The following is a 71,893-nucleotide window of genomic DNA, read 5'->3' on the forward strand; positions in this document are numbered from 1 at the left end:
AGGGAACAAGACTCCGCGTGGCTTGCGACCAACCACCACTGCGACAAAGCCGGTAACAAACCCGTGCAAAGGGGCACATGACACGAAGCACCACTTCGAGGTCCCTCTTCTCTTGCGCCACTGTGCATTGATTCATGAACGGGTTCGATGCAAAGGCACTCCGCAGGCACGCGGCCACGCGGAGCCGTGTTCTCTCTAAGTGTGATTGACCCTGTACGTTGCAAATTGCATGCAACCTCCAGCATGAGTGCAGCTAATAGGGCATTTAAGCTTCAGAGGTTGAGTCCTACTTTCATTTACGAACCTTGATGATTGCTCTGAATGGTTTAAATCTAAAAAATAATTGAATTGGAGACCAAAACTTTCTATGATGCGGCCCAATGCCATTTGGCAATCTTTGTTCCAGACGCACGTGGTTCGGGTGTGCACCGAGATATGTGAGACAGTTACTGCATCATTTCCTTTCCTCAAAACCAATTTTCAGTTCTTTCTCCAAGCCGCTATAGCCGTTCTCAAGCTTCACCCGCAAACATTTTTCTATCGCTATTGCACGTCAGTAAACCCTCAAAACAGTTAACAACTTGCAAAATTGCCGCTGGCTTAGCAGATATTTAAAAAAAAAAGATTTTTTCCCCAGTCTGCGTTATGAATTCCTGCTCGGCCCACAAAAGGGGAGATGCGTCAGTCGATGCCGAAATAGATTAGGGGCTTCTCCCACCTTCCTTTTCTAGAAAGAATGCGAGACTGTTGACTGTAAATCGGAAACCACCCTTCTTGAGAATCTGACGTATATAATTTTGCAAGTTGTTGCAGAAAGAAACGCATGATCTCAGTGCGCATGCGCCTTTGTTGCACGCAGGCGCTGCGATAAGGAGCTAAACTTTCTAAATTCAGCCGGAATTTCTCTAGCGCCAAAAGCATAATTGGACAACTTTCTCTTCAGTTTATTTTTGCTTGCGAAAAGTGTTCCAGGCTCATAATATTAGTGAATAATTGGTAGCACCACTGCATGCATGACAGGTGAATAAAGATACCCTGCCTCTTCTTTTAGAACCGTCAATTATACTGCGTTTCGGTTTCGTATGTCTTGCTGATTTCAGCAGCATCATCGTGCCCCTTTGAATCAACGCCGGAAGAACGCTGCAAATAAAAAAAGAATAAAAGAAAACTAGGCCATTTTCGAAGTTGGAGCTGCGCGCTACTTCCACTGCATGTTTGATATGTGCATCAAATGAGGAGCCTACAGTTTGGTCTATTTGTAGGGCATGCATGTTCTTCTGTCAAGTAGCATGAACGATTCTACAATGATTTAGAGTCCAGAGCTTGTGTTATTCATTCTTCTATTTATTTTCTTGGCCTGTAATCTGTAAATCAGCTGCTCCGCAAGGTTTCTTTTCCAACCAAAAGGTCTCTTCTCAGACGACACTCTGGCATACATTGTGGAAACGAAGAGTCAAGTTCCCCCTTCTGAGGAAACTGGCTTGTAAAGATGGCCCCGAGAGGGCAGTCAAAAGAGTACAGTGGTACAGTATAGAAAAGGGTATTGCAGTCAACCTTCTGTAGCACTGCAGTAGAGGTTATAGGCAGGAAGTGGAAGGAAGTGGGCCTTTGTTCCTATGCCCAGTAGTAGCTAACTCATATATAGCATTCTAAAAATTTTTCTGCTGAACAACACCGTGCCTTCAACTTCCTCGCTTCCGAAACTCTTCTTCCCCCACACTCTTAGCCCGAACACGGAACCCACTCACCATAGCACTGTGACAAAGGACGATCTCCCTCCTTCTCCTGGCTAGGCTGCTGCAGGCAGAGTGCGATCATCCGCAGTTTTCATACGCTCGAAGACTGAGTGTACCCAATATGTTCGAGACCTTTTTTTTTGGAAAACAAATTTGCGGAGAAGACGACTTACGGGTTTCCGCATATGTTCAATTAAAATTTATGCATTAAATGTGTGTACCTCCCCGCATGTTTCAACGATCTTTTTTTTTTCTCACACAGGTTCACTTGGACAATGGATGCCATCACGACGTTGACAGAAGACTAGTGAGAATTATGCTGCCATTTTAAACTCAATACGAAATAAACCTTGTCGTGCGTACTGGTGTACTGTCACTGGAGTGCAAAACTGCCTTCTGATGTGCTGCACGGCACGCCACAAACTTATCGCACTAACACAAACATAACCAGGATTGTGGAAGAAAAAAATGTCTGTGAACTGCACGTAAATGAGGTAGTTATCATGCCTTTTCAGCGAGTAGCTTTGTTCTGTAGGTGTATGGTAATGCTGCGTTTAGTTGCAATGTGAGTTATACATTACAGCTGATGCACCGTTACCACACACTTACATAGGGAATTAGTTTCCAGGCCCAAAAAGTATCACAGCGAACGCGCCTGTGCCTTACTTTCGAGAAGGTGTATCAATACACTGCAATTACGGGATAGCCTACAGTCCTCTGGACGGTAACGTTACCCTACCAAAAGAGGCGTAAGGATGCACCTCAACGAGCAAAACATACACACTTACAGAGCAATGTTACGTCCACTGATACGGTGCAAAGTTGCATTTCGGGAGCGCTGTTATAAACTGATTAGGTAGGTTTACCTATAGCCCTTGCGAGGGTAAGTTTACGCTTAACATTACCCTTTCTAACACGGTGTAAGAGTGCACCTGAAAAGATCAAAATCATATCCTCTTGCAGAACAACGTTACGCCCATTGATAAGGTGTAAAGTTGCACTTCAGGAGCGTTGTAATAAGCTCATTTGAAAGGCTTAATTGTAGCCCTTGGGAGGATAAGTTTACGCTTTGAGATCAAGCATAAGCTTATTCCGAGTGGGTGCAAACATGCACCAGAAAGTAAGGCATATGTTTGCACTTTCTCGGCCTAAGCGTCAGTCTTTCTGAGGAAGGGTAACGTTAGTCATAAAGGGCTTATATTTGCACCTGATCAAACGGAATAACATTAGTCCTATTGCAGCCTAAACTTTACACCACACACACTTAGTCCCCCGACGAGGGTGCAAATTTGCACCAAAAGGGGCTCGCCACAGCGTCAGTGGATTTACCCCCTTAAAGGACTAAAATCACACCTTTTTTTCTTAGAGTGCACGCTCTTCCTCCGTCTCCCCGGCTCGCCGCCTTCTCTTGGTTTTTTTTCCAACGCCGAGCCCCGGGCTTCTTTCAGAGCCGCCCAGCTGACCTCGTTTTCTCCTCTGCCCCGGCGACTCCCTCTCCCCTTCTCCACTGCCCCCCCCCCCCCCCCCCACACACACACTCGACACGGCGCATGCGCACATCGGTTGCAGCTCGGTTTCGCCGGCGCGCTGCGCCGCCGGCAGCAGCAGCTGCTCCGCACCACGTGAACAAGCCACATGACCAACCACGTGACCAACGGCGCCGCCACGGAGCTCAAGCGGGGCTGGCGTAGTGTAGCTCTTGCTACAAAACATTAACTAACTAGAGCAAACGTGCCTCGGTGGCTCAGGGATAGCACGTCTGACCCGTGATCCAGGGCCCTCTGGTTTGGGTCCCATCTCATCAGAATTTTCTTCTCTGTGCAATTATTTACTTTACATTCTTACTTGCCATAATGAGGTTTTAGGTTGATATTGGTGAAAACAGCGCGAAAGAAGAAGCCCGAAAGCTGTTTTCACCAATATCAGAATGGACCAACTAGCCCAGCAAAAAGTTCTGCTAGGTTTTAGGTTCGTTGCTACCTTATATTCCCTATTTATGTGATGTTTTATTCACCTTTCAAACTCGCCGCTCCCCGTCTGACGTCACTACTTTTAGATCAAATCGCATTTTCTCGCCCGCCGTCGGGCTCTTCGCTCAACGGCACCTTAAGCGCTGTCGAAAACAGATCGGACAAATAAGTGACAGAAGGTACACGAGCATTTCAATAAAATGTGTTAAAACTAAAATACCCAATAATGTGTCGGAATGCATGTGAAAAAAAGAAAATTTCGACTGAAATATCGTTATCTGCACATCGAACTTTGTTCCGCCTGGTTGAATTTCCGAATATACGCCCGGTTCTTGCAGCGTACATAATTACAATGGGATAAGTTTCGGTGCAAATGCAGTCAAAAAGGGGCACTCCGAATTTTATTTACCAAAAGCAGAAACAGAAAGTCTTGGTACGGGCTTTCAGTCTGCCTGAAAGTCGTTTCAAAATACACGCCAAAAAAACAATGCGCCATGTGCTCTAGATGTGATTATTTCTACGTAAAAAAAAAAAGTCAGCGCAAAACACAAGACAATGACAAGAAAGGTGGACAGGACGCCGCGCTTTATCAGTGGTTTTTGTGGTGGTTAGCGCGTTGTCCTGTCCACCTTTCTTGTGATTGTCTCGTGTTTTGCGCTAACTTTTATACGTAGAACTATGCACCGACTAGCCCAGCAACAAGTGTTACATATGTGATTATTTCACCACACGCTGTGACAGCGCATCATCCAGATATCTTTGCGATTGTAGCCTCTGTGACGCGTTGAAAAAGAGAAGAGCGCATTTTCACGGGAGGAAGAAAGCAGTTTCTACAACTCGATGTGAAGCGAGCGTGTGTGTTCTGAAGAGGCCTCCTGTAAGCATGCAGTACACACTTGTCGGTTATTCCGCGGAATTGGACTGGAAGCCCCTGCGCTTCCTCAAGCCTCTTCCGCCGAACAGAGTTTGCAGTGCGTGCGGATTGGTGCGCCGGAAGTCCGCCCTGCTTCCGTGCACCCACACGCTGTGCCAGTCCTGCTACGAGCAGTGCGCTGCAGAAGGCCCGCACGTGTGCCCGCTTGACGGCTACGAGTGCCAGGACGATGAAATCATCTATAGAGACTTCCCTGCTGACGAGCTCCTCAGAAAAGTGGTAAGCCGCCATGGAAAGTAGCAGTGGCAGCCGTCTTGCTGCTGCGTTCCCTATGTTGGCCAGGATAGCCTGCACCATAAGGGCGCGGTTGCCAGAATACGAGAACAGTCAATAATGGGTCTTCTGCGCTCCGATGGTGTAGATGTGTGCGGTGCTTAGTGCGTAGATGAGCCTTGGTTCACGAGTGAAGTGCAGCTGATATGATTTTTTCTTGCAGGATATGAACGAAGGAACGCTTAATTCTTGAAGTTTCATTGCATGCTGAGGTCGATGATTGGCTGAATAAAGCTCCGAGCAGTATCAGTATATCGCGTTCAACACATTGAAACCACTGTCCCTGCCCTCAAATGGCGCGCATCTAAATTTGCGTCGGTTCGAGGCCTCAGACCACTAGACCAGCGGTGCAGTTTTCTTTTTGGCCTCATTCGATGAAAAAAAGAGCTTTGCTCATTAACCTCATAACTTAAATAAAAACGTTGCATTCGGCTACAGTTTTACATTCTCACGCCATCAATAGCCTCACTTCCCCGCATGTAATTTTGGAAGAGCGTTCGGAAGTGACCTTTTCAACGCAGAAGGGAAGATACCTTCTGGTACAAAACTTACCACATACCTTCAAGATACCTTCAGCACCCAAAAGCGTTGTGCGGAGAACAGTCTTAGCCGAACAGTCTTAACAGTACTGTACATGCGGGGCAGTCTGAATGGCACAAAAAGTTCACGGAAATACTAGAGCCTCTAAATACGGTCGGCGCCGCCGCGGTGGCTCAGCGGCTACGGTGTTCGGCCGCTGTCCAGAAAGACGCGGGTTCGATCCAGGCCGCGGCGGTAGAATTTCGATAGAGGCGAAATTCTAGAGGCCCGTGTACTGTACGATGTCAGTGCACTTAAAGAACCCTAGATGGTCGAAATTTCTGGAGCCCTTCACTACGGTGTCCCTCATAGCCTGAGTCGCTTTGGGACATTTATACCCCCCAAAACCAATCTAAATACGGTCGAAAATCTTAGGTTGCAGAGAGTGGCGTTAGTGTACTTCTTACGATTCCGGTGAAGCACGTGTCATAGAACACAACGCCACAGCTGAGCAACAAGCAATGATTAATGACTTCAGGAAGGTTACGCTTGTCACTTCCAGGATTCTTGGACATCAATTTTGAATACTGGAATATTGCAAGGTACTGTACTCCATATATAGAAGGTAACGGTCCATTCTACAAATGCGTAACGAAATCTTTCTTCTGAAGTTTCCTTATTTAAGACTGCCATAGAAAACCAGTGGGGATTGTTCTTGACGATAGCAAAAAAGCTAACAGCAAAAAAAAATAAAGCAGGGAAGATCTGCGAATATATTGATCTTTATAGTCAACTCTTCAAAAAAATTCATTCATAAATTATAACACATTGATAAATGCCCTTGTCCGGAATTTATGGGAATGGGCCTCTAACTTCTTTACGTCTACGACGTTATAAATCCAGTGCTAATAAAAATAATTGCCCTATGGTAAAGCTGTCAGGTATACAATGCAAAGAGCCGAAGTACTCTACACGAGCGACACCCAAATGGTATGTGCCTAGGATGAGAACAAATCACGGCTATCAAATGCTGAGCTACACCTTCCCGTATCAATTAAATAAGGAGTCCGAATTCATGTACAGCTAATGCTAAATCTGTTATTTATTTTGTTTGTTTGTTTGTTTGTTCTTTGAAAGTGCTCTGAAGTTTGTGTACCACTGCAATGCCTCTGTGGGGTGCGTCGGCCTCGTCAAGCCTTTCACTAGCTTTTTGTCGACGCACCCAACAACGACATGATGTTAAATAAACATGATTCTGATTCTGAACCTCAAGTTATATACAGATACCGCATTCGCTAAAAATTATGTCCAGGGGTTAGCATAACTCCTGTGAGTAGGTTGACCACGTACCGTGCTAGAGGTTTGGTCGGAGCTTTGATAATACTCGACGCTACTTTCAGCGCTAGTAATAATTATCACACACAAAATAGAAAGTCACAATTCATTAGCATCATCTTTCTCCCTCGTCATTATCCGCGTGTATTATGATCGTTCTACGCGTCCCTTGCTTGACGGCAGTGTACGAGTACACGTAACCGGCCAACCAACCTGAGTCATTCTAGAGACTGGAATCTTCTAAGTCTAGAACAGAACCTAATTTCAGCGCCGGAGTAAAGGTGCTCTCGTGTCATCGACAAAAGCAGCATCTTGCTGCGGCGTACTAACGACAGAAGGTGGCCGAACTCGTCACTAAATTAGAGGAAAAAAACCGCCTTAGGTAGCCGAGACTGATTGAAGGAGTGTGCTCGGTAGCAACTTCGAGTTGTACTGAAATGTCGATTTTTGGGTGGAAAAGAAAGGTTGGTGCGTACTCTTTTTGAAGAGACAGGCCACAATATCTGCACACGCTGTACCGCTGTAATTTCACTTTCAAAGCCGGTTTGAAAACTTTGAGCAAGTTACCCAATGCTGCCAAGCCAGTAGATTTAATAATAAGGGAAATAACACGACGCGTTCCCAGTGGAAAGGAAAAAGCATAAAAACAGGTTCCAAAGAAAACAGTTAAAATGACCTACACAGCGATTATTTATTGGCCGCCGCGGTGGCTCAGCGGTTACGGTGCTCGGCTGCTGTCCCGAAAGACGCGGGTTCGATCCCGGCCGCGGCGGCTAGAATTTCTTTGGAGGAGAAATTCTAGAGGCCCGTGTACTGTGCGATGTCAGTGCACGTTAAAGAACCCCAGGTGGTCCAAATTTCCGGAGCCCTCCACTACGGCGTCTCTCATAGCCTTAGTCGCTTTGGGACGTTAAACCCCAGAAACCAAACCAAACCGATTATTTATTGCAGAGGTTAAATTAAATCTACGGGTCACTCAATATTTAATAAATTCCCTCAAACTTTTACTATTATCTAATATATACTTTCGTTGTATTTTCAGGTCAAGTGCTGGAACGAAGGAAGTGGCTGCCAGTATACGGTGGCTGCTTCAGCGATCGCCCAACATTTCCGGGATGAATGTGCGCACCACTCCGTCTGCTGTCCCAGGTGCTCCAACATGGTTCTTTGCTGCGGAATCGTCACGCACATGAAATCAGGCTTCTGCAAGTCGAAGACTCCTCTTGCGCTCAAAAGCGATGGACCATATGCAGGCGAGAGCGAGACAGCCTTTCTAGCTGCCTGCAGAGCAGACCTTCACGAACAGGCAGGAGAGGTGAAAGAATTGCTGGCGCGAATGTTCGATGAATTCCGCTCGCATGGTGACCGACTCAACGAAATCTCTGGCGCCATAAGCGGCTTGAAGGAAACCGTGAGGAAAGAAGTGGCGACTGGAGCAAATCAAAATCGAGACAGTTTGACTCGAGCTATTCGTGTAATCGAGGCATCTAACAAAGAAGTGAAGACACGCATCACAACAAGCATCGGTACAACTGACCTGTCCGGATGTGTGAGCAGATTACACAAAACAGCCAGGGCTCAATTTTCTAACATGACGAATCGAACACAAAGAAGCTTATCAGAGGTAAAAACTGCAATCCGAAAAGCTAAAGCTTCAACGAATCGAAGTAGCCGGGAGGCACTGAACCGCGTCAGCACAATTCTAAGACATGTACAAATCAGCGTTGCACACTGCGAGTTTTTTGCAAAAAATGTCAAATCACACTATGAGATCGCTATGAAAGAAGGCCGAAGTGACATTGAAAGTGAGAGGGTGTACCTACGCGGTTACTGCATCTCACCTGGTGTCGACTTTGAAAAGGATGGGGATACTGTGAAACTGCATGTTTCCATGTGCTTGCATAAAGGTGCCATGGACGAGTTTCTGACGTGGCCATTTGAGCATACATTCAAGGTGAGCGTCGTACATCCGTTAGACGGCGAAGAAGTGGTACTCCAGGTCAAGCCTTTCCGCTCGCAGCAATTCTTCGAAAGGCCAACGGCATCAAGCAACGAACCTTGTTGCTTTAATCAGTGGCTTTGTGTCGAAGATCTTATCAGTTACGGTTATGTTGAAAATGACCAGATTCGCGTAAAATGGTATTTGCTGCCATGATTCGCGCTTGCACGACAAGAGCTTTATGGTTGTGGCAGCCCCTTCCGATTGGCATGTCTTGACAACAGTTCTATGGTTCCCATCGTACAAAGCATTGCAGTTTCTCTCTTAGTACGCGGAGTCGATTCTGTAACGCTTGTTGGGGACGAAATTGTTTGTTTGTATATTTCTGCACTTCTGTGGTGGCGATGATTGAGAGCATGAATAAATATATTTCTGTCAGAAAAAAACTTCGCGGCATTGAACTGAGCCATCCCGGGTAACCAGTCGGCGGAAGCGCCCGGTAGTGAGCACCCTTTGATGTCCCAATGCCCATTTCTTGCTTCTGAGCAGAAACAGACGCAAAGGAACCTAAGTTTAACGCGTTGATTAGAAGCATAGCGTTTGGTACGTATACTGTACAACCGGCATTCTGGAATCACTAACACATTACACTATCGAAACGTTTTCGTCTGAGCCACGCGCACATAACTGAGCAGAAATTTGCGGAATCTGAGCACTTTCTGTTACTCTTCCGCGTGGTTTTCAATTGATTGCATGGTCTATGGTTCCCGCACAACGCAAAGGTGCTAATGGCGTCTGCATGTAGCCACACCTTAAAGTGTTGTCCGCATAAGTACTCATGAACTGCGTATGTTCCGTAAAGGTCGGAAATAAAAATTGGTACGGGTTAACGTAGTTAGACCAAGTAAACGTGCGAAAGCAGGTGTTCATTCTTCAACTGGAAGGGTCACTTAAGCTCCCGCCGCCTTAAAGGTGCACTGAAGAGGATTCTGAACTTGTCTTTTTGCCGCGGGAACTCGATCTACACGTTTCTAGCATTGCCCTGTGTGGCCGATTTCTCTAATTAAATCAAATTACCCACCGGCTCCCGCCTTTATTTTTTGAATTCTCCCCGTACGGTGGGCGGAGTCGACCAACGCGTGAAGTGCCTTTCAGCCAGCTCCGTGGAGGCTTTGCTTTCGCTTTATTTTGTATTTTAGGTTTCCATGAATAAATAGTTTCATTCGCAGATAATATAGCCGCAAAATAAGCCCGCAGAAATAAAAATACGCGCGAACTATTTGCTACTACGGACTACTACGTATTACTCCGCCGATGGCAGAGCGGCAAGTCGCCACGGGACTGGGTGAAAGGCACTCCACGCGTTGGTCGACTCCGCCCACCGTACGGGGGAGAATTTAAAAAAAAAGGCGGGAGCCAGACGATAAATTCGATTTATTTACGGAAATCGGCCACACAGGGCAATAAGACGAAGTTTCTAAGAAAGCTCGGAACGTGTAGATCGAGTTCCCGCGGCAAAAAGACAAGTTCAGATTCCTCTGCAGTGCACCTTTAAGGGTATGACGTGGTATCAATAGCGGGTTAATGATGTCCATGTATGTAGAATAGTTCATTCTCTACTTAGGATTCACAGATTGCGGCGAGTCCTCACACCACTACCAGCGCAGTGGCGCAGCGGTTAAAGGGATACTGAGGCGGTTTTCGAATCAGCTAACCTTCTAGGGTTTTGAGGTAGTGTCATTGCTGATCACGTCTGTGAAATTATTTTTTCGATTTTGGCTAAAACAGTGGCGCAATCACCAATTAAAAACGCGATGTTTAAATTTCCCGCGCCCCGCGCGAGCACAGGAGAGGGGAACAGCGGAGAGGGAAACGTCGTCCATGTCGGCCAGCGTGACGTCATGTTGAGGAGCCGGGGATGCTTCGGCGCACCCGAGCGCGCTTTCAGCGCGCGTTGTTTCTCGTGCTGCATGCGTTGTTCCTCGTACTGCGCGCGTTGTGAAGTACAAAGCGTGTCAGCCGACCTTGAGAATCTGATTCAACAGGTACTACTCTGCGTTCGTGTCCACGAACAACTACGGCCGCGACTGTGTCGTCTTCCACTGTTTTCCGCAAGATCACAAGCTCGCAGCGCAACCTCTCGCTGCTGTGACGAAGAATTCAAGCCGACTAAAGCAAGCTTACTCTGCTCGAAACACTTTCGTAAGAGCGGCTACAGGCAGAGCTTGTCCTAGTGTGATCTCTGGAGATTTCTGTCGAAAAGGCGCGGCTGAACGATGACACAGCTCCATCGATTTCCTCGCGCATAAAAGACGTGTCACCATTCCGAAGAAGCGCCTCTTTTAAAAGGAGAAACATTCTCACTTAGCCCCTGAAGAAACCTTATAGAGGCTTAAGCATGTGTCGCTCTCCTCTGCTTAGGTGCGGCCAGACCACCTGAGACGTGCTCAGCAAGGCTCGGTTAGTGATTTTATACTCGGTTCGACGTGTCCAAGCAAGCAAGCAAGCAGAGCAAAGCACAATAAAGCAAAGCAAGCAAGCATCGAAGCTCTTCATATGCGGCATCTCGTTTATTCCTAGCTAAGCAATTAAAATGAAAGCGCTCGACGTTGATTTCGGATGCAAATTTGTGGGAAAAATGAATGCCTACCGAGTTTTTGCAAAATAACACCGCAACCTTACTCTATTTCTTCATCAAGTTGTGGCAGCGGGCGAGTTGCAGCTAGCTTGGCTTTTAAACACACATATAGTTGGCAACTACTTCACTGAACCTAAACTGCAAATCTAGGAAGGGCGAACGTTTCCGAGGCAGCGATTAATATTTTCTGGCATCTGCTGAACGCGCCAGAAGTGAAGCGTATTTGGCCGCGTATTTGGCTTGGTTTCCAGGGCACCATGATTGCGTCACTATCTTGTGGTCACATGCCTCGCAGTGCTTGGCCACTGCGCTTCGCTAATTTTGACACCAACTTTGTGCTCCTTCATCGTTTCCTTGAAATACTTTCTTGCCCCAACCTGCAACGCCGGGTGCTGAGAACAGGATGTTTTGTACACAGTGCTTTGGGCCTTTTCTTTAGGATGACGCTCTTCCGGGCGAGCCAGGAGGCGTCCGGTGGTGGTAATTGACTTGAGTATTGTTCGCACCCCTTCCTTTCCGAGAATACGAGCCGAGGTTGTGCTGGCACCTTTTACGCATGGTCTGCATCGCGTCTTTGAAGCTGGCGTATGCTTGTGCTAGGCATAGAATTTTTTGCTTGTGTCTTTTTTGGTTTCAGGTGATACGTGGAATGAGCAAACTGTAGTATCCTTTTCTTCGGTGGTCAGTAAAAAAAAAATAGTCGCCGTATTCGCTTTTACAACGACACGGAAAGCTGCGATCTGCCCTCAACGCAGCGCCGGATCCGCAACGGCAGCTTCTCCAGTCCTCAAAGTGACGTCACGACCTCTCTTGACCAATCACGGGCGGCGGCGCGCCGCGCGGCGTGCCCCGCGGCACAGGCCGCATATTTCGGCTAAAAAAGGCAATTCGCGCTTGTTTTTGCCTTATTTGGATGCGATATTCCAGTATACAGCATGAAAAACTATAGGATGCCGCTGCCAGCCCGATTTTCAGAAAAAGTGCTTCAGTCTCCCTTTAAGAGATGCGCTACTGCACTGACAGGTGGCTGTTTCGGCGCGACGCTCCTCCGAACTCACCCAATCAATTCAGGTAAACTCGGGTATTTACTCTTGTTACTAGGCAACGGCATAAGATCGTACGTGTGCTGAACACGTACGTACGGTGACAAGATACTTGATCGGTGTTGGTGAGCGCACGACTGCCTTCGCACTAAAACACCTTTATGAGAATGACCATACGGAATGTTTTCACTAGGGCGACAACAGGAATAGAAGCAATGACGCAGGCAGCGGTAATTGCCATTTTGAAGGCAGCAGATAGAACGCGTACAATCGTGTACGGGTTCCGTGCTAGTGAGAAGGTAGACAGACAATGTGCGCATATGTTTAGGACACTCTTAAGCGATGCAGGTGAGAAGGGCATGCTATAACGCGGAAAGCTTTACATCTGCGAACTGCCACCTTTTGCTGCACTAAATCCATTGCACTCTTAGTCGAAAACACCATTTAACTGTCTTCAGTGGAGGGAGTAAGATGTGCAGGCGCGCCGATTCTGGCGCTCCACAAATATTTGGTAGGCGCTATTGTGCTTCGCAGACGTCCATCGGCAGAAGGAAGAGTATAGTAAAGAAGAAAGAGTACAGTCACAGCTGACAAACAACGTACAATCCACTGAGCCCTCAGCTTGTGTCCAGGAATGCGAGCTGATTATCTTTAAGAACTATAGTGGCCTTGTTGAGGCACTTGACTCGGTTTTTAGCGATATGGAATGATTCCATAACTTTACGCGTGGTCTTAGCCCTGTGTTTATACAGTTCTATTGTTGTGTTAAAATAGGACGAGCACCCGCTGCACGTGAGACGGTTCTTGACATATTTGAATCTGGGTCGTTTTCGATATTTTTGTTGTGTTCCCGAAGGCGCGTCTTCAGACATCGTCCAGTATGGCCTACGTAAATGGCTCCGCATGATAAACTGATCTGATACACTATGCCTTCATTGCACGCAACGAACTCATTCTCATGGCGTATGGCACAACCCTTGCGTGCACCTCGGTTCAGTGCTTCACGCTTATGATCCACCTTTGGACCTATGCGGGCCAGTTTCAAGGGAGCGGACAGAAAGACATCAACTTGATACCGCTTCGCCACGTTTTTCAACCCATGCGAGAGGCGGTGTACATAGGGAATGACAGCTTAACTTATTACTTTTGTCCTTGTAGTGTGGTTGGCTGGTGTGGGAAAACCTGCTACCTATTCCTTTAGCTAGCTCACCCGAGATGCGCGCCCAAAGTTGTTGCGGGTAGCCTACTTCCGTTCATAGTCACCTGCGCTTGGAAGATAATTTTCATCAGAGGGAAAAACAATTTCTTCAGGGCATTCTGGAGGCACGGCTTGGCTATGTAATTTTTAACTATCTCGGATTGCCGTGAGTTGCAAATGAGGATCGATTTAATTGATCGTGTGTTATACGTAGAGCCAGAAGACATGGGTTTCTTCCACTTTCATCCGTATGCCTAAATACTGCAACAAATCTTCTTTGGTGGTCTAGAATGTAAATTTCCGCCCTGAACCAGATTCCTTAAATACTTACAGGATCTTAATCATGCTAAAATTGAAATTGGAATGATCTGCAAAAACCAGGAAATCATCAACATTCTTGAATGTTTTACAGCGAAGCCCAACTAATGCAATTTACAGGGATCTATCTATATAGCTCAGAAAAATTTCACTTAGTATTGCGTGGGGCGCGCACGGTCGGATGGAGTCCGCCATTCGCGTCGTATTTCATTGCTGCGCTGTATTAAATAGGGAAACCTGAAGCTGATGTCGGCAATTGAGAGCTCTCATTAAATTCGTCCCGTAGGAGATGGGCAGCAGTTGCCACTGATATTTCAAGGCCTTTTTGAGGCGAGTACCTTCGGCCACCAGGGTGAAAAAAATTAGCTGAGGTTTAGCTGTGGTTAAACCGGGCAAGTTGCGCCAAGCAGCAACTGTCTTGCGCGAGGCGAACGCGCGTATTTATTTCCCGTTTTCCTCCCGCTTTCTCTCTCCTCTCTCCACATTTCGACACGTGCGACGAGAGCGCGCGACTAGGCGCGCGGCAGCGGCGGCGGCGCAACGATGGTCCTGCCACCTGGTGGAGCGCGGCTGAAACGGTTACGGCGCTCCATCTGTTTGACCTCGGCCACCGCCGGGAGCTACGCGATGGCTCGAAATCTGGCGCAGTATTGCTTACGCAATAAAAACGAGGATGTGACACGTAGGGCATGAGAGAAACGGTCAGGCATTGGTATCAATGACTGGAAAACGCGACCGGCGATTACTCCTGGCCGGGTGGTGCCCCCTGCCTAGAGTCAGTGCAGGACTGTTGCTTGCTTTCGTGGGGGGGGGGGGGGGGGGCTTAAAGTCTAGGAGGCCTTAGAAAGGACTTTAGCACGCGGCATTGCCTCAACCATCTTGACTCCCTTTCCCTCAACACTTCCGCACACAGACCGAATAGATCTGGTTGGGTGATTAGAAGGCGCGGCAACACTTCTATTATATGCAGTACATTGCAGGTTCTGCAGTTATACTGAACTCTGCTTACACTTCAGAAAACCACGCGTCCTTAAAATTAAAGAAGGATTTACGAGGCGCACACCTCTAGTAAATTACAGCTAAGTTTTATAGCGTAATTTGCTTGCCTTTTCTGCAGCTGAAGGCTCTCGAAATTTATATACTGTTTGGATTACCGCGAATCAACATCTGCTTTAAGATATTATGGTAAATTTTCACTTCGTCCAGTTTAATTTCCAATTTATTTGTTGTGGTGTGGAGAAGAAGAAAATTAAGTGTATTAACGCCTCGCATCCGAAGTTTTGCAGTGACCTCCTTGACAGACAGCATAATGTCATCCGTCGGAGATAAATTGCACGCCACCCGAGGGCTAGAAAAGCAGGACTGCTTTATTAGAACCTCGTGATTTTCGGCCTCTCGAAGGAAAAAACAGGGGCTCGTTACAACATATATGACGGAAGCCAACAGTCACCGAGAGCAACGAGCGTGGGGGATGTTTTTGTTCCTAATTTGTGGTGTTGGTCAAAGGGAGCTTAAAAGGGTTATTATTGTTAAAGATAACTAATTACAAAGCAGGTGAAAAACAACCACATGCCGCCGGTGGGATTCGAACCCACGACTTTCGAAGAAGCCAGCCAGGCTAACTTTTCGTGATTACTTACATTTTTGAATCACTTCATTCAAACTGATCACCACCAATCAGCTAAACAAAATGAAGAAAAAAAAGAAAATGAAAGAAAAATAACACTAAAAAGAAGGAAAGATGAACTACGTTGATTTTTCTAAATGCGCAATTACAAAGAGAGAGCAATATTGAAATGCCTAGTTATCTTTCTGGAAATCAGTCGTATAATAATGCAAATTCTCTTTGCTCCGTTAAACACATCGCCACTGAACGCAAGTTGCACCTGTTGCTGTGTCATTAGTGCGACATGGTGTACTTTGGATTGTTTAAATAAGCACTGTCGATCGAACGCTCGAGCACTGTCATAGTTTGTTCAGGCCGCATGGCATGCAGCACTATGTCCTCCTATGACATGACAGTGGAAACTGCCCAATACGCTCGATCACGGAATCACAAGGCTGCAGTCATGGAAGAAGATTTTAACCGGACCTTCACGAGAGTGCGGCCTGTATATATTTATTATGACAACAGATTTATTGTTAGTGTACCCCTTCCCCTGTCCTTTGTACTATCCTCTCACCCCTTTCCTCTCACTTCTACGCACTGCCTGCTATCCTTTATTTCCGCTGCCCCAGCTCAGGTGCTTCCAGCCGCGATAGCAGATACTGGGGTATCAAAAATTCTTTTACCTTCCATATTCAATGCAAAATAAAAACCACTACTAGTAGTACGAATAAAGATCTTTATCAGCTAATTTAGAACCTTTTCTGCTAGCATTCAGCAAGAACCGATTCGATTCATTTCATTCCTCTTCAGGGCCTCTGGTAAACTTAATAATCAGCGCAAGCATGTTTTTTGCTGCCAGTCTAAAAAAAATTTAATGGGATACAATCCGGCTGATCGTAGTTTACAGAGCGGAAGCTCGAAGTGGAGCCAATGGCAGCGTCCGCTACCAGCTCCCTCTGTCGTTGTTCACGCCGCTGCTGCCGCTGCTTCTCCACAGCAGCCTCTCGATTTCTGCTTCAACAATAGCACGTTTCTTCGCTCTATTCTTCGACAAGGCGCCCTGTCGACGTTCTTGATCAGAATGATCATCACATTCAATGAGCCGTCTACAATACACTGCCGAAGCACTGGTTCTAGCGCGCGAATGCTGCAAAAGTGACGCTAGGTCCACTTTTATTTAGGCTCGTCGCCTACTGTTGCGGAAAGTTTGTCATATATCTTAGCAGTTTTCAGTGCGGTGGCACAAAGCTCATTTCGTTCAGCGCCTTTGTCGCTGTTGTGCCATGATCGCGCCGCTTTGTTTCAATGGCATACGGCACAAATAAATTGAACAAAAGCACAGCCATCAGGACCGGTGTCTTATCGGCGTGAAGATTCGATAGGCAATAGACCTGGCGAAGACGGGTACTAGGGCAGTGCTTTGGGCTTTAAGCCGATAACTCGCGGTCGCCCGTTGAATTAACGTCGACGTCTTCATTGCTAAAGGTTGACAGTCCGGACTGTTAGTAAATGGCGTCTAGCTATCGCCAATTTCGGCTCCATGTTGTTATCTGCTACCCGTATGCTGAACATAAACATAGAAATAAATCTGAACTGGTTTACTCTTAATTCTTTAGGCTGTATCTTACAGGTACTCACCTATGGGACAGAAATGTGTTGGCTAACAAAGAGTGTTCAGCTTAAGTTAAGGACAACGGAGCGAGCTATGGAAAGAAAAATGATAGGTGTAACGTTAAGAGATCGGAAGAGGGCAGAGTGGGTAAGGGAACAAACGCGCGTTAATGATATTCTAGTTGAAATCAAGAGGAAGAAGTGGGCTTGGGCAAAGCATGTAATGCGAAGGCAAGATAACCGCTGGTCCTTGAGGGTAACGAAGTCGATTCCAAGAGAAGGCAAGCGTAGCAGGGAGCGGCAGAAAGTTAGGTTGCTAAACGCCAGTGTACTGCGCGATGTAAGTGCCGTTAAACAGAATTCCTTAGTCATGCCTAAGGAGAGTCTCATTGAGAAAGCGGTTTTATTTTATGACGAATGAATCACCCGATTGCTCATGCTCGTCCGTTTTGCTGTCGACAGCAGTTTTGCAGCGAGCGCTACGTTGCCCTCAGTCTCACCATTTCGCTGTGGGCCTTCGGCGCCACTTGTGCGCATGCGCGAGGAGCCGAGTGACGTCACAGACGCGCAGCTGTTGCGCCGCGCGCCGCACCGCTCGCCTCCGAGCGAGAGATGAAGGTGATGCGGCGGTGGCATAACCAGGAATATACCGTACCTCTCGCAACGTATATACTGGCATAGCTGAGCTAAGGCACTGCCATTTTTTTTCAGTATTACGTAGAGAAATTGGCGTTGCTATGCTTCATCTATCTCATCCATCATGGAGAGGCGCAGAATTGCCGAGGTGAGGTTACGCATTTGGCGTGACTATCATCGGGCACGAAATGTGGACTCTGCCGCAAGAATACGACTCTAAGAGGAAAACCTCGAAGAAATGCTGCGAAAGTTTCCATACCAGCCTAACACGGAACTTTAACTTGCGTTTAGTTTGTTCAAGGAGTGTAAAACGCAGTTTTTAAAATAACTTATTCTGCACATAGAGGAGAGCCTTGCGGTGCAGATACCGATTCCTAGGCGGAATGAACATTTTGGCCCCAATGCTAGCCAAGACAAATAAGAAACCTTGTCTTCCCGGAATTCCATCTGCAGGGCCGGATTAAAAAAAATGGGGGCCCTGGGCTAATGCGCATGTAGGCGTCCCCTTTACAGCCCCCCCCCCCTGCCTACTGCTATACAACTGGAATATCATCATCATCATCATCAGCCTGACTACACCCACTGCAGGGCAAAGGCCTCTCCCATGTCTCTCCAATTAACCCTGTCCTTTGTCAGTTGCCGCCACTGTATCCCCGCAAACTTCTTAATCTCATCCGCCCACCTAACTTTCTGCCGTGCCCTGCTACGTTTGCTTTCTCTTGGAATCCACTCCGTTACCCTTCAGGACCAGCGGTTATCCTGCCTTCGCATTACATGCCCTGCCCAAGCCCATTTCTTCCCCGTGATTTCAACTAAGATGTCATTAACCCGCGTTTGTTCCCTCACCCACTCCGCCCTCTTCCGATCTCTCAACGTGACACCTATCATTTTCCTTTCCATAGCTCGCTGCGTTGTTCTTAACTTAAGCTGAAGCCTCTTTGCTAGCGTCCACGTTTCTGCCCCATAGGTGAGTACCGGTAGCATACAGCTGTTGTATACTTTTCTCTTCAGGGATATTGGTAAGCTACCATTCTTGATCTGAAAGAACCTGCCATATGCGCTCCACCCCATTCTTATTCTTCTAGTTATTTCCGTCTCATGGTCCGGATCTGCGGTCACTACCTGCCCTAAGTAGACATATTGTGACGAAGACGAAGCTGGCAGTGGCGCGGGACGGAGCGCTCGCGCTAGGCCAGCGGCCATTAAATCATCTCTTGTTCATGGTTCACCACGCCTCATTCTTCGGCTGGCCACCACGTTACATTTGGTGGAGGTGTTGGGTACCCTTCATCGCCATCCTGGTCCCGGAGCTTCGGTGCCCTGCGCCGGCCGTGGATGTCGGCCGTGAGTGCCTGGTCCGCGCCGCCCGGCCATGCCCCAGCCCGCCCGACCTGAACCGACCTCGCCGCTCACCCCAGCCCCGTCCCCCGCCCGGACCACAAGACACGATGATCCAAGGCCCGACTGACCCGAGACCCGACCGACTTAAGACCCACACGTGAAGACACCGCCCCCCTGCCCCTGCCGTCCGGTGCGTCCACGGACCTCGGCCGTCAGCTCCTGGCACCCTCCGGCCCGGATGCTTCGTGGACGGGACTCATCCTTCGATCATCTCATCCACTGTGGCGGCCAGCACTGCACCATCTTGTATATACTGTTCAACCCTCCACTCAATATCATCGCCATTTCGCGCTTCTGTTCGTCACCGATCGGGACGATCGCTCGGAGGCCCCGGTAGTGTGACGAAGACGAAGCTGGCAGTGGCGAGGGACGGAGCGCTCGCGCTAGGCCAGCGGCCATTAAATCATCTCTTGTTCATGGTTCACCACGCCTTATTTTTCGGCTGGCCGCCACGTTACAATATTCTCTTACTACTTCCAGCACCTCGCTACCAACTGCGAACTGCTGTTCCCTTGTAAGGCTGTTGAACTGGAATATATCCCGTATGTAATTTTAATTCCACCAAATTTAAAAGAGCGAAGTGCGATCAATGGGATTCATGCAGCAGTGCCCCGCCGCGGTGGCTCAGTGGTTACGGCGCTCGGCTGCTGACCCGAAAGACGCGGGTTCGATCCCGGTCGCGGCGGCTGAATTTCTTGAAGGCGAAATTCTAGAGGCCCGTGTGCTGTGCGATGTCAGCGCACGTTTAAGAACCCCAGGAGGTCGAAATTTCCGGAGCCCTTCACTACGGCGTCTCTCATAGCCTCAGTCGCTTTGGGACGTTAAACCCCAACAAACCAAACCAATCATGCAGCAGTAACGCATTAGCGTTAGTTTTACAGTGCACAAAACACAAACGCGACTCTTGGAACGCGCGACACGTGTCCGTCCGTGGTCGAGCGCCGATCGCCACGGAAGAACCACCTGGGACGACCGACAGCTTGGGGGACTGCATTGCAGCGCGCGCCGCCTCCTCTCCTCTTTCAATGACGACGTACACAAGCCGACAGACAGGTTTTCGTTCGCATCACTGTTTTGATGCTAACGCATGAAAGAAAAGCAGGCTGAGCTAGCTTCCCACAGTTGAGCTGGTACTCCGGCAGCGACTACGAGCCTCGTTAATTATAGCCTCGAGAGGGTAATATTAAAGGTAAACATTATTTCGATTTCGCGATGAACTTTTACTACTGCCCTCATGGGGCTAATTTGATTAGCAGAATTCCTGGCTCAGTGGCTAGCGCGCTCGGCTGCTGAGCCGAGTAACCGGGTTCAAACCCAGCCACACGGCGGCCGTGTTTTGATGTAGACAAAGCGCAAGAGGTGCCCGTGTGCTGAGCGTTGTCAGAGCACGTTAAAGATCCCCATGTGGTCGAAATTATTCCTGAGCCCTCCACTACAGCACATCTTTCTCTCGTTTCATTCACACCTTTCTCCCTCCCATCAAGACGTGGTTGAGGTGTCCACCTAGAAGTAAGGGAGCTACTGCGTCTTTTACTTCTTCAAAAATTGAAATTTTTCAAGTGACTATACGAAACCAACCCCAAGAAAAAAGAACGAACAAAAAAATTGCCCCGCCCGCGGCGGTCGCATTTCGCTGGAGGCGAAATTCTAGAAGCCCGTGTACCATGCGATATCAGCGCAATTTAAAAAACCCGAAGTGGTCGAAATTATTCACAGCCTTCCACTACGGCGTCCCGCATAGCCGGACTTGATTTGGGGACGTTAAAAAACACAAACGGGTGTTTCACTTTCCTATAGTTGACGCCGGGGCACGATGTGAAACTGTGGATCTTCCAACAAGCTAGCACAGCCTGACTTGTTTTTGAATTGGGTAAAGCTAAACGAAAAAAAAGCCGATGTTGTATAAAGCAATTCTGACCACCAAATGCAACAGCTGTGCGAAACTTGAACTCTAACAGTCCTCCGGTGAAACTGAGAGAAGTATTCTACTGCACGCTTTTATTTCCTCAACTGTCTTTATATGATACTTGCACAAGTAGACGCCGCTTCAAACGCCGCTGCGCATTCTGGTTTCGTTTTGTCTACCCTGCTCTGACACTAAAGCGTTCCATTTTCTTACATTTGTAAGCCACGCAAAGAGTGCAATGCAAGTATTTTTCACATCGAGCACCGCATCGCATATTAGCGGATATATTTGTGGTTTTAAAAATTGCTGAATTCTTAGCGGATTATGAAAGGAGCGGAATGCTTGGCTCCGCCGAGTCCGGCCTCGCCGGTCTGTAAAAGCGGCTGTTATGCCGACGCCAGGATACTCAAACACACTACACCTTCAGACGCCAATGGACGGGGGATTGACAGGAAACCACGAAAACCCTTCCGCAATTCGTAAGCAAACGCACATCATCAAGGGCGTCCGCAGAATTTTTTGCAGGGGGGGGCCCCGTTGGTGCCCCGGGGGGGGGGGGGGGGGGGGGGTATGTTCGTAGCAAAAAGGCGCTATTTGAGGAGTAAATTTATTTATTTATATATAAATAAAAATTAAACAAAATGCACACATGAAAGAAAAATTACAAACAGCAAATTAAAGCGCGGCTAGGAGAGGTACATTGGAGTTTATCAACGAAGAAACAACTAAAATTAATAAAAAATGCAAAAAGATGCTATATCACTTCGTGGAGAAGAGTGCTCAGTCTTCCTGCATACGGGTTCTCGACTCACCCGGATTGATGACCAGCACACAGCACAATATGTTCGCAAACACGCAACTACAGTCACTCAGTCAGTCTTCCTTGAACAGCAACTGTAGGCGCCTCGGATTTTTCTGGGCGAATTGCGTAATTACACGTGTGATAAATTCACTTCTGTGCTTCATTACACGCTCTCGGTGCACACTCATCATACACATTGATTGGAAAAACTGTTGAACGCGTACGTTGAAAACAAAAGATGACTATATATACAACGAAAACTTATTTACAAGATAAATGCACGCTCGCAGCTTCATACACCTCGCTCCATCTTGCTTGCGCATCCGCACAGTCGAGCAACCCCACACACACTGCTCGCCGCTCGTCGTTTTCTCGTCCGCTGTCTTGGTTGTTCTCAGCTTCGCTGACAACCGGCCACTAAAAACACCCAAGCACAAACACAGAGGCGCGCACACGTGCGAGGGCTTACTTGCCGCAGTATCCCCGAATGCGCACTTTGGGGGTGAAAGGAACGCCGCGCAACTTCCGAGGGGAAGGGACACTCGCCACTCCGGTCGGAAAATTTGTTTTTGTGTTTTTATGGGGTTCAGAGCCCCAAAACGACTCAGGCTATGAGGGATGGAGTAGTACAGAGTTCCGGGTAATGTCGACCACCTGGGTCTCTTTACCATGCACTGACACGCACAGTACATGGGCGCTGTTGTGATTTGAGGCCCAGCCAGAGGTGACAGGCGAGCCAGGCAGGCGCCATCGGGCTGCGTTGACCAAAGGCGCTGGTTTTCACAGAAGACGCAAAGAACGCTGGTGTGGGGGCGCCTCGGGAGACTGCGTCGCCGTGAACAAAAGCAGCTAATCCCCTTTGCCGGAGATTCTGAAAGCGGCGCTTCTACCGAACTGCGCTACACGTGGATCGGAGGAGACAGCGAGCGGCGGCGGCGCCAACTCATCGCCCGCTTGCCCCTGAGCAGCCCGACAAAGCGGGGGTGGACACGGCTGATTTGCCCTTCCCTCCTTAAGAATTCATCGGTGACCGGCGTAACGACATAGGCGAAAACAAGATGCCCCGTGCACTGTCTGCCTCCGTGTCGCTATCTCTCTAGAGATCAAAGAAACAGACACCCATCTCAAGGTGGCTCGAAACACATGCTCGCCGGTGCCGCTGTATGTCTGGAACAGGTCGCCCTTCAGTAGAGCTAACGATGGCGTGGTTTGAAAACGGCGGAACGACGCACGCCCGGACGCGGCATTTCGCAGATGTGACCATGCGGGGCTGTTTTTACCCTTTTGACTGAGCGCACCACCGCCCCTGGTGTGCGGCCATCACTCACGGTTCGAGTGAGTGATTTTCCAGGGGGGTGCCACCGCCCCCCCTTGCCCCCCCCCTCCGGACGCCCATGCACATCATCGCTTCGTAAGGAAGGGGGCCCCCTCGGGGTGGCGGGGGATTCCTGTTTTCGCAGCTCGACAAGCTCCCTCCAACTGATTCGACTAAACGAAGTTACATTGTGTGGGGGACCGCCTCCTCGTTCTGGTTTTCTCGCTTCTTACACGTCGCTCGAAGTTACATTACCCGTGGTTCCATATACTAAGCAGGTTATAATAAATGGGCCGCCTTCTCCTGCTGTTGCAGTTGAGGCCCTGTGCTGCTGCCCCCTTAGAGTGAGTGAGTGAGTGAAAACTTTATTAGCTCTAGATTTGGTTCTATTCGGCGGTTTTGAGATGACTTCGTCCATCTTGCTCAAAGGTCGGTTGCCCTTAGTCCAGGGCGCCGCTGGATGCTGCTGCCAATTTTGCTCGCCGAATCAGACCTTCTTGGTCGACCCGGCGATCGCTGGAGAGCACTCCCTCCCATTGCTCCGCACCCGGGTTTGTTATCACTGGTACCACGCTTATCCTCTGGCATGCCCACGTTATGTGGTACAGCGGGGGGGGGGTTCTTGGCACCAAAGGCATTTGTCATTGTATTGTGTGGGATACATTTTGTTGAGTACGTGTAGGTTCGGGTAGGAGCCCGTCTGTAGCTGCCTCCACGCGACAGAGTCCTCTCTGCTAAGGGAGTTGTCCGGTGGTGGATACCGCTTCCTGCAGCCCTTGTAATAATTTAGTATCGCCGAATAATCTTGGGGTACAGGTTCGTTCCCCTCGAGGTCGCCTGCGTTGGATGCTCGGTAATAAGTGTACCCTCGAGCTATCCTGTCCGCCTCGCCTCTTGGTTCCCTGTTACTCTCGCGTGTCCCGGCGTCCATACTATCGTATGCCTGATTGGTTCTTTGTTTGTTTGTTGTTGTATTATGTGGCCCCCAGAGCGGAGTATGCGGAGCGCTCTGTGCCCTATTCTGCCGCGTAGGTAGTTGCGGCATGCTGTTTGTGAGTCTGTAAGGATTTTTAGAGACCGTTTAGATCGATAGCCCTCCGCTGCCGCTAAAGCGACGGCCGCTTCCTCAGCCTCGACTATCGTACAGTCTTGTAGTGAAGCGCTGGTGATCTCGCCTAGGGTGGAGTCAATCACCGTTGTTACCGCATTGCTGTTGTGCTGCCTCGCTGTTCTGGTGTATGTGGCTGCGTCCACGTATACCGCCGTGTCTTGGGGTGCTAATGTCTTTTGTAGGTATTCAGCCCTTGCCTCTCTGCGTGCTTTGTGTAGGTTGGGATCCTTGTTCCGGGGTATTGGCGTCACATTTAGTGTGTTGCGATATTCGTCCGGGATTGTTTCTGTCCTCTGTAACTCTTGAATTTGATCGGCGCGGCCCAGTTTCTTTAGGAGCTCCCTGCCAGATGGGCTCTGTGGTAGTCTGCGCAGTTGGGAGACTAGTTGTGCCTCTCTCAATTCATCGAAAGTGTTGTGTAGTCCTAGGGCTATGAACTTTTCGGTTGAAGTGCTGTGAAGAAGGTGGAGTGCGGTTTTTTAGGCTTTGCGTAGAACACGTCCGCCTGTTGTACCTCACTCTTTATGGGATTGTAGTAGGGGAGGCTGTATGTCACTCGGCTGACTACCAGGCTTCTGACCAACTTGAGTGTGTCCTCCTCTCGCATGCCATGACGTCTGTGTGAGATGCGCGTGATCATGCGGGCCACTTGTAGAGTGGATGCTTTGAGGAGGGCGAGGGCGTGAGTGCAGCGTTGGTTTGACTGTATCCACATCCCCAAGATTCTGATGAGTGTTTTTTCCGGTATCGACTTCCCCTCGAAGTAGACGTTCAACTTTAAGTCGTCGATAGTGGGGACTGTGCGATTTTGTTTTCCTCTCCAAACTCTTAGGAGCTGTGATTTCTCGGTGGAGCATGCTAGCCCTCTTGCTCTGACGTAGTTTGGCTGCCTTTTGTGATTTCTCTTCTTTCTCTCCGAGCGAGCCCGTGTTGACCCAGATGGTGATGTTGTTGGCATACATGGCATGGTGTATGCCGTCGATTGCTTCTAACTGTTTTGCCAAGCCAATCATGGCCATGTTGAAGAGCGTAGGGGAGATGACCGATCCTTGAGGTGTTCCTTTATTTGGAGTAAGGAATTTGTCTGATCTGAGCTCCCCCAGGCCAATCGTTGCCGTTCTGTTAGAGAGGAAGGCTTTGACGTAGCCGTTGATTCTCCTCCCGCAGTTCAGGTCGTTCATGCCCGTAAGGATAGCCTCGTGACTTACATTGTCAAAGCCCCCTTGATGTCCAATGCCAGTATTATGTTTTCTCCGCTCTTGGGGACGTTCCCAAGTACTTCTTTGATTTGAAGTAGTACATCTTGAGTCGGTAGTTTTGCTCTGAAACCGAACATGCTGTGGGGATACAGTTCGTTGTCCTCCATGTACTGTTGTAGTCTCAGCGTCACCACTCGTTCGTACACCATGCTGTGGGGATACAGTTCGTTGTCCTCCATGTACTGTTGTAGTCTCAGCGTCACCACTCGTTCGTACAGTTTTCCTAGGCACGATGTGAGCGAGATCGGCCTGAGGTTCTCAATTTGTAGTTTCTTGCCCGGTTTAGGAATCATGACAACCTTTGTATGCTTCCACTCCTCGGGGACGGTCTCCGCTTCCCAGTGTTTGTTGAGAAAGTTCGTTAATTCTGCGACTAGCTCATCACTGAGGTTGCGAATGGTTGCGTTATTGATCTTGTCTGCACCCGCAGCCGTGTTTCTGGTTGTGTTTCGAATCGCTGCGTAGACCTCTGCTCGCGTGATGGGTCTGTCCAGGGTGTCGTTTTCACTTCCCCGATAGCGCTCTGCGTAAGCTGCTGGGTGTGTTTCCCCGAAGCACTTAACGCGTACTTTTTCCAGGAGTACTGAATCTGGTCCCTTGAACTGGTGGATTAACCGGTAGATGGCTTTGTTGTTTTCTGCCTTGGTTTTTGTTGGATCTGAGAGCCTTGAGTATACGCCACGTCCTCGATGTGCTCAAAGTTCCGTTGAGGGAGTCTGAATTGTTGCCAGTTTTGCCTTGCCAATTGCACCGCGTACTCCTCTGCTTTCGCTGTGACTTCTGCGATCTTAAGTTTTAGTTTTCTGCTGTACTTTTGTTTCTTCCACCTCTTGGTGAGCCCGCGTCTAGCTTCCCATAGCTTGAGCAGCCTGGCGTCCACCTCGGGTGTCTGCGTCGTTCGCGCGATTTCTTTAGTGTACTTGCGCTGTTTTTCTTTCCGCATGTTTCCCCACTCTTCTATCGATTGGATCCCGTTCGCGGCGAGATTCCCGTCGCATGCCACTCGAAAAGCGCTCCAATCCGTAATTTTTGCCGATCCCAGCTGGCGCTTTAGCCTGTCTGAGGTTACTTGCGTTTTAAGTATGTAGTGGCCACTGCCCAGATTTTCTAACAGGTTCTCCCACACTGCCTGTTCCGCTCCCCGTATGAATGTGAGGTCGGGGCAGGTGTCGGTACTGACGCTATTTCCGATTATGGTTGGAGAGTCTGAGTCTGTGAGGAGGTTGCAGTCAGTGTTTTCTGCTGCCGCTGCTAGTGCTTTACCTTTTGGGTTAGCTGTTTGGTATCCCCAGCTTTTGTCCATGGCATTGAAGTCTCCTAGTATGATTAGCGTGTTGTTTTTTGCTAGTTTGCGTGCGCCATGGAAAAGTTCGTGGAATTTTGCTTTCCTCTGTTCTGGAGGACTGTATGCGTTCACAATGAAGACGCTGCCCCTCTTTCTTTTCTTCTTTGGTATAATTTCTAGTATCACGTGTTATACGTCGGTGTCGGCAATCTTTTCATGGTTTATGGCGATGAGCGCCTTACTGACTAGGGTTGCCGTTCTTCCTTTCTCTTGAGTCTCGTAGCACGTATATCCTGCGAGTGTTGGCGTAGTGCCCGTCTCTTGAAGCGCTATGATGTCGGGCGGTGCTTGTTGTGTATGAATGTGTTGTTGGAGGAGGCCCTGCTTCTTGCGGTAGCCTCTGCAGCTCCATTGCCATATGTCTAGGGTTCCTTGGTTGCCTAAGGTTTTGTTGGCCATATTTAAGCTTCAGTGTTGTTTGTGGCCGAGTTGGCGAGGGCTGCCAGCGCGGGGCGGTGGTAGGCCTTTTCTCTAATGTTATCGGCGAATTTCTGCTTGCGGATGCTGCTCCGGAGTTCTGTGACTTGTAGTTGCACTTGCTGCATCATCTGCTGCATCATCTGCTGCATAATTTGCTGGATTTCTGCCTTAAATTTAGTGAGATCCTTGTTGCCTGTTTGCGACGGGGCTTGGGTTTGTAATGTTTGTGGCTGCGGAGGGCTGTTCGACTTAAGGTCTCGTACTGCCTTCGTGAGCTCTGCTATTTGGCTCTCTAGCTCTGTCTGCCTAGCGTGTGATAGTTCTAATTCGCGTCTCAGCGCTGTTTTCTCCGCGTCCTCCTGTCTAGGTTGTTCGCGGTTGCTGTTTGTGTTCTGTTTGTTAGTTATCCCTCCCGAGTGCGGAGCAAACAAGTTGTTTTCGGCTCCACAGCTCACCTTGACGCCGCCGCTCTTTCGGGTTTGCTTCTGCTTGTTCTGCTGCTGCTGCTGCTGCTGCTGCTGGCTCCCTCCCTTGATGGCCGGGGGTGGCAGGGGCGGAAAGGACCGTGACCGGCTCCGTGAACTGCTCCCTGACGCCCGGGATCCCGAGCGGCTCTGGGAGGACTCCCCCTCCGAGCTGAATCACCTCGGTTTCTCGCCACGGTCGTTCCGGCTGCGGCGTCTGCTCTCGCGTCCGCCGCCGTTGTTGCCGCTGTTGGCCTTGCCTCGCGGCTCCCTGGCTTTCTTTAGTCGGTCTTGACACTCCCTCGATCCGGTAGCGTCGTCGCCTCCGCAGATCAGGCATCTCGGGGTACACTGGTGGTCTTTTGGCGGGTTTTGCATCCCGCACTGTTTGCAAGCCTTGGCGTCCGGTGTGGGGCACACGTCGGAGCGGTGACCTGGTTGGCAGCAAACGTAGCAGATTTGTCTTGTGGGCCGATACGGGCAGCACTTGTACTTGGCTCCGCAGTAGATGACATGTTTCGGTGTGATGCGTCCGTCAAAAGTGATGACAGCTGTCTTGGTCTTGCCTAGTCTTCGAGCGCTGTGGATGGTAACACCCTGTGTGCGCGTCCACAAATCGGCTTTCAGTTCCTCCGGTGTCGCTCCGGGGTCAACTCCGTGTATCACGCCACGCCGGGTGTCTTCCGGCGCGGCCACGTAAGCGTTCACGTCGTATGAGCGTCCTTCGATCTTGAGGCTAGTGATGCGTCTCGCGAGCTGGGCGGCCTCTTCTTTCGGCGTGCTCACGATTATAATATTGGATCCTGTACGGAGCCTGGTGATCAGGTCTCCTCCTTCGAACTTGTTGCTGCATGCCGCGGCTGCGGCCCGGGCCACTTGGAATTGCTGGAGCGACTTGACTACAAGTCCCTTCGGTCGCAAAATAATCTTGAAATCGTCCCTGGGGAGCGGGGGCAGCCTTCGCCTGGGCTGCCGTCGCGTTCCTTTCCCGTCTTTTTTCAGTGCGCCGGCAGCTGGCGCTCCAGCTGTCGGCGTAGAGGCCGGGGATTCCCCTCCGAGGTCACCTTGAGCGGCCGGGGAAATTGCGGCGTTTGCGGCGGCGTTCCGTCCGTTTTTTCTCTGTCGCTTCTTTTGGCGTTTGGTCAGGGCCAATTCCCAATTTGCCTCGTCTTCTTTTTGGGTGTCTTGCTGGTCCTGCATGGCGGAGTCCTCGATTTCCCCACCTGCCGAAATCTCGGAGTCGGAGATGTCGAGGTCGGCGTCGTCCATCTCTTGTGCTTCTAACAAATTCTGGGCTATTCTGCTCATTGATGGCTCAAAATCTGGGCATTCTGCGGTACGGGAGGCGGTTCCAGGCTGCATCGCTGTCGCTGATCGGGCCTGGCGGCCCGCGAACGCCCCGTAGTCGTGCTAAGCCTAAGTAGGCTTAGCAGCGAGCGTTTCCCGCCAAATAGTCGCCCGAGCCACGCGGGGCTTCAAAGTCCGGTAAAACTGCCGAAAATGGTCCCACCGTCTTGAAACCGTTGTCCGGGTGATCCAGCTTGTGAGGTCTTTCAAATCCAACCAAAAGTTGGTGGCCCAGTGGGTCGAGATAGTTCGTGGGGATTGAAATCTGCCGATCCCACGCGACGCACGTCCGCACTCGAACAACTACGGCCGCTTTCCCCCTTAGCCCCCGCCCCCCCCGCCCCCCTTAATCCAGCGCTGTCATCTGTGGACGATCCGCAAAAAGTGCTACGGAGAAGGCAACCCAGCAGCCTATGCAGAGCGCTACAAAGGAGAAGAAAACGAAAAGCTAAACAGATCCATTACCCGGGAAGAGGTGTACGCAGCAATAAAAAACGCAACAAAGAACACAGCCGCGGGCGCGGCCAAGATCATCAACGCGCTCATTCGTAACCTCAGCGACGAACAAATCGAAAAGCTAACCGAATACCTCAATAGGCACTGGCAAGCGGGAACCGTACCAGAAGAATGGAAACACGCGGAAGTCATCATGATCCCGAAGCCAGGCAAGAAACTTCAAGTAGAAAACCTCAGACCAATCTCCCTTACATCCTGCCTAGGCAAAATCTACGAGAGAGTGGTCACGAGAAGGCTACAAAACTATATGGAAGAAAACGAACTTTACCCCCCCCCCCCCCCCCCCCCCAGCATGTTCGGCTTCAGAACCAGGCTTTCAACCCAAGACGTGCTCCTACAGATCAGAGAGGAAGTACTGAGCAACACCCCGCTCAACGGAGAACACATGATCATAGCACTGGACATCAAAGGCGCCTTTGATAACGTAAGCCACGAAGCCATCATGACAGGACTAGACAACTTGAACTGCGGCACGAAAATACACAGCTACGTCAAGGCATTTTTGTCCAAACGAACAGCAACAATTGGCCTGGGAGAGCTAAGATCAGAAAAATTCAAGACCCCGAACAAAGGCACGCTGCAAGGATCGGTTATTTCACCCATCCTTTTCAACGCTGCCATGATCGGGCTAGCCCAACAACTACAGCAAATCGAAAACATACGATACGCAATGTACGCCGACTACATCACCGTATGGGTAACCAAAGGCTCACTCGGGGAAAAGGAAGAAAGACTACAAGAGGCCGCGAAATGCGTAGAAGGCTATGTCAAGGCAAGAGGACTAGCCTGCTCGACAGAGAAGTCCGAGCTCCTAAGAGTATTGCGAGGCGAAAAGAACCGCACTGTCCCCGAGGAAGAAAACCTGAGGCTAAACGTCCGACTCGAGGGACAACTAATCCCGGAAAAAAACACTCATCAGGATATTAGGAATGTGGGTACAATCGAACCAAAGGTGCATCCACACCCTAACAATACTTAAAACAGCAACCAACCAAGTAGCTCGCATGATAACAAGGATCTCGAGGAAAAGACACGGCATGAAAGAAGCAGACACGCTACAGCTGGTCAGAAGCCTGGTGGTAAGCAGAGTAACATATAGCCTCCCATACTACCACTGCACAAAATACGAAATGCAACAAGCGGACGCAATCCTGAGGAAAGCCCTCAAGACGGCGCTTCACTTACCACAATCAACATCAACCGACAAACTACTGGCTCTGGGGCTACACAACAGCCTCGAAGAACTCCAAGAAGCGCAATTAATAGCACAAATCGAAAGACTAAAACTATTGGCAACGGGCAGAAGACTCCTGAGCAGATACGGCGGTGAAGCTACAATACAGGAGACACAAAGCATGGAGACGATACCAGACGAATACAGAAACACCATCAAAGTAGCACCGATACCAAGGAATATGGACCCGAGCCTACACATGGTACGAAGAGAAGCAAGAGCAAAGTACGTACAAAGAACACTGGCAGCCAGAAACCACACTGTGTACGTAGACGCCGCTACATACACTGGTAACAGAAACCACAAGAAGAGCAAAGTGGCAACGGTGATCAATTCGGACCTAAAAGAAATCCCCAGCGTGTCAATCCGGAACTGTACGGTAGTCGAGGCCGAAGAGGCAGCCGTGGCTCTAGCGGCAGCGGAGGGCTACCGATCCAACACGTCCTTAACCATAATCACCGACTCACAAGCTGCATGCCGCAACTACCTAAACGGCAGAATCAGCCACAGCGCGCTCAGCATTCTCCGCTCAAGTGGCAAAACCGAAAAGAACCAGGCCAAACACACGATAGTTTGGGTGCCGGGACATACCGACATTACGGGAAATCAGGAGGCGGATAGGATAGCTCGAGGGTACGCAACAAACCGAGCATCCAACAGTCCCGACACCGCTGAGGTACCCGAGCCGGTAGCCCAAAGCTATACAGACATTCTTAACTACTACAGAGGGATCAGACGAAAATACCCGCCCCCACACAAACAACTCAATAGAGAAGACGCCGTAGCATGGCGACAGTTACAAACGGGAACATTCACGTGCCTAAACATCCTAAGTAAAATCTACCCCACACAGTACAAGAGCGAGTGCCCGTGGTGTGGAGACAAACCAACATTATACCATACCACATGGGCATGCCAGAAAATAGACAAGCTACCCATAATTGAAAACCCGAGTGCGGAACAGTGGGAGAGGATGCTATCCAGCGACATCCTGAAAGTCCAACAAGGACTAGTAAGGCGTGCACGCAGGGCAGCTACCCTCAGCGGAGCCCTGGACTAGAGGAACCGACCCTGATGATACGATGGAAGACTCCATCTGAAGCCGCAAAAAAAAATCTTGTAAAATAGAGCAATTAAACGTTTTCCACCACCACCGCTCTTGAATGAAACTCGCATACTGAGTGGGCCAGCTTTCTCTCTATGCAATGTTCACAAACTCTACGATAGATAGCGAGGCTTCATTGCCATTCGCACTGTTTGTAAATTCCGGATTTTTACGTAAACAGTGTGTTACACTAAGTCACGCCATAAATAGGCACCTCCTGAAAAGCTTAGTGTTGACTCCACTCCAGAGTGACTATTTATTTCAATCGCCTAGCGCGCTTTCGCCGTCTGCAAGACATGCCATAACTGTTTAGCGAAACTGGAAAGTGCTGCAGTCAATAAGAAGGGCCAACCGCAGCAGTATCCAGAAAGAGTTGAATACATTCACTAGAACAACTGCGCAGCTATGTAGCAATAAAACACATGGTCCCCGGCCCTTAGTTTTCTGTACTGAGAACTAAAATGTTAATAAACTCAACTCAACTCAACGTAACAATTTCTAAACTAAACTGTTTAGAGCGTTGTAAATCAGGCTTGGTTTAAAACGCAAACCATGTTTCGTGTGGTGTATGTATTTCCAGTGCAAATAATTGCTTGATGCTATACAGTCGCGAGTAAAAAAGATTAGCACAAGTGATCGATCATTGGTGGGAAATAATCGCCACCAGCGGCGCTCCGGTTTACGAAAATGTCAATAACGAGAGTGGCAAGCCTTCTCCAATCGTCAGTCAGACTTCCGAAAGGTTTAGCAGGAAGTCATCGAATGCAAGGAATTAAATTATTATTTTGCCTTTTCAGCCCAGCCGATCATCGCTCAGTTGCGAAAGTTTTTTTTTCTCTTGTCTGTACACTAGAAGATTTTGGCTCGGGCGGGGTACGCCTAGGGAACTTTTTGCAAAGAACGGTTCATGACAATGAAGCGTGGACTTGTAACTTTTATTATTTTAGGTGGTTAATAAAAAGTATTGAAAAGCTATCCCAGGTCACCTTATTGCAGATTTTATTTAGGTAGTTGACAAGTCTGATCGTAAGCGGGAGTTGTAACACCTTGATGAGAGGATTTCATTGTTCCCATGTTCGGAAGAACGAGTTGGCATTTGGTTGCATTTTGTTGCGACTGTGGAGAAAGATAATACTGCATGCTATACTGTACCGGTGACAAGTGTGAGTGATGCCGCGAAAATGGAGATAGCTGCCACGCTTTGCTGCAAAGAACAGAGAAAATGCGCATATATAGGGAAATGAAAGCACATAAAGTAATGTTGCATAACATCACGTGTAATCAGGAGTCTGTCGAATGTTCACGTCTACAAAGTTTAAGCTCAGTCGATGAGCAGTTCGACGCATATACTTGAGGACGTGCGAACAGCATCTAGCGGCCAGGTACTGTATTATAAAATAGGGTACTAGGCGATGCCTAGCCTGCAGGTTTTAAGATAGCGCAAGGACTTTTCCAGGCTCGCTGAGAGCGATCTAGTACTACCATACACGCCCCACGCAAGACTAGAAATAGGTGAGTCGTAATGTTTCATGTCCAGTTAGTTGAATTTGACGCGTGTCGGTGGTTCACGGAGCGCCCACGAGCTCTCTGATCGTGCTTCGGCAATCGATAAATTTAGCGGTGGAACTCTGGAGCAGCTGTACATGCTGCCAACCCAGAGGCGCTGGCGCAAGCGTCACATCAATCACTCATCATCGTTATCAGCCTGACTACGCCCACTGCAGGGCAAAGACCTCTCCCACATCTCTCCAATTAACTCTGTCTTGTGCCAACCGATTTAATACGAGGTTGTGGTCAAGTACTGCATCAGGGTGGCCAAATCCTGTTCTGGTGAAGTCTGCGTCAACTCTTCTTGTCACCGAGATTAGGGCTGGTTAAGCAATTTCATCGACACACGAATATTTTTTTTTGCTTTTTTTACCCGGTGAAAAATTGCGCAGCACTAGGATTCAAACCTAGGCCCTCTTGCACGCGAGGAGGTTACTCTTCCTCTACTCCATGGCTAGCAAACATTACGACGCCGATCAACTTGGCGCGAAGATCCTGAAGCTTTTGCTAGAGGGCGCCACTGCTCCCGCTAAATTTAGCGCTGTAACTCTGGCGCTGTTGTACATGTTGCTCGACCAAGCGAATTATGGCGCACATCAACATGGCGAGGCTACGAGCTCTTACGCTATCGCCTAGAAGTTGCTCTTGGCGCTTCGGTTTTCAGTTCGCGTAAACGCTCTGCTGGCTGCGCCTGGCCGGAAACTTTCCATATCCAAGTGAGTAGCGGGTTTCGCTCAGTACCGACAATCTCGGGTAACGTAGCATCTTGCGAGTACCGAAGCTCGTACTGCTCCTCTCTTTAGAGTGCTCACGCTAAAACTCGGCAGTAAACAGAAAATTAGTACGACCGCTATAAGTTAGTAATATCTGCACCACCCAGAAAAGAAAAAATGTGATGCGGTTGCAGATATTTGGTCACAGTGGAGTCCAGAAGAAATGCTCAAATCTTAGTATGATAGCCTCACTCTTATTGAAGGCTGTGATGTTCAATTTGTGGCGCTCTGCACGTTTATTGCATAGTGTTGAACGCTGTCCCTACCGTTGAAAATGCGAGTGCGTAGGGGCACCCGTGTAATATTGATGCATCTATGTTTGCTCCAAGGCCCACTGGACACCAGCTTTCGGCGGTGGGCAGGCGGAGCTTACCTATATTTGAGGCGGCACTTGTTTTGCTGCCATTTGTTGACCTTCAGTAATCGAGCGTTTATTTATTTATTTTTTATTTATGAATTCTGTAATGCCACAATGCATTTTAGCAGGGTGGGATATGTGAGGATCGTGGGAGATTGCAGGTTGTATTTTACACAAACACAAAGGTACAAACAATAAACGAGGCGGCTTTTATCGGAAAGGAAACCAATTTCAGTATGAGCGTGAAAAAAGGAAAGGAACGAGAGAGCAACGCAACAACACACGGGAAAAACACACGGGGGAACAGAACAAAATGCTTACGAAAAATACAGGAAAAAGAAAGTCAAAGAGGAAAGTCACACTACTTGTCTCTTATTCGAGCAACGAGCGGGGAGGACTGGCTGGGTGTCGGGCAGTCAGGGAGTCTCTGGGTGTTCCAATGTCGGTGCAACGCTACCGTAGCGTCAGCGTCTGTGGGCTCCCAGCACGGTTCCCAGGTCTGGTATCCCGGAAAGGCCACGTAAGCGCCATAGGCGGCCTGTGTGGAGCAGCTGACGGATGGACGGAGAAGAGTGGCGCCTGGGCCTGGTGGTTGAGGCTCTCGACGATGGATGTCCAGGTCTGGTGGCCCGGACGTCTGCAGCTGAGGCCCAAGCCCGGAACTCGGGGAGCCAGCAGAACTCGTCCACGTCCGTCGCCCACCGCGCTCTTCTCTTCTCTGCCACGTAATCCTCTTCTACCTGTCCCGGCGTTCCCCTGCGCACGCGCTCCTCGCGCTTTTTCTTCTCTTCACAAACGACGCTGGGTGGCGCTATCTCCTTACAGAAGGCCCCCTCTTCGGAAGTTTTTTCCAAGGGAAAAAACTCAACTTCAGGAGAGCGGCCCCAGACGCGTTCGACGATCGCACCACAGAACACCACACCACAGCGCGCACACTACACGCCACACATAATACGATGGTCGTCAATGCTCGAAGCGTCCACAGACATTCGCACTCACAGCACAGAGAGTGTATGAAATGTCAACGTAAAGCGTCCATAGAGGGCGAAGAAACACGGAAGGAATCAAAAGTAGATAGCCGACACTCAAAAACAAACATGAACAAACAAAAACAATTCCAACAAGAAGAGGTGTGGGCTCGATTTTTCCGTATTCCTTTGTTCACATCAAATCACTTCACTGTCGTGAGAACTCTTTCAGCTAGTACTTCCGTTTTCTTTTGTGAAACCGTTTTCTCCAAACCGACCTCGGTCTCTACCATGATTTTACATGTTCCCGTCCTAAGATGTTATTCACTCTGTTCTCCCTTGCCTTCAACACTGTCCGTTGACACATATCACACGATCTGACGTAATTCTTAATGTCAGCCTGTACACCGGGCCAGTAAAACTCACTGAGCACCCTAGCTATTGTTTTCCGTATTCCTTGATGGCCGGATAATGCACTCTTATGCGCCAACTTAAGGACTTGCGTGCGTAAGCCCTTCGGTACCACCGCTTGCTCAACGACTCGGCCGGGACACACTTGGTATCTCCGGAAGAGAACACCTTCATCTGTATCAAAAGAGTGGGCGGCCTGTCCCTTGCCACGAAATATTTGCCCCAACTTCCTGCGACACACCTCTAAGGTCGGGTCTTCTTCCTGTTTGAGGCGAAACTCCGGCCGTGACAAGTGGAGTGTGTTCAGAGTGGGGCTTTTACTACTCTCTGAAACCTTTGCTGTCACCGTAAGGGAAGGAACATCGACCGAACTCGTCATGGCAAGGGAAACTGCCTGATCAGTTAGAACTGGCGGGTCGATCGAGAATGGAGGTTTAGCGGCAGGGACATTGCCTATTATGATGTCGTACAGGGGTGTAGACAAGCACCGCGCGATGGCCTTACCAGAGAAATATGGAGAAGAAATCACCACCTCCGCTTCCGGTACTTCTACACGGGTCCCATTGGCCAAGAATAATGTAGCCTGTTACCCTGTAAGTGCCGCTGCCGGTACAAGGGACTCACGCACAACAATGCCGGTGCTGCCCGTGTCCCGTAATACCGAACCGCGCTGGCCGAACACCTCACCGTGCCCCACGGGCATAGCAGTTTCCACCGGGTTGGAAGGACAGACCATCTCCCTCAACTGGCCCTCTACGCGCGTTACCTCTGCATGGTTATCGGGATGTGAATATCGAGGTGTCATGCAACAGGCGGACTCCTCACGGTCTCCTGATCTCTTAGCTTTGCATGACTGGGCATCATGTCCTACCTCGCGGCACCAGGTGCAATACAATTGCTTCGGCTTCGTCCGACAATCCGACGCCTTGTGCCCAGTCTTCTCGCAAAGAAAACACCGAAGGCGGGATTGTGAACCCGAAACCTCGTCCTTGGCCTTATTTAACGTATGCTCCCCCTGCTCTTTAAAGAACAACAAGTTATTTTGTCGCTGTGCTTCGAGAAAATGATCAGCAGCCTCCGCCAGCTTGCAAACTGTCTTGCCCTCCCGCTCACGTAAGAAAAGGGCTAAACGGGAATGACAATTGTTCAGGAATTGTTCGCTCACGACCATCTCACGAGCTACCTCAAAAGTGCGGCCTTCTCCCCGCATCTCGACCCAACGGTCAAAGAAACTAAACAACCTGGCAGCATATTGCGAGGCCGTTTCACCATCCTGGGGCTTGCTCTGACGAAACTTCTCTCGGTACCCTTCCGCGGTGAACCTAAACCTCTGAAGCAAGGCAAGCTTCGCTTTGTCATAGTCCACGGAATCCTCAGGCGAGAGCCGACCGAAGACCCTAAGTGCTTCGCCGCCAAGGCACAAGCTCAACGCCGTTGCCCACTTTTCTTTTGGCCAACCCTGCCCCGTGGCCACATGCTCAAACCTCTTTAAGTAGGCATCGAGGTCATCCCGCGATTCATTGAACTGTGGTATGAGGCTGTGCGGGTTAATGGAGCTGGTCGATGAGACGCTACGCTCTCCACGGTCACTCGGAGGATTTGCGCCACCCTCCTTGAGCCTTATTTGTAGCTGCAAGTTCTGCGCCTCTAACTCCAAACGTTCCTTCGCAGCTTCACGCCCCGTCTCCAAATTCCGTGCCTCTAACTCCAGTTTCTGCTTCGCAGCTTCACGCTCAGCGGCTCTCTCTTCCCGTGCCTTACGAAGCTCGTCCTCCACCCACGCTCGTAACTCCGCGCCGCACAAGCCCATGCGCTCGCCTAAAACAACCAAATCTGAAGCCCTCATACTGTTCCTAAATTAACACAACAGGTAAAGAAATAAAAACCGACCTCGTCCTGTCGTAGCGGACGCCAAATTTGTGAGGATCGTGGGAGATTGCAGGTTGTATTTTACACAAACACAAAAGTACAAACAATAAACGAGGCGGCTTTTATCGGAAAGGAAACCAATTTCAGTATGAGCGTGAAAAAAAGGAAAGGAACGAGAGAGCAACGCAACAACACACGGGAAAAACACACGGGGGAACAGAACAAAATGCTTACGAAAAATACAGGAAAAAGAAAGTCAAAGAGGAAAGTCACACTACTTGTCTCTTTTTTTTTTTATACGTCTTTATTTCTGCATTTAGTAGGCCGATACCTTGCGGCAGAACTAAGGTGCTTCATGGAGGTTGGGGTGGGGGAGTGGTTAACGAGCGGGGAGGACTGGCTGGGTGTCGGGCAGTCAGGGAGTCTCTGGGTGTTCCAATGTCGGTGCAACGCTATCGCAGCGTCAGCGTCTGTGGGCTCCCAGCACGGTTCCCAGGTCTGGTATCCCGGAAAGGCCATGTAAGCGCCAGAGGCGGCCTGTGTGGAGCAGCTGACGGATGGACGGAGAAGAGTGGCGCCTGGGCCTGGTGGTTATCGTCTGTAAACAAAGAAAATAAAACGTAGTGCTACTATTACAACCAGTCAGTAACAAAAATATTTAGACACGATGAGTAAGTACAACAAAATGCAACAACAAAGCCGAAATTAGGGAAAACTTAGACTTCTAGTAAATGATGCCAGAGATTGCTGTAAAATTCTGTAGTTGGTAAGCCGATTCCTGTCCTTTACTGTTCTGGGGAAAAAGGAATATTTGAAGCAATTGTTACGAGGGCTAAAAAAGGTAATTGTCAGATTGTGTCGCTGCCTAGTGTTGTAACCTGAAGAAAACAATTTTATTTCTCCAAGGTTAATCTTGAATTGACCGTTTACAAGTTGGTCCCAAAATTTGAGGTTAGAGACGCGATTACTTTCGGTTAATGCTCTCAAGCAAGCCTTCTGCAAGAGGTTAGTCACTGATGTTCGGCCATAACTATTGTAAACAAAACAGACTGCTCTTTTTTGTACTTGTTCAACATTATCAATATTTGTTTTCGTGAGCAGATCTCAAATTACGACCGCATAATCAAGTATCAGGCGGACAATTGATTTGTATGCTAGAAGCCGAACTTCAGTGGTGGAAAACTTCAGTGCACGCCTCAGAAAGAAAAGTCTTTGAATTGCATTGTTTGAAACCAGATTAATGTGCCTGGTCGAGTCAAGAGTGTTAGTGATCCATAGACCCAGATATTTGTAGTGTTCAACCTTGGAAAAAATGTTATAGGAGGAAGAATAACGGAATATGAGCGGATTTTTTTTTGCCTATTATCCTCTTACAGACGGTTTTTTGAAAGTTGATTGGCATTTGCCAGGCGTCACACCATGCGGTGTTTTTGAAAAGCATCATTTAGTATCAGCTGGTCTGTCTTACTTCTAATTTCTGAATATGGCGTGAATGTGATTAGGTACATGGAGCTACCTTTTGAACTCTAACGAGACGAGACCTCAACGACAAATTTTCGTGGCTACCACAAATCTGTCGATGAAATTTTTAATGAAAAACTCAAAACGTACGGAAATTTCGCTACTGACACTAACTTTCCCAAAGTTCGTAAGATGCCATTCATTGTGCAAGAGGTACCTGAATCTGTGAAAGCTGCATATTTATGTACGGGAGTTGTCACGGGTTAGCCAAAGTATTTTTCCTGGGAACGCAAACGTCCGTTGCTTGCTCTCGCAGCAGATTCATGATTTGCTAAATACATGGTCTGTTCTGAAAGTAGTAGGACTCATTTTTGTAAACAAAATTTATTCAAGAGAAGAGTACAAACGATTACCATTTTTCAAGGTAGCACCCTTCCGCACCTATACGCTGCTGCTAATGAGTTTTCCAGTTTTCGTACGCCTCCAGGAACGCCTGAACCGGAATGCTGTTTAACTCCCTCGTCACGGCCTGTTGAACCATCTCTACCGATCCGTGATGTTTCCCCTTGAGCGTCGATTTTATTCTCGGGAATAGAAAAACGTCTGCCGGGGCCAAGTCGAGACTGTAGGGGGATGAGGCAGCGTTGCCGCCTTGTGCTGGGCAAAAAATTGGGGTCCTCATTCACATGATGAAGAAGATCCTACCGGTTGGCCTTTACCTCCTCTGACAACACTCCCGGCACCAACTTCGCGCACGCTTTCCTCATGGATAAGTTTTCTTTCACGATCTCAAAAACTTGGGTTTGAGGGATGCTCAAGTCATCAGCAATCATTCTGATACTCATTCTACGATCACTGTTAAGTAAATGTTTCACTCGCTACACATTTTCGTTGGTCTTGCTGGTCGAAGGGCGTCTGGAGCAGTCGTCTTCCTCCACTCTTTCCTTACCTTCTCGAAACAGCTTGTGCCACTCAAAGAACACCTGATACCCATGGAAGCGTCACCGTAGGCCTCCTTAGTCATGTTGTGAGTCTCTTTGCCCGTTTTACTAAGATTTACTCAAAATTTAATCGCGTATCGCTGATCCAGTAAACGCTCGATGATTCTGCGCGACGAGACGTTTCGACAGGGGTTCACAGTACAAGCGACCTCCTCTCTTCAACGGCCGAGAGCCGACTGTCGATTTTCCCCAGAATTCCCATTATCCCCCTTCAACGATCCTGCACGAGCAGACCACCTCTCGTCCACCCGTTCGCCCAGGCAAAAACCAGTCCTACTACTTTCAGAACAGACCCTGTATGCATCTGCTTGTGTAAATGCCTCGCACATTATGATGGAAACTAAACTTCGATATGTTTCTTTTGAACGAGAATTTAATCAAAGCGAGATGCTGAAGCAACATTATCTAATGAAATACAAAACCTTGTTTCCTGCCACGTATAATGAATGGTAGCAATTTTCTCGCCAGAAGACTGGCAGTAGCAGTGTGACTTGTTACGATGGATTCAGTTGTAAAATTGCTATTTCAATGAATTCCGAGAAACAATGCGGAGTTTGCGTTTGCTCACCGTAAGAAATATGTAGATGGCACAGGCAGTCAATGACGTTGCACTGTTGAAACGCAGAAGAAGGTATTGCACAAATAAGAAAACAGTACCATAACGCTTTGTACACATATGTGACCCGACATTCTGTGTTCCCTAAGCCACTGTTCTGCTTTTGTATAATTTGTCGTAAGGCTTACACAGTGTCTTGAGTTGATGTATGCCTGCAGATAGTCCTCAAATAACGATATTATCTTATCATCAAAGCAAATAGACGAGTATCATCTTGACTTCAAAGATGAACAACTTTTATTGAAGGTTCACAGCTTAGGGGATTTGCCTCGGGGTCAGGCCGTGTGGCTCGTTATGCATCATCAGTGTTGGGTCATACTACGATTCTGATACAAGATAATAGAGTGCGAACATTGCTCTCCCAGAATACAGAAGTATAGACATGTACAAGTAAAAAATGCATAAACACAGACTAATAAAAAGAACACCGCGGCAAGGCAACGACAATAATCAGTTTAAATTCTCTTTAAATCAATACATTGACTTCTTCATCACAACAGCATCACAGGGACTGCTCTAGTCAGTGGTGGTCATTGAAAAAAAAGAGTATTTAACCCTGTCAGTTTAAAGGTATTGTTGCAGGGGAATGACGGTTTTGTGGAATTATAACAAGGAGAACAAGTAAAAATATTGCAGGTGTTCTGTTTATAATATGCAATAATTAGTTTAAAGGAAAGTTTCAACCGAGATGTACGATTTTTGTTAGAAAGTGTTGTTCACCCGTTTCTTTTAAGGAGGTCACAGGTGGACGTGCTCCCGAATGAGCTGTATAAAAACCTTACTGTATTTTTCTGAAATCTGTCTATGTTGATAATGTTTTAGAGCGCAGCTCTTTGGCGTCCGTTCCTGGGTTTCGCGTCGTCGTCGGCGTCGGCGTCGGCGTCGGCCTCGTAACCAGCTCCGCCCCCAATGTAACTCTTTTCAATTGGTCGAAATGCTCGTGACGTCACAGTGCGCGAATTTCAAATGGGGCCAATTGTACTTTGGCTAGTAACCATGCAACCAATCAAAGGGATCGTATAGTGATGCTGCAACTAAGTTGGACTGAGTTTAGTTAATTGCTTAATTAATCAATTAGCCTAATTAATATAGAGGAGAATGAAGAGGTCAGAAGAAAAGAAAAGAAAAGAAAGACGCGCGCCGCAGCGACAACAGCGTCCGCGGAAGGAGACGCTGCTGAAAAAAAAACATAAGTACGAAGCCGCATTCCCTCCACCACCACGCACTTCCCCACTCAGTAAGACGTTGCTCGTTTCATATACGTTGTGTCGAACATCCTAGACAGTTCCAACAATTGACAGGTTAATGACAGAACACGATGGATAGAAATACAAGAATATAAATATGAAATAGCCTAATTAACCTTTCTAGTTAGACCGCATAAATCAATAAAACCGAGAACGAAATTGGTCGAGTTGGGGAATCGAACCAGGGTCTCCGGAGTGCGATACGAGCACGCTAGCCACTCCGTAATGCCAGCTGAATGGTTTGGAATGAACAAAGGCGCGTCTAGCTAATACGGCGTCTTCGTTCACTCCCATCTTCCCCCTTTCCCTTACGGCGAGGTGCAGGTGTCCACCCAGATATGCGAGAGAGATACATTTCCTTTCCTCAAAAAATAAATTTACCGTCCAGCAAGGCGTACAGCCGAATTGGCGATGGCGTTCTGTGGACTCCCTGGCAGCGTTGCAAGACGCTGTCGCGTTCCACTCTTACAGGCGAAGCTTAACATGTTAACCACACATCAGTAACACACGCAGACAGCCAATGGACGCGTCATTCGCTGGCAGCACTTGATTCATCATTCACAACCACATTCTTAACGTACGCTCCCTTGCCGCACATGCCAAGGACGTACACCACGATCACATTCTGCGCCATTCCTCTGTACTTTGCTTTGCTGAAACCTGGATGGATCCCGAAGAGCCTCTCGAAATCATAGATTTCCTATATTGCTGTGGTGCTCGCAGAGACCACAACAGAGCGGCGGGAGTCGCTATCTACTTGCGCACAGGTTTCTCTGCAATACCAGTCGAAATGTTTGGCACGTCACATGAAGTTGCCGAACTGTGCGCCGCAAAGTTGCCCAACGGCTTGCTGGTAGTAGCTGCCTACTTCGCCCCTACCGCACTCACGAAAGACGTCGTGCACTTCCTGCAACTTGCCTTAACCGTCCATCGATCCACACCGATGTTAGTAGTGGGGGACTTTAATGTTGACATAAAGACAAACAGCAATTTCCTAACACTTATGCGGGAGAACATCCCGTTCCTCTCGCTCGTAACGCGTCCCACGGCTGTGACAACCTCGCGAGGCACTTGTATAGATCTTGTCTTTGAGAATCAAGCATTGGTGTACCAAGTCGAACATATATCAGTCTATTTCTCCGACCACAAAGCTTCCTTCATGACTGTCAAGAACTGTTAGTGGAGTCTTTGTTAAAGGAATACGTGTGAAAAATAAAAAAAAAATCTGTGATAGCGCATACACGTGTTGCTCGATTTATTTGCCTCAATCTATCGAAAAGGTGAAACAGCTTATTTGCTGCGCTCAAATTTCGCATTAGGAAGTAACGTAATCGTCGGTAATTTTTTCCTTGTAAAATGGTTGCAGATTACCAATGCGTATCCTAAGATCCGCATACTAGGTCTGTTCATCCATAACAGGCTCAGCCCGGAATCCACTATTGCCAAACTCAAGCGCGTAGGCGAACAGGTCGGACGCATGATCCATCGCGTTTCTAACAAGCGTGGCGGGTTGCGAGGCAGGGACGCGTATCATCACTGACGAGACTACGCGACCCGTCTGCCAGCGCCCATATCGTGTTTCCCCGGTGGAGAGAGAAGCCATTCAGAATCAGGTTGCCGAGATGCTTGCAGATGATGTCATTCAGCCGTCCACCAGTCCGTGGGCATCGCCTGTGGTTCTTGTCAAAAAGAAGGACAATACTCTGCGTTTCTGCGTGGACTACAGGAAACTTAACAGCGTGACCAAAAAGGACGTTTACCCGCTGCCCAGGATAGATGACGCGCTCGACCGATTGCGGAACGCCAGATACTTCTCGTCATTGGATCTTAAAAGCGGGTACTGGCAAATCGAAGTGGACGAGGGAGACCGGGAGAAGACGGCTTTCGTGACGCCTGACGGCCTCTATGAGTTTAAAGTGCTCCCATTTGGTCTGTGCTCAGCACCGGCCACTTTCCAACGCATGATGGACACTGTCCTCTCCGGCTTGAAATGGCAGTCCTGCCTGGTGTACCTGGACGATGTCGTTATATTTTCGCCCACCTTTGACCAACACTTGGAGCGGTTGCGCGTTGTGCTACAAGCGCTCAAATCCGCGCAACTCACCATCAAAGCCGAGAAATGCCATTTTGGCTTTGAGGAACTTCGCTTTCTTGGTCACGTTGTCAGCGCACAAGGTGTTCGCCCGGACCCTGACAAGACTGCTGCCGTCTCAGGTTTTCCACGCCCAACTGACAAGAAGGCCGTTCGCCGGTTTTTAGGCCTGTGCTCCTATTATAGGTTCTTTATTCAAGATTTCTCGAAAATCGCGGAACCGCTGAACGCACTGACCCGTGACGACACGCCCTTCCTGTGGGGGACCGACGAAGAGGCTGCATTTGTCGAGCTTCGCAGCCGTCTGCAAAGCACTCCGATACTCGGCCATTTCGACGAGCATGCTGCCACGGACATCCACACTGACGCCAGCAATGTTGGCCTTGGTGCAGTACTGATCCAGTGGCAAGACGGTGCAGAACGGGTCATCAGTTATGCTAATCGGACACTTACGCGCTCCGAGACCAATTATTCTACGACGGAGAAAGAATGTCTTGCAGTGATATGGGCCATCTGCAAGTTCCGACCGTACCTCTACGGACGACCCTTCCGTGTGGTAAGCGACCACCACTCCTTATGCTGGCTGGCGAGCCTCAAAGACCCCTCAGGACGCTTGGCTAGATGGAGCTTACGCTTGCAAGAATACGACTTAACAGTAGTTTACAAGTCTGGCCGCAAGCATCAGGATGCGGATTGTCTGTCGCGCGCGCCTATCCCAATCAATACCGAAGAAACCACCGATGATTTTCCTTTCCTGGGCTCTGTTAGTACCACCCAAATGGCGCAGCTTCAGAGGGCGGACACGGAGTTGGCGCCGCTCATCGATTACCTCGAAGGCAGTGACGCTCCCATTCCGCGTGTTTTTCTTCGAGGGCTTCACACCTTCACTTTACGGTCTGGTGTTCTCTACAAGCGCAACTTTGCCAACAGCGAAGAAGTGTTCCTACTCGTCGTACCATCACAGCTGCGGTCTGAGATCTTGAGTGCCTGTCATGATGCACCATCCGCCGGCCACCTTGGAGTCAGCCGTACACTCGCGCGGATTAGACAAAAGTATTATTGGCCCAGGTTACTCCCATCGGTGCGGGCCTACGTCAAAACATGCCGTGAATGCCAACGTCGGAAGACTCCTCCTTTGAAACCAGCCGAATTTCTTCACCCCGTCGATCCAGCGAAGACCCCTTTCCATCAAGTGGGCATGGACCTCCTTGGCCCATTTCCGAAGTCTTCGTCTGGAAAGCGTTGGATAGTCGTTGCGACTGACTACCTCACACGGTACGCTGAGACCACGTCTCTTGCCAAAGGCACTGCTGCTGAAGTGGCGCAGTTCTTCGTCCACAACATTGTCTTGCGTCATGGAGCACCCGCTACAATAGGAAGAAAAAATCACAGGCGTTTATCCCAATATTACTTATAGTGGTCAGCGCAGCTGGTCCGCGAAATGATTGGAGAAATGACACTATATGCATGGTGTTTCGCACACGACTACATAATTTTTAAAAATAGCCTTCTTTAGTTAGGTAGAAGAACGCTTTTTTCCGCATAGCATTGTCAGGGGTGACGTACACCAGAATACGGCTTAGACGTGCTAACCAGCAGGCTGGTTAACTAATAATGAATAGTTGACTTTTTGCCTATTAATGTTAGGTTCCTTAATTAGTCACAGGCGTGTAGCGCTTTCGAGGACCATGCAGGCATAGCAAGCTCTCCAGTGCATGGTATTCATCGAAATAGCCAAAATTTCTTGGGCCACAGCGCCGTGGGCAACCGCGTTTTCGAAATTCTAAAACTGATATGGATATTACTTAGAAGGAGCTACACACTCCTCCATAATTAAGGAGCCTAACAGCAATAGCTAAAAAGCTAGCCATTCAGTATTAGTTAACCAGCCTGATAGTTAGCATGCCTTAGCGGTTTTATGATATACTACAACGCTGACACTGCTGTGCCGAAAAAAAAAGCGCTCTTCTTACATAAAAAAGCCTATTTTTAAAAAGTGTGTAAAGTCTTAGGAGAAACACCCTGTATTTTAACGCCCATTGAAAAGAGCTTGGCAGCGGCTGGCTGAGAGACGTTAGTACACGGAATACCCACCCACGCTTTCTCATCTTCGTTTCCCCCCTTGCTTCCTGTGTCATCGTTGTGACGTCTGTAACGCTTGCCCCCTTCGCAGGCAAAGTCCTTTGGTCATGCGTTGTCACGAGAAAGGGCGCAGGGTTTCAACTGGGCAATGTGCGCTACTTTTTGTGGTGAATGCCACCACTGGCAGTAAGGAGCTGAATCCGATAATGCAGGTCGCTGATTTTGTCCACGACGGCATAAGGACCACCGTAGCATTCCAGCATTTTTGGTGTGAACCACGCTCTCTCATTCGTCGCAAAGCCAGACTGACTCATCAGCAAGGCGTACGTGATATGGCGATCGGCCGCGTATCGAGCTTTAGAGTGCTCTGTATATGCGACAGTCCTCAGGTGGGCAAGCTGGCGCGCTTCTTCAGCCAGGCAGAGTCCGCTCTGCACGGGTCGCTGTCGGCGAAGAACGGGAGGATGGTGAGAGTGTACCGTGGGGAACATGCATAAAGGAGTGTAGCCTGTTGCCCCTTACTTGGTGTCCACCGAGATATGAGAGAGAATTACTGCGCCATTTCCTTTCTTCAAAACCAATTTAATTCACTCTCTTGTCTCTTTCATTAACTCCCTGCTCCATCCGTTCACTCACTGTGCGGTTGTCTCCACCGAGTGGTGTGACAATGACTGCGTCCTCCCGTTTCTCAACTTTTCGTAGTGCGGGTCATGGAAGCACAAAGTAGTCAACGTCTCTGTGCCTTTCCTGAGCTGAAAAAAAAATCTCTTCATTTTATGAGAACAAATTCGCTGTGGCTTAGCTTGGTTAAGCCCGGTAATTGCGAAAGCAATATCCGTACCTACACCATGCTACAGCTGGTAGTGTAGCTGGTGGTGGTGCTTGTTATATGTCGGTTATAAAATCCAATCCAATCCCATCCAATTCATTCCAATGCAATCCAAACCAATCCAATTCAATCCACTCCAATCCAATCCACTCCATTCCAATGCAATCTAATCCAATCGACTCCTATCCAGTCCAATACAATCCAATGTAATCTACTCTAATCTAATGTAATCTATTCCAATACCAATCCAGTCCAATCTAATCTAATCCAATCTAATCCAATTTAATGCAATCAAGGTCAAATGAAGGTCAATGGTGGTCACCGTCGCGGAACGGCAAAGGTGTGAAAGTGCAAGCAGTATTGCTTTCGCAATAAAAATTGGCTGTGGTTTAGCGCTCTTATACCTAGTGGAGTAGCGACCGCTACAGACCCCTGGCTGCGCTTAGCCTTGGAGCTTTCCCCTTCTATACTCCCGGTTACCACAGCTGCGAAGCCCGAGGTGTGACGTCATACAGAGGTGGTGGTGGTGAAAAGCATTTATTACAGGTTACTATACATAGAGAGGTAGTTTGGGAGGTGGCCCCTAGTGCGCCACCCCCCTCACAATACTAGGTGGGGTCCCTATTCCGGGACCCCATTTGACTCCACCGCCGCTCTGGTACGCCGGACCATGGCCTGTTGGGCCGGAAGGTCGTGGCAGCCGAGCAGGGCCGCCTCCCAGTCTTCTCGGGTTGGGTTGGGGTGGGGGGTGAGGGAAGGATTTTTCTGGCATGCCCACACCATATGGTAGGTGTTAGCCACCTCCGTACAGTATGGGCAGAGGCCAGAAAAGGAGGGGTCGACGTGTTTCATGACTGCCGGGCACAGCAATGCATTTGTAAAATGTCTTATCAGAAGACGCTCACCTGCTTTTCCCAGCCCCTTGAGGGGGGTCGGGTACTTGCGGTGAGAGTCTTGATAGTGATTGACTATATCTTTAAATTTTAAAAGGGGTTCGTTGTCCAGATCCGAATCGGTAAGGTCATCGCCAGGGGCCCGGGAAGTGAGTGCGCGGGCGGCTGCGTCTGCAGCCTCGTTACCTGGTAGGCCTTGGTCGCCCGGAGTCCAGACTAAGTAGCGGAGCGTAGGATCTCGGTCCCGTGCCGCGTTCCGAAGTATTCGATAAGCTGTGAGGGTGACCCAACCCAGCTCGTAATTTCGACAAGCTCCTTGCGAGTCTGAGAGGATATATTGCGCCTGAGGGTGAGAGGCCGCCAGGGCGATGGCTACCTCCTCAGCGTGAGTTGCGCTGGGAGCTTTGAAAGTGAGCCCGTCCACCTGTATTTGTTGGTGTATGACCACGGCCGTGTACCCCCCCCCCCCCCCCCCCCCCCCCGCCTAGAGCGGTGCGGGCCGGCCACGTCCGTATAAAATACACCGTATTTGTTGCCATAATGGCGGTGGAGGGCATCCGCCCGCGCCTGCCGCCGGCCATTATGGTCTTCTTTGGACATTTTCGTAGGAAGGGGTCGAACGCGGATGGCGCATCTCCACATTTCGGGCACTCGTACCCTTTCCTCGGTGTGATGGTTGTGTTGAATGTGTAGTCGGTCCAAAAGGCGACGACCGGACACGGTCTGGGCAAGACGCGTGTATTGGTTGGTGAGGTGCGCTTCTTGCAGCCTCGCGTTGGAGGTGGAGATCGGAAGGTCGAGCGCCCTTTTGATGATCTTACGGAGGGTAACCTCCAAGACATCTTCGTCCTGCTTGCGTAAGTGAAGGTAGGGGGTCGAATAGAGTATTCGAGTAACGAAAGCATGTGCGAGTCGCAACGCATGTGTGCTTCGTAGACCTCCGCGTTTGTTGGAGACCCGACGGACCATGTGGCGCAGCGAGCGCCCAACGGCAGGAGCGGTGGCCGCGCGGTGACCACGAGGAGCCGCGTTCCTGGAGAATCGAGGACTCTGGTGTGACGTCACAGTGCGGCCACGGCTCACAGTGCGGCGACGGCGAAGAGGCGAAAACCTGGCGTAATGTATCTATCGCTACAAAACTGTTCATTTCAGGTACCCGCTGCCGTGGCAATGTGGTTAGTGCACTCAGATTAATCCGGACTACTGCGGGGCGAAACCGAGCATGGTGGCCGCGTTTCGATGGAGGAGAAGCGCAAAAGGCGCCTTTGTTTGTGCGATGGCAGCGCACGTCAATCATCCCCAGGCGGTCGAAATTATTCCGGAGTCCTCCGCTACGCTACGGCACCTCTTCTTTCGCTCTCGCTTTCCATCTCCCTTCCCTTACAGCGCGGTTCGGGTGTCCAACGAGATGTGAGGCAATTACTGCGGCATTCCCTTTCCTAAAAAACTCTAAATAATTCCTGTGAAGGCTTAGTCGTAGTCTAAATTGGCACGTCCTTGCTTTTTTTTAAGGTAACTTCAAATGCTCTGGCGCGTGTTGCGATCTTGGGAAGGCGTTTTCGTTAAATGAAATTAATGACCTTGATAACATTTTGATGCAGCCCCTTTAAATCGGTGTCACATATGCTTCATGCTGGGGTTTCTCAAGGGCCTAATGTTTGTACAGCCTAGATACACTTGCAGAGCAGTCGCACCTTCTACCACTCAACTCAAAAGGGTTCTTTCAGAGGAGGAAACGAGAGTCGGCTATGTGAGCGGTCCAGTGGCTTTTCCCTCTGGAGGATTTCGTAGCTGTTTGCGTGTGTGTGTGGTCTCGGCAATTCCTTGTCGAGCTTTCATTGGCCGAGGGGCAGAGGAAGTGGTTTGTGGCAAAAAAATTTTAAAAGAATTACCGAAGACACTTTGGAAATTCTAAAGTGTGCTTGGCGAAAGCCTTGTAGTCAACCTACCGCCGCTTCCCTCAACCGCTTGGCGCATGGCGGGCTTCCCGCATGTGTGGTTTTTATTGTCCTTGGCGACTGGGGTCTCCTTTTTGATTGTAGTGTTTTAGAGCGCAGCTCTTTGGCGCCCGTTTCGCGGCGTCGCCGTCGCCGTTGCCCGTTCGGCGTTCATTGTGTTCATTGGCGTTGGCGTTGACGTTTTGCACTCCGATCATTTAAGGAAAGGAAGTGCGCAAACTGGCTCCCTGGGTCAGTGGACGCCTGAATCACGCTGTTGTGTTGTTGATGCTGCCGTATGAGCCGTTGCCTAGCAACCATCGCGGTGGACACCCGAACCGCACCGTACAGGAAGGGAGGAAGTGGGAGTGCAAGAAGAAAGACAGAGGGGCCGTAGTGAAGAAAATGAAAATTGTATTTGAGGAAAGGAAACTGCGCAGTACCTGTCTCGCATATCTCGGTGTACACCCGCCATCCGTTTGAGGAGGAAGGGAGGAAGTGGGAGTGAAAGGAGAAAAAGAAAGAGGGCCTAGCTGTAATGAAGAAAATTGGCGGGGGCTTAGCTTTGGTTAATCCTGGTAGGTTGCGAAAGCGAGCGCAGTGCCTCTAACGGAAAGAACGCGGCGCGTCGCGTCTAAAGATCACGCGTGGCTACCAGCCGCCGCTGCGCGACGACTCGACTTGGTAGCCCATGTCTCACCCTTGTATGACGTCACGTTATGAAGTCACGATGCATGGCATGACGTCAGAGGTCATTCTAAATGATACGCGGGGTTACCGGCCGCCGCTGCGCGAGGACTCGACTTGATAGCCCATCTCTCACCCTTGTATGACGTCACGCTATGACGTCACTAGGCATAGCATGACGTCATAGATTTATTCTAAATGCCACGCGTGGCTACCGGCTGCCGCTACGCGAAAGGCCGTTCATGAGCGTTGTATTGCTTTCGTAATAAAAAATGATTGATGCAAACATCAACGTCATCACAGCGCAGTGGATACCTGCTTCTGAAGCTAGCAGCCCGAATATTTCGCTTGATGGACCAAAAATTGTTAGGAAACAATGCAAACACATGCAAAAGTTGCAAAAAAAGCTGCGACAGATGTGGAAACTACTGCTGTCGCATTTCACCCTTAAAGTGACTTAATAAGCATCTGCATAGTTTTTTTGACATTGAAATATGCCCTTTTCCGTTTCTTCGAACGCGCCCTCAGTTGCAGTCCGCCGTATTTGTGTGCAGTTTACAGAAGAAACAGTGCAACCATTCATTAATTTCTGCATTCGAAAAGCTTGACGCCGTGAAAAAAAAAACAATACAGGCTCAGAGAAAACGAGGAAGATTTCCTTGTACTCATGGAAGGGGACTTACGGGTTCGTCTTTTCGTGAGCTCGATCAAATGGCTAAGACTAGCGGATGCAGTGTAATTCACATGCTCTCGACATTGCCGACTTATTCAAGTGCCCGTGGCGGTAGCACGTCTTCCTTTTGCAGGCAGACAATCATTGCTGCACCCATCTCGTGTTGAACGAACTGAATTGAGTTCCGCACTTGAAAGCGTGACCACTGCTGCCAACATAATGTCTCTGTCAAATGTTAACAGCCAAGTTAGAGGGGGAGATATCTTCTAAGCCATGTAGAAGGCCTCCTGTAGCACACGTGGAGGAAAAGCCTTTGTCAAAATTTTGGAGCCCAGGGGGTTTGCTTCTGAAGCGCACTGTCTGGTTCGTAATGCATCTCGAGCGCTGAAAATTTTCTAAAGGTAAGAAGATTTCTGGTGCTGCCCCCTCCAATGGGTAGGACTTCACGAATGTTACAGGAGTCCCACTGCGAGGCTTAGAAGCAAACCCCCTGGGCTCTAAACTTTTGACAAAGAATGTACCCACTATTGCAGTTACTCCTACTGTCAGAAGATAACTAACAACCTCTCTTAGACGATCCATGTCGACTGTTTTTCAGCGAACTCTCACCGAAAGCTTTTTTCTTACGACGCCCGCTGAGGATACCGACCCCTGCTGCGTGCTCCTTGCTTATAACACTAGTATTTGACACATCTTAGGTGGTGGTGGTGAAAACTTTTTAATAAACAACAGGAGAGTTTCCAGACCAAAAATGGCCCTTTACATAGGTGGAGTCCTTAGTCCAGGACCCCGCTGGACGAGGCCGCTACTCGCGCCCGTTGGACTAGAGCCCTTTGAGACTCCAGCCCCGAGCAGTTGAGCAGGGCTGCCTCCCATGCCTCTCGGGAAGGGGAAGGATTGGGGGGAAGGGAAGGATTCTTTTGACAGGCCCAAACCATGTGGAAGGTATCGGAAACTTCCCCACAGTGAGGGCAGCGCCCATCAATTTTGGGGTCGAAATGTTTTACTATTGCAGGACACAACAGAGTGTTGGTCTGCAAGCGCCTCAGAGTTCGCTCATCAGCTTTACTCAGGCCCTTAGAAGGGACCGGGAAAAGGCGATGGCGTTCGCAGTAGTCGTCCAGAATTTCTCTGAACCGCAGAAGCGGTTGCACAATCTCCGAGCCGGAAGAGCCTGGGTGAGGTGCCCGGTAGGTAAGCGCTCGGGCAGCCGCGTCCGCAGCCTCATTACCTCTAACGCCCTGATGGCCTTGAGTTCAAACTATGCGTTTGGGCGAAGGGTCCGATTCTCTCACTGCGCGCTTTAATATACTGTAGGCTAAAGGTGAAATCTCGCCAGCCAGGTAGTGTTGACAGGCTCGACGCGAATCTGTCACGATTACTCTCGAATTCAAGTCCGAGGCGGCAAGCGCAATGGCTACTTCCTCAGCCTGTGCTGAATTTCGAGCTCGAAAGGAGAGCCCGTTAACGCATTGATCCTGGTGAACTACTGCGGCCGTGTAGAATCCATTGGGCGACGGCCCTGCCACGTCAACGTAGTATACACCCTGTTTGGATCCGTGTTGGTGTTCGAGGGCCCGAGCGCGCGCCTCTCGTCTGCCTTCGTGTGTATGTGTGTCCATGTTGCGCGGGAGTGGAGGGACCCAGAGCTTGTGACGCCATAGCTCTGGAATCCGACACGTCTCCTCTGGAGTGCACTCGTGTTGGATGTGCAAGCGGTCTAGCAGGCGGCGCCCGGATGCCGTCTGCGAGAGTCGCGTATATTGGTTCACGAGGTGGGCCTCCCGTAACTCCTGGTAGGAGTTGATCACCCCCAACGCCGACAACTTAGCATTGGAGGTGGCCACTGGGAGGCCCAGTGCTCGCTTTGTAGCCTTTCTAACGATGGTGTCGATTCTTATTTCTTGTTGTTTCGTAGTGCGAAGGTAGGGAGCGGAGTAGAGGATCCTGCTGGTCACGAAGGCATGGGCGAGCCGAAGCGCGATGCTTGGCGAGTGGAGTTCGGCCGACCTTCGAGCACGTAGCGAAACAGTCCGCAAATTCTGCCAAGAGGGCCGACAGAAGATCCCTCTGAACCGACGGCAAGGCAGGATTTATTCTGACTGACTGAAGATACTCCGGAGAGGGTCCTCCCACGGTGCACAAACCTGGAACCTCAGCAACGTAGTGGAGGAAGGCAATAGCCATGCCTTTGGCCAGGTGCTGATATTCGTGCCTTTGGCCAGGTGCTGATATTCGTTGGCAAAGTTAGTCAGGAGGACGTGGGTGCGGCCGTCACGTAGTTGGACGAGACCTCTTGCAACGGCAAGTCCCCGCTTAAGCAGCAGTGGACTATGGCTGTCCGCTAGGCCCTCGTAGTCATGAAAGAGGTCGTTCCGCACGAGCACCAGAACACTGCACCGCGGCGGCACCGTGACGTCGTTCTCGACAATGCGCAGAGCGTTGCTGCAGGGATCGCGGGAGTCAAAGCGCGCCACGGCCTGTTTGGTCGAGAACGTGACACGTGCCTCCTGAAAGTCAATCACAGCGCCGTTCGACTGCAGGAAGTCGATCCCCAGAATCAAGTCTCTGGAACACTCGGGGAGTACGACAAATTCACCAACGTACGTAAAACCACTAATCCCAACTCTAGCCGTGCACTTGCCCACAGGGGAAATTAGGTGGCCACCAGCGGTGCGAATGGGGGTCCCCGTCCACGGTGTCAGAACCTTCTTAAGTTCTCCAGCGAAGGCACGGCTCATAACAGAGTAATCAGCACCGGTATCGAGCAGCGCGGTAATGTCAGTGCCATCAATTGTCACACGCAAATCGGATGCAGCGTATCTGATACTGTCGCTGCCTCTCTCTGTCCGGGTATCGTCGGCTCGAGGGTTCCGCGATGGAGGATCTTGACACGTCCCGACGTCAGCGGCCTTGCCTCCAGAGGTCGCTGGTGTTAGTTTTCCCGACGCGGACTCGGCGAGCGACGGCCAGCAGAGCTACTCTGGCGGCCAGGGCTGGAAGAGCGATAACGGAGAGGCGAAGGGGAACGGGACTCGCGCCTTCCAGAGTAGGCAGGGTTCTGGCGTGCCCAGAGATGCTGTGCAATCTCATGCGGTCGTTCGCCGTTCTGAGGGCAGGGTGCGTCGGGATGGAAACCGCGAAGGCCCACTTGGCGGTACGGACAGGCGCGGTAGAGGTGACCAGGCTCCCCACAGTGGTAGCAGAGAGGCCTGCGGTCCGGTGTACGCCACAAATCCGACTTGCGAGGGCGTGGCCCAGCTGTAGCAGATGCGGTTGCAGAATACGTGGCGATGTTACTCACGGAGGTCGACGGGGTCACACCGTAGCCAGGCACGCTTGCGTGACATGTGCCGATGTTGCTCACGCCAGGCGTTGGGGTAATGGGACCGTAGCCTGTCGTGCGACGTACAACAGATGCGTACGTGGGTCGGTCATCGAACCGGGATGGCGCTTCGGGGACAGGAGGTGCCTGCGCAGCCTGTCGCACCTCGTCCCTGACAACTTCGGACAGCGCTGCCAGCGGCGCAGGTGCAACCTGAGGCAGATGGATCCGTTGCAGTTCCTCCCGGACAACGGAGCGAATTAGTTCACGCAAGGTGTCTGCACTGCCGCCGAGACACGACGAAAAGCCTTCGGGCACCATGCAGTTGATGTCCCGGTTGTACTGGCGGGCCCGTTGTTGCAGCGTCGTCTCCATCGTGGTCGCCTTGGTTAGAAATTCCGCCACCGTGCGGGGTGGGCTGCGCACGAGGCCCGCGAACAGCTCCTGCTTAACCCCACGCATGAGATGGCGCAGCTTCTTCTCCTCTGTCATGTTGGGGTCGGCGCGCTTGAAAAGACGGGTCATGTCTTCGGTGTACATGCGCACGCTTTCGTTCGTGCGCTGATTTCGGGAGTGCAGCGCAGCTTCAGCCTTCTCCCGGCGGTCAGCGTTGGGGAACGTAGCCAGGAGACTCCGGCAAAACGTCTCCCAGGTGGGAAGTGTAGCCTCGTGGTTTTCAAACCACGTCCGAGCAGACTCTTCCAGGGCAAAGTAGACGTTATTCAGCTTGCGCTCGTCGCACCAGCCGTTGTAGCGTGCGACCCGCTCGAACGTCTCCAGCCAGTCCTCAGCGTCTTCGAACACGTCACCGTGAAAAGATGGCGGTGTTCGCGGTGGGTGGCAAAGGATCGGCGCCAGGGGCCTGGTGTCAGCGGCCATGGCAGTTGGACTCGACGGTAGAGGCTGGATCGGCGGCTGGGTCCTGGTGTCAGTGGCCATGTCAGTTGGACTCGGCGGTCGAGGCTGCGTCGTCCTTGTTGGCGGGGGAAGGGGCCCAAATTCAGGCGACTCTCCGCGGAGACGGCAGCTGGGTCGCTGGTGAACCGGTGTGAGGTCCGTAGTGACGCTGTACGGAGTTTGCAGGTCGGGAAGCGTACCCAGCACTGCTCCACCAAACTGTAGCGTGCAACGCCAAAAAGAACACCCGCGCAGAGACGAAAAACCTGCGGCGGTCCCCTAGTGGTTCGAGCGCGCGCGAGAGAGCCAACTAACTTCTTCCTCTTCTAGCGCATGCGCTACTTCTGTCTCTTCTTCGAATGCATGTATCACTATCATTTTCTCCCCAACTTACTTTCACTTTTAAAGCTTATGTTCGCAATGAGACGGTACTTAACAATATTGTGGTCCCAATACCCAAGTCAGGTCAGCCTCCAGTATCTCTTTCGGCCCTTCGACCAATTTCTCTCACGCCTACCATCTGCAAGCTTTACGAAAGCATTCTCGCCGCACGCTTGTCGTGGTGGCTAGAATCACACGATTGTTACCCAGATTCCCAAATAGGTTTCCGTCCCCAAATTGGAACGGAGGATGGTCTTGCTACTTTGGCTACTGACGTGCTTCACCACTCTCCGCATAGTCACCTCGTTCGAACGGTAATCGCGACAGACATAACAAAGGCATATGATAACATCCTTCACTCTGCCATTCTTGCCTCCCTTCAAACTCTTGGTCTCCCTCACCGGTTTCTCCTATCCATTCACGCCTTTTTAACAAATCGTACCTTCAGTGTACGGGTCCATGGAAAGCCCTTTGGTAACTTCACTTCCAATAGAGGAGTGCCCCAGGGCTCCGTTCTCGCCCCCACATTATTCAATGTGGCTTTTATTCCTCTTGTTAGAGCCCTAGAAACCATCCCTTCTATCCGTGTGCTTGCGTACGCCGATGACATAACCTTGTGGTGCTGTCACCCAGATGCGTCTATCCATCAGTCGGCCCTCCAACATGCACTAGATGTCTTGACATCTCGCCTCCCACCTCTGGGTCTAACCCTCTCGCCTACTAAGTCATGTTTCATTCGCATTGGTATCAAAGCCGGCTTACGGAAAGCTGCCCCTTTAAACTTTACAGTAGATAGTTCTCCGATTCCTCAGGTAGAAACTGTTCGTATTCTTGGCCTCCTCCTTCATACCTCTGGGACTGGCACCCCTTGGCTGACAGCCACACGTAAATCAGCTCACGCTACTATAGGTCTGATTCGTCGCATAGCTATGCGATCTGATGGCGCACGTGCTCATACGGCCCGCCAGCTTGTGCGCTCTATCCTTCAGCACGGATAATATATCAGGCACAATTTCAACGTCTCACGCGCAGACAGTGGGACTCCCTTGAGGCTATAAATCGTGAGGCTATGCGCGCCATAACATTTTTGCCTCGTTTGACACCCATACCCGTGCTTCAGGAGTTCGCCCAAATTAATACTCTCAGTGAACTCATCGACCAGCGGGTGGCAAACAGAGCTCGCAAACAGTCTCTACAACTTCATCGTTTAAAGACGCTCCCTCCGTGGTCGTATTGTCAGCTTACAGACAATCGCCCCACTGTTTCCCCGTCGGTATCAGCCGCGCATCTGCCTGAAGGGTGCATATTGTACACCGATGCATCACATACTGCAGAGCGGGGAGTTACTGCTGTATATAGTCCCTCCCATCCGCATCTCAACTCTCGTGCGACGTACACCGCAGATACATGTACCCCCCTGGCATTGGAACTTCAAGCCATTTACATTGCCATTGCTTCACTTCCGCTCGTTCCCACATTCAATGCAGTTCATATTTATACAGACTCCCTCGCCGCCCTTAAACAGTTTAAGGCTGTTGGACGCACATTCCAGATTACACAATCAATTCACCTACTCTGCGCAAAATACCCATGTCCTGTACGCATACACTGGATTCGCGGTCATGCTCACGATCCACATAACATTCAAGCAGATGCTATGACTCACATTGACACATCAGACGACCCGCCACCTTCCCCTCTTGCCCCAGATCCGTTCCTGTCCCATGTCACCGATTCAGAAGCTCTGCGTCAGCGAACACGCGCTCTAATTCCTCCGTGTTCGCACCCTCTCCCCCGTAGTCTTACTCGGCAGGAGGAGGTATCAGTGCGCCGGATTCGGGCAGGGGCGTCCCTGACCCCATCTGTCCGTTATCGGCGGGGTGATAAATATCTGCCAGCAACTGACAGGTGCCCTCACTGCGGCGCTGCACCGGACATTTGTGATGTGCGGCACCTGTTGTGGACTTGCCCAGCGACGGCCCCTATTAGAAAACGGCTCCTCAGGGATGTCGGCCTGTAGTGGAACCGCGACGGGGACTATGTGAAGTGGACTATGGACAATCACTTCACCAGCAGCCTATGCGAGTACCTCGCCGAAACTGGTCTACACTCCTTCTTTTAACTTTCTGAAACCTACATTCCACTCCCCCTTTTCTCAACTTATGCCTCCTGGCAGACTTCTCGAATAATAAAAAAAAAACACAGAGGGAGTGGTAGGGGCTAAAACTATTTACTTATGGGTGAAAAAAAAACAAGTGGAGAAATGAGCCCACGGTGACGAATCTTTTGTTCCGCTTGATGCGATCGCCCTTTCCGTTTCACAAAATTTTCGTGAATGGATTCGCGTTGCCCGTCTTTTATTGCTTTGTTTTATTTCTTTTGCGCTGAGGTTTCTCCGCCAGAGGTTGCTTGTCTCTAGCCCCCGATCACGCGCGCCACATCGCACGCGCAAGCTCGATATATGGGCGCAGAAGAAGAAGCTGTGAAGCTTGAGAGATGAAGGCTTGCGCGGCATCTCCGCCGTCCGCGGCCGCGATGAACCAGCCGGGCCTTGGTAGGCTGGACCAGCCGGCGCTGGCCGTCGGACAGGAAGCAACCGGCGAGGCGAAGCCGGAGGTGCCGTCCGCCGAGGGCCCGCACCAGCTGCCGGCCCTCTTCAACAGCACGGTGTCGGGCGTCGCTTTCCTGTGCCACCCATTCAGCGTGCGGCCCACGGCCCACGTGGTGGACCACTCGTGCCGCCAATCGCCGGAGTTCGCCGACCTCAGCGCAGCTGAACGGAAGGAGATGGCCATCCCATCACGCGCGGAGGACGGCACCTACAGCCACTGCGTGAGGCACGGCCGCTTATCCGTTTTGCATGCTTCATCTCTGTAGTTGCGTGCAGTACTGCCAAAGCGTGCAGAGGCGACCTTCCTGCGCTTAGGAATATGTAGTGCCAGCATGAACGTATATGATTGCAGTATCGTAGTATAGAATACAAATACCCAGGAAGCCAACTACAGAAACCAAGGACACGAAACCGATGCGATTTGCATGATATGCCTTTATGAAGACATTTTTTTTTCGCCGAAAAGCAATAAGTTCAAATATAGTTCCGTTTCCTTCCGTATATCCCAGTGAACAACGTATAAAAATACGTCGTTTAGTATATATTTCAGCCTAATGTTTAGGTATCATTAGAACAAATTATGTCGCAAGTTTCCATTAAACATACCACTAAACACGCGAACCAAAGCGCCGGACTGTGGGAGTTATTCGCCTTTTTCAAAAACAGCATTTACTTTCGCTTCCACGTGGAACTTCACCGCTATCGGCTGAGGAAGAACTCATAACTGGCTCCCTGGGTCAGAGAGCCAGTTATGGGCTTTTCCTTTGCTCAAAATTATCGGAGTCTAGAGGGTTTTCAACGCCGACGAACACCGACGGCGGTCGGGTTCGAACCCGGGTACTCCGGAATCAAACAGAACCACGGCTGGCCTAGCACTGCAGTGCCCGTTTTCTGCCAGAGCGTTGTCAATGCCAACGCATGCAGCGCACATCTGTCACTACCGACACGTAGCTTAAAGCGCGACTGAGGTGTACACTGTCCCAGGGCGGGTCATTCGCCTTTACTTTGCTTTCGAAGCTCCCGCTCTTCATCGGTTTCAGCTGACCGTTTAGCGTGTTTATGCTCCTTACCGATTGCTAGCACGGTTGGCAATGTCGGCTGGACATTGTCGACCGGATCCACTCTCGAGGACGTCGGCTCCGGCAGGCTGACTTAATTCGCCCATAGCGACAAATGGGCAGCCGGGAAAGCGAGAGCGACGCCTTCGCCTTTTCAGACGAATGGAGTTATGTGGATAGTCACGTGACCACAGCTGGCAAGATGGCGATCGGTGCAGCGGCGGTCGCGCGGCTGCAGCGGCGGCGAACCACGTTTTTAGTCACGTGACAGACACACCCGACCGCTCCTCCACTTGAAGCTGAAATGTGGCCTCCCGTTGAACTTTGCGCCGGCTAGGACAGTAAAGCTTTCGCTTTAAAACGAGATAAGGTACCCACAGCACACACGTCCGCAAAAAGAAAAAAAAAACGAAGTTGACACGCTGAACCATTCAGAGGCATAACAAACGAGGAAAAACTTCCGATGCTAGCTCCAAGAACTCCATCATAAAACAATGCCTGTGATGCACTTAGCGCTTTCCTTCACTCCAGAAAAAAGACACAATGCAATTCCAGACTCATACAAGTGATGGCACGCTCAAAATACCCTTCGCAATGTAAACTCATCCTAGCTCGCACTCATGAATGTAGTTACACAATGATGTATTTTTAATATTCAAGGAAAACGGTAAAATTACACCTTCGGTAGCTTGCCTCCAGTGTTTTTATAGCTTGTATGACATTGGTAAACATAGCAGTGGGTCGAGCCACCCATAATCAACGACGTTCGTTTTTGCCTGCTAAGGAAGCACCCCGCCGCTCGCCTCGCTGCCTGCATGCAAACTGAATGGGAGAGTGGCGTCCACCTTTAGCCGCCCCTGTTAACCAGATGGCGCCACTCGCGCTCGTAAAAGTGCAGCGCACGGAGCCAGAATATTGTAGATAACAACGAAAATGACATCGTGATTTGCATCGTCATCAGTAGTAGTGCCATTCTGTAAAATGCCGCAGTAAGTATATGACAGCAGAGGAATGAAGCAACCACCATCTTCAACGGCGCCGCGGCGACGGCATCAGCAACGGAAAAGTCTTCCTTTTCCTGCTGGAGAAAGAGTTCACTGACTAGCAGTTTGCGAGGCTGATGCTGCGTTGCGTGACCATTCGGGGGCTCCTTGTTTCGTTTGGGGAAGAAGCCTTCTCTCCTGTGTGGAATAACTTTCCCACCGGCATGGTGCTGGAATCCGACCTTTCATTTTCCCCGAGGTGACTAACGACGGCGGCAGTCCCCTTACTTCTCCAAGAAGCGCCGAGGCTCGAAGTCGGTGGCCTTGCTGCACAAGGTACTTCCAGTTAACCCTGGTCAACGACCAATGCGACCAGGGCACACTATCCATTTCTCTCCACCGTCACTGGTGTTGCTGGGAGGCAGTGACAAATAAATATTGCTACCCGGAGTGGGCACCCTCGCCACTGGAAGAGCAGCGAGAGAGTGCGGTGCCGCCTGCTACGGTGGGCGGAACGCCAAGACTTTAATAGTGACCACTTGATTTGACATGTATAACGTAGCGATATTGCCCTGCTACGGATATGGGGATGACCAACCCCACTTCAGCTGCCGGATAGTAGGTTTGCGGCCACCTCCTGATTGCCGCTTGTATCTTGCGTACACCTTTAAATACTGTGCGCAAAATAAAGCCCTTGTAAAATCCTCTCCTCGAAACCCGTCCCTCCTCGTCACATCACAGCAGCAGCCTTTAGAGTCAGGGCCTCTGGAACCCTGTTTTTTTGGGATGATCCCAGTTGAATCAAGGGTCCGCATCTAACAGCCACGAGAGGAGTCCCCCACTCACCTCCACTTTCCAGAGGGTCACCAGAAGCCTATGAAAGAATGCTACCATACACGCACACATAAAACTACATCCTCCAGGAGCCTCCACTCAACAGAAGCCCGTGACAGCAGCCCTACACGCACCCACACTCCCACCACTACTGGCTGGCCTCCGGAAGCCTACGCACCACCGCTACCGAAAAGTAACGGTGAAGTCAAAAGCGCAATGGGAAGGCGACCAATGTAAAGCGAAAGACAAAAGCTCCCTGCTGTCGCAGCCTCGTCCCATCGGATAGTATGATCGTCCATAAATTTTGCTCTGAATATTTAATCTGTTTAGGAATCTTTAGCCAATGTATGGGGTTTAATTTCCTGGACATGAGCAAAGTAAGCCGCGAGTGTGTTCTATGTAAGCGCTATGCAGTAGGTGACCGGCGCAGCGGACGTGCAGGCGCCGCCCACCGGACGGGGACTCCGAGACGGCGTCGTGCGACTCCTGGGACTTCGACCTGAGCGAGTGCGGGGACAACATCGTGAGCGAGTGGCAGCTGGTGTGCCACCGGCTGCTGGACCTAGCTCTGTACACCACCTTCCTCGCCTCGGTGATGTGGCTGCCCACGATGGGCCTCCTGGCGGCAGACCGCGTGGGCCGCAGGGTCTACATCTCCATTCCGGCGCTGCTCATCACGGGCTTCGCGAGCAGCGCGACCGGCTCCTTCCGGTTCTACGTGGCGCTGCGCGCAGTGGTGTCGGCGTCCATCATCTCCGTCATGGCGGTGGCCTTCGTGGTGCTGTACGTGGCGACGTCGGCGGGCCGCCGCACGCTGTACTGCTTCAGCGCTCTGGCACTCGCGCAGGTGACACGCTCTCCTCTTTATTGGGGCACCGCAGACACCCGACAGCGGGATATAGTTAAATTTACTTTTTTTGCTAAACAGTGCTACATAAACCATCACATACAGAAATTCAGATAGGAGCGCTACTTTTCGACAACCTTATCTATGACTGTCAATGTAGCTCTGTCGTGTCTGTTTTGCAATCATGGACCAATTCGTACAGCAAAAAGTTCTTGCATAAAAAGCCCGTGCAAGAATCGCTGCGCTTGTGTTGAGCTTAGAAGAAGATTCTGCGACAAAGTATGCCTGCGATTTGCTGTGTAACTACTTTAGAGTAACCTCTAGAAACTGGCCGTAAGTTCATCCCTGCTTTAAGAAACCCCGGTACTCCCAGCAAGCTCGGCACATTACCATAATGTTATCAACATCATGCTTTGGGATTCTACGTTAATGTTAAAAATTAACAAATAACGTTATATGTTATATCTAAAAGATTAGTTGTAAAACATTAGCCGCATCGCCCGTTTCGCAATTGGAGCCTTTCTAATGTATCTATTCAGTTATCTGAACGAACAAACGTAGCGTTTAAACAGGACACAGAAAGATGAGGACAGGACGGGGCTACATCTTTCTGTGTCCTGTGACAAATGCCTAAACGTGAGGCTGAGTGAACACGCATCTTCGCTTCGTCAGCAAACTGATGAGCACTTGCCAAAGTATTGCAAGAGCTGCCCAGGTTGCTTTCCCTCTTTGAACCGCACGAAGATTTTAGGAAGGGGTAAAGATCAATTGGCGAGGGAAATCCTGGAAGCTCATGAAATATCACAACGCGGTCGTGACACGTGCATTAGCACACCATCTATTTATCTAATGGAAAAAGAAACTTTCTAATACGCACTTAATGTTTGTAAACAGTTTCATGACCGGTGGCTATTCCACGCCTTTTTGTCTCTTTTTCTTTTACCGGATTTTCTAGTTTATCACAGTTTTGTCATTCTTTCAAGTTTGCGCATGCGTGTCTTTGCTCGAGAAGGGATGTGTCTTTCGTTTATCGATAAAATGTAGCCCCGTCCTGTCCTCATCTTTCTGTGTCCTGTTTAAACGCTACGTTTGTTCGTTCAGATTATGTATGACCAACTGGCCCCACAGTGTACTCTGCTAATCTATTCAGTTAGTTGCCGCGACGTGGCGCTAGCCAAAGGAAGCAACTCTAGGATCGGCTGATAGTACCAATCTTTAAGCTGAATGTAGCCAATGGTGCGGCTATACTGTGTGCGGCTATTGGCGGCTGCTTCAGTTCATCTGCGTTCCGTCGCAGGACGCCACCAAAACGGTACGCTCCTCAACAACCGTGGAGCAGGCGCGAAGGTTAGCTGACGGGAGAGATTAGGAAAGGGGGACAGGAAAAAGCCTTGACCGGTCGAGTCAGCCGTATTTCGATGACACTGAAAAAATAGGGGCGGCGCTGGTTTAACATATGAAGTAAACATCATTACTAGGCTATGTCGGCGGCTTTCTGAAATCAGAAGCGGCTCCGCAGCGATTGTGGGAAACTATAGAGATATTTTCTCAAAAGTGGTTATAATGGAAGGAACATGATGGGATGATGCGGCGCAAAAATTTAGCCGTACTACGTGACGTACCCCATGATTTGCTCACGTGACCGGAGAGGTGGGTGGAGGCAACGCGAGGCGAGAAATTTCAATGAAGGATGATGTAATTGGACGAATTACACAGATCCCCTATTACACAGATTCTCTCTGTCAGATAATTATGCAATCGATGAGTGATCGATAAGTGATCGATGAGTGACCGACGAATAATTGATAAGTGAGAATATGTAGCTGGTAAGTGATCGATGTGTAACAGATAAGTGATCGATCAGTAACTGATAAGGGATCGATAAGAAACTGATAAGTGATCGATAACCAACTGATAAGTGACCGATACGCAACTCGTACGTGATCGCTCCGTGATCTATATGCGATCGATAAGCCATTTAAATGGACAGTATTGTGTGCGATGTAAAAAGAGGCATTTATTAGCAAAGAGAGGCACTTATGAGCAAACACAGGCGACGAGTGCCGAGGAGGCGTCAGTGCTTTCGCATTACTCCAATGCGGTTTCCAAAGTTCCCTCTAACGTATTTCTAATGCTATTAAATATTTTATAATGCTAAATATTAGCAAATGCTGTTATAACAAACATTATCTAAATGTTTCAAAAAGGGTGTCAGACCGGAACCGAGTCTGAACCCAAAACCGGAACTAAACTCGCCTTTTTTCCCGGAACCCGAACCAAACCGAATTCATTTGTTTAGCGCTATCTTGGAACCGAACCCGACCCGGACCGACTCAGAGGAACCATTTCAAACCTGTTCGAGGCAGGGTTCAGGCATTTTTCGTACAACACATCATAACTTTCGTTTTTTTTTTTTCAGAGAAAATATTGAGCTTCACTTCACAGGTTTAGCCACCGAGAGCTGCATTAGTTAGCCTAAAAACAGCACCAAATCTGCAAAAAAAAAAAATGGTGGCTGTTTTGCGTGGGTAGGCCTACCGCGAACTGGGCTAACAATCTGGTTTTCACTTCGGTGCCGATGTTCAGATCCACTTTTAACGGATTGCCGTTGTTTGTGTTCAGATAACGGGCTATTGTCTATATTGGTAATTCTGTCCTTCACATTCATAGATACCTCGCACTCCTCATACCACTCCTGGCACAGTGGTGCAGCGATCAATGGATGCGCCACTGCTCTTCTATGGTAGGTGCTGCCATGGGTGGGACTGGGGTTGCTTGGGCTGAGTTGTGACTCATGTTGCTCTTCCTGAGGAGCCTCTAGCGATTAATGAAGCTGCCACCTGACGTGGAGGACAGGTGGCAAAGAAGCGTGTACGCGTGCGTGCGCACACTAGGCAGGTTGCAACCACCAGGTGAGCAACCTGCCACAAGGCAGGCTTTAGACAGACAGAACATGGCTAAATCCGAGGTAATGCCACCATATGTGCTAGCAGCATAATAACTAAAATGAGAGAAAATAGAGATGAGCAGAATGTCGTCTACGAAACAAAAAATGACGGTTCAGTTCCGTAGTTAGGCCAAATGCGAATTATGTGCTCTATATCACTTCGGTTCCTGTGTTCGGGTCGACTGTTCACGGGTGGAGGTTGTTCGGATAGCGTTAATGGGTTAATGCCCATATATGCGAAATTGGTCATTCACTACACTCGCAGATTCCTAGGAGTCTTCATATCACTCTTCGCGCAATGGTGCAGCGGTTAAGCGAGCGCCACTGCCCTCCGATGGCAGGGGCTGCCATCGGTGGAGCTAGTGAGACCCAGCTTGCTCTTCGTGAGCAACCTCTCAGACCAATCACTAACTGAACTGCCATCCGCCACCGTGTGCAGGCTTCTAGGTTTATAGATATTGTGAAGAAGAAGACGAACATTCGTCACAAAGACGAACATGAAGGTGCGGTTCAGCAGAAACGCATTCGACGTGTGTGTGTCGGCGCTCACAGAGGTACCGGAGGCGAAGATAGGTCGGCGGCCGAGGTCTTGCGACGACGTCGGCGTATGTCAGAGGAGCGCAGCGACAAGTGGTGGCCGATGGGCGACGACATCGACGTAAAAGCGGATTTGTATTGGCGAGTGGCAAACGTCACCCGACCAATTGCGGGCAATTAGATACGGATTGTGAAGCACTAGAAAAGTGGGGCGGGAGTGAAGCAAATCGATTTAAGCCTGTCGCGAGACCCCCGCGACTCGCCAGTGGGCACCCGCCTTTAGTCATTGGAGTGGCGACAGATGGTGGTGAATGGGTTGGCGGGCGGAAAAGCCTCAGCAGCCTGTTCTTGAACGGCAGTGTGGAGAGCCGGAGCGAAATATGGGCTCGGCAGAAGAGAGAGCTGGCGCGACACTTCCCGACGAACAAAGTCCTTGATCTGTTGAAACAGAGAGGTGTCAGCTGCAGGCGTCAGCCCAGCAAGCGATTCAACCCGCCTGGGGTGCTGACGAATCAGTGTCCTCTGCTTGCGCAGCTCCTCGAAGCTTTGGCAGACGGTGACGACTTCAACAATGGTGCGCAAGTCACGCGCTATATGCATCTGAAAGGCGTCGTCGTCAATAACCTTCAAGAAGCGCCTAATCTTGTCAGCTTCTGACATGGGAAGGTTTACGCGTTTGCATAATTCAAGGACATCATCAGTGTAACTTTTGAAACTTTCGCCAACCTGCTGGGACCTTTCGCGCAAGCGTTGTGCGGCACATGGTTTCCTGACAGCCAGACGACCAAACGCTTTGAAGAGGTTCGTCTTGAAGGCAGACCAAGTTCGGATGTCCACTTCGTAGTTCCGATACCACAGGTTAGCAACGGCGGTGAGAAATATTTCGTCATTTTGTTTTGTCGCATCGCCCCATCATTTGTAGTGGTCATCCGTTCGTAAAACGTGAGCCAATCTTCGACATCCTACTAATCGGTCCTGCTGAAGATTTCGGAGTAATGCTGTGAGTAAGCTGTGAGAGCCGGTATAGATTAAGATGTTTTTTTGATTTTCTGACTTAATATTTTGTCTACAGCTATGCCTGCAGCATAACATTCAGCGGTAAACACAGACGCACAGTTTGTTAGCCTTTCTATTTTTCACAGTTACGTTTTACAACTTTCTGTCCTTGAGCCGTCAGTATAAAATTTTGAGTAGTTCATATATTTTCCTTTTAGACGTAGGTATTCTTGCAGTATGTGTTGGTGCGGTTTTTGCGTTCTACGAAAGTGTCTTGAGGTGTGCACAAAACCTAGGGCTGCCTCTCTGAAATAGCGCATAGAGAATATCACCAGTGAAGTCTTCATGTAGAAATGAATGAAATGCGCCTCGCAGACAGAATAAAAAATGTTTACGCCTGCATAATGTTGAAAATAAGGACCTTATCAAAACAGCTGTTATCCCATAGTTACAAAGTGTATTTCAAAATACTTTAACAATAAACTCAATCCATCAAGACTTTACTACTCCGCTTCGATTATATATGCCAAGAATACTAGCTGCCCTACATAATATTGCCGCAAGAGATGATCCATTGCCAATCTGGTACAGCCTACCTTCTGTATTGGTAAATAAATTAAAATTTGACTGTCCGGGTTACATTGCAGGTGTATGTACAACACTTGGAGCTTTCGTATTTCGCCTCGGTAGAAATCGGCCGCCGCTCTCGGGGTTCTATCCCGGCCCTTGGCCTGAGAAGCCGAGGGCCAATGCAGCCCTCGAAACGGGTCGGAATTCATTATGTGGTTGCGGCTGCGCCAGATTTAGCGCAGGGGCTTCTAGAGAAATCATGGGCATACCCAACACCCCGGCCCCATGTCACGTGGTGATGATTACATGCAAACAAGAAGGCGAACGGAAGCTGCGGCCGCAAGCAGTTTAGCAGGGAAGCTAGCGCCCAGAAAGAGAAGAGTAACACGCCTGCTGAGACAGTGGCACGCGCATTTCGCAGTCGTCGGGATCGGAACTACACTGGCCGTCACCCAGGCTACACTGTAAACAAAAATATACCCAAAAGGGAGTAAAAAGGGTGGCAGCCACCCTTTTTACTCCCTTTTGGGTATATTTTTGTTTACAGTGCTGACTTCTGCTCCTTCACGGGCGCCAGCTGCGGTACAAGATATCGGCTTGTCGCCGTTTTCCGCTACAGTACGGTACATAATTGAATTGCTCCTGTGAAGCCTCCAGTGCTCTAACCATACCTAACTTTCCTTGGTTTGTGTCGCCACCCTGTTACAGCCCCCGCTTAGGCCTAATTCTCACAGGCTTTTTTCAGGGTGGCAGCCACCCTTTTTACTCCATTTGTGAAAACATTTACTCCATGAGTGGGGAGTAAAAAGGTGGGCTGTCCTCCATTTTACTCCCATGAGAGAATAAGGGAGTAAAAATGAGGATTTACCAGCATTTACTCCAGTCTAGAAAGGGAGTTAATTGTGCCAAATACTCCACCAGTGCCGAAATGGAGTAAAAAACACCATTTTGTGCAATCCGCCCCGCCACCTAGCGTCTCGTCTGCTTCTGGTCAGTCGTCTGATAACGGCGGTGAGTGAAGACCGCTTGGTTACCATCGTCGCCGGATCTGTGCTGACTTCTGCTCCTTCACGGGCGCCAGCTGCGGTACAAGATATCGGCTTGTCGCCGTTTTCCGCTACAGTACGGTACATAATTGAATTGCTCCTGTGAAGCCTCCAGTGCTCTAACCATACCTAACTTTCCTTGGTTTGTGTCGCCACCCTGTTACAGCCCCCGCTTAGGCCTAATTCTCACAGGCTTTTTTCAGTGTGCTCCTCGCAATGTGTTGCAGCAGATTATGTGTTACATGAACAGGGAACTGTGATAGAACTTAGTGTCAACGCTGAGCTCTTGATTGAGCTCATGAGGCCACATTTTTCCTCAGCCATGTTTAAAATCCAAGCCTTAATGAAGTGACAATGAAAGCAAACACTGCCATTCCAAACTACCATCAGATGTATTTTCATCTTTTCTGCTCTGGTTTTGGGTCAAATATAGCGTGGTGCATGACCGTGAAAACTACCGAGCGTCTCCTTTTCAGTTTTGAACTACTGATTATAAGGTTGCATTCCTTTATCTACGAACATGGCCAACGTAACGAGCTCGTAACGCAAAAAGAGACGACAAGCAGACGACTCCTGCCGCGTACGCCGCCGCTGGGCTAGCAGACGGCGGAAAGAATGCGTGACGCGGGGTCTAGGGCAGCGCAGTTTCCCAAGTTGGGTTACCGGCGGCCCGCAGAGCTACTGCCCGTTTCTGCCGCTGTCACTGCTGTAAGAGTGAGCCTGAATGAGGATAAATAAACATGACGCCATTTTCGGGCTCCATTTCTGTGGGTAGTAAAAAATTACTCCCTTTTCACTCCAAAATAACTCCCTTATATAAGGGAGTAAATAAAAAACACCATACATATGGAGTAAAAAAAAACCTCTTTTTACGTGTGTTAGAGGACAAGCCATTTACTCCCTTTTGGGTGTTTTTTTGCTAACAGTGTACATCTAAAAATGACTCGGAACTTGAGATTGAACACGGAGTCGCCTTTGCTAACTCTAGTGGTTATCGGAGAACTGGGCGTTTGTAATGGCGGTCCTTCGCGAAAAAAGCCAACTCCGCGTAAGCATGAACAGGGTAGCTTGTCTACACTGTGGCTAATCATAAAGCCCTATGGTATGGTATGGTATGGTATGGTATGGTATGGTATGGTATGGTATGGTATGGTATGGTATGGTATGGTATGGTATTAATATGGGATTTAACATCCGAAAGGGGCATGAACTTTGAGGGACGCCGTATTTGAGGGCTCCGGATTAATCTCAACCATTTTGGGTTCTTTACCGTACACTGGCACCATACAGCACACAGGCGCCTTCCGTTTCGCCCATTGAAACGCGGCCGCTGCAGTTCGGATCGAACCCGCGTCTTCGGGTTCAGCAGCCAAGCCGCCAACCACTGAACCACCGCGCTGGGGCATAACTAAAATAGTAACACCATGAGCCAAACAATTCTAAAACGCAAACAAAACAGAACGTAGTGGCAGTATAGAGAGTGCTCTGAAAGGCCCTTGATATGAACAGGGTAATTCGACAAACTCCATCGAGGCGAAGGTCATCGAGTTTAAAGGGTCCATGATATGGTTTACCAAAACATCGTGGTTTTACGTTGCAGGTACAAGTCACGACGTTGCTATACGTACTTTCTACGTGCGCATTCCAGAAATTGCAATTAGAAGCGGCTCTAGCACCCCCCCCCCCTCCCCTTGCCCAAACAACCAACCCCTTCCCCTACGCTCACAACGCGCAGCGCGCACTTTATTCGTCCAGTCGTGAGCTAGCACGTGACCGTCGGTTTATGACGTCATGGATCGAGAGCTATTCAGTCCTGCCTGACTACCAAATGGTTCAGGACAACTTTTAAGCCTTCAGTTAAATATTTCTCGCTGCACCAAATCAGCTCGTACTTCACCCAGTTTTTCCAAAATCCATAGCGAACAGAATGCAATAAACAGCTTGAGTCTGAAAAATGGTTCCATAACCACTTTAATGACATTTGAAAATTGATTTGCGGCAGTGGTCTATCCCCATTGAGTGAGTCTGCGACTGTCTGAGTAGACGTTCGAATAGAGTGAAAGTAAACGTTTCATATCTACGATTGGAAACAGTTGTAAAACATAGGACCTAATGGAGGCCTTTGACATTTACGCAGACCTTCGCTGTCGTCCCATTCGCCGCGGTCTCCGTGTTCAAGCTACGCTGGAAGATCGTCTCCCTTTTGGTCATGGTGCCCACGTCGCTGCTGGTCATTACGCTGTACACAATGGACGAGTCCTACCCGAGGCTCTCGGCCACGTGGAGAACCAAGGACTCCGAGCGACTGGCCCTGGACGCAGCGCGCATGAAAGGCGTCCCCCACGAGAGCTGCCGGGCTTCAATGAGCCACAGTCACCGGGGCGGAAACGCCCGGATAGACGCTGGCCGGAGCGCCCACTCCATCTTCTCGGCCGAGTTGCGTCGACGCACGCTGGTCATCTCGTGTTCCTGGGCGGCTATCAACTTCTCCTACAGCCAAGCCAACCTGAGCGACATCTTCCCGCTGCATCCGGCGGCCGAGATCACGGGCATTCTATTGCTGGGGCCTGTGCATGTCGTTCTGTGTCCGGCCATCCGCTACGTCGGCCTGCGGCGACTCATGGTTGGTTCAGCACTCATATTCAGCGTGATTTCGCTGCTCCTGGCCGCCACTTGCCACATGCAGACCGCGCTGAGCGGAAACGTTGTGGTCGTCGCGCTGCGGCTCATGGGAAACCTGACTACATCCTTGGGGACCTTCCTCGCCGTCGGAGCGTACCCGACCACGGCCCGCTGCACTGGCCTAGCGTTTGCAATCGCCGCGGGTCTTCTGGCCGGCAGCTGCGGAGAGATTCTATTCCGCTACGTCTCGAACGAACGCAAAGACCTTCCGGTCGCCGCTATGTCCATCTCGATGGCGCAGGTGACCATGGCCGCGGAGCAACATCTGCCCGATGTCGATGCCTGTGTAGCGACGCCGGTGGATTCGGTGCACTCCCCGAGGATAGGAGTCACCTCGAGCAGCGTGCTCGCCATGCAAGACACGCTCGACCCGATGGCGAGGGTTCCCGCGGGCAGTCCTCGCGGTAGGAGACACCACAAGAGAGACTCGGCGCCGGAACCTCCCGTGCAGGCTCCGTGTCTTCCAAAGGGCCTGTCGTACTAGAATGCATTCACACAGCGCGAAGACGAACAAGGGGGGGGGGGGGGGGGGGGGTAAGCAAAAACACTATCTCGCCCAACAACTTGTTTTAAGCACTAGAAGTGACACGTGCATTTTCTCCCTGCTCGCTGCGGATATACGCGCGTCCAGAACATTTTTGGCATTGCCACCGTCCCGACGGTTGTAGAATGCTGTTTATATCGCATGCGTATTTTTTTATGCCTTTATGTTTGTGTGGCACGGACACCACCGTTTTGTTGCCGACTTTC

General features: G+C 49.9%; 1 protein-coding gene and 1 pseudogene across 1 annotated transcript; one reads left to right on the top strand and one right to left on the bottom strand.

The window, feature by feature from the left end:
- The first annotated feature begins 4,589 nt into the window (after positions 1–4,589).
- On the top strand, positions 4,590–14,825 carry LOC149345877 (TNF receptor-associated factor 6-like). Its single transcript, XM_089585991.1, has 3 exons — positions 4,590–4,859; positions 7,810–7,929; positions 14,817–14,825. Exons 1-3 carry the CDS (start codon positions 4,590–4,592, stop codon positions 14,823–14,825), a joined length of 399 nt encoding a protein of 132 aa, XP_089442117.1.
- Positions 14,826–27,299: 12,474 nt separating this feature from the next.
- On the bottom strand, positions 27,300–29,144 carry LOC149345878 (uncharacterized; annotated as a pseudogene).
- Between the last annotated feature and the right edge of the window lie 42,749 nt (positions 29,145–71,893).

The sequence above is a fragment of the Amblyomma mixtum genome, chromosome 4 (assembly GCF_055824585.1).
Source record: "Amblyomma mixtum isolate Tamu chromosome 4, ASM5582458v1, whole genome shotgun sequence".
NCBI lineage: Eukaryota > Metazoa > Arthropoda > Arachnida > Ixodida > Ixodidae > Amblyomma > Amblyomma mixtum.

Coding starts and splice junctions, on each gene's coding strand:
- LOC149345877 (XM_089585991.1), top strand. CDS start 4,590: ATGCAGTACACACTTGTCGGTTATTCCGCGGAATTGGACTGGAAGCCC. Junction 4,860..7,809: donor ACGAGCTCCTCAGAAAAGTG/GTAAGCCGCCAT, acceptor TTGTATTTTCAG/GTCAAGTGCTGGAACGAAGG.